Below are 72,089 nucleotides of genomic sequence, written 5' to 3'. Positions count from 1 at the left end.
TTCTCACAAGCAGCTCATAGCTAATGACTAGGCATTATAGGGATGTAAGGTAGGCCCATTCCTTCTGACAGGGAACTATGGCTCCAGGACTCCTGAATGGCCTTGCTGATGCTTTTATATTTACAGTGAAGTCTGAGACCTTTTCTTCCTTAGCCTTCTTCAGTCTTCTACAGATGTCAGACTGGCATTGTGATCTGATAGCTTGCCCAGCATCTAGCTCCCTCTGCATTTCCCTCATAGGCATAGCTTCCAGTATATTTCACATGTGTAATCCCATCATGTGGTTCACTTCTTGGAGGACCAAGAGTGGTCAGAGCAAGCAGAAGGTAAAATGGGGATCTAGCCCTGAAACAAGTGATCCAATTACAACACCATCTCCCAGAGCTCCTTGCAATCCAATATGAATAAAATGGGTCACTGCCAGATCTGCAGTGCCATGTGAATTACATATTGTTTGGTAGTAGCCAATACCACCAGGGAAGTGAACTCACAGGGCAGAAGATGTTTAAGAAACAACTAATCCAGTAGGTAAACAACCCACTGAAGTAGGATTAGAGCAGACGAACCATTACCAGCAGCAGTCACACACACTTGGATTAGTATCTTCAAAAGGCAAAATAAGTTTTAACCTGGCATAAAGCAGCTCACCATGCTCAATCCCACTTCAGTGGGTTGTTTACCTACTGGATTAGTTGTTTCTTAAACATCTTCTGCCCTGTGAGTTCACTTCCCTGGTGGTATTGGCTACTACCAAACAATATGTAATTCACATGGCACTGCAATCTGGCAGTGACCCATTTTATTCATATTGGATTGCAAGGAGCTCTGGGAGATGGTGTTGTAATTGGATCACTTGTTTCAGGGTCATAAAGCCTCTTTCACAGAATTAAACAAGCATTTCCTGCCATAATAAATGTTATTCGTTTGTAAAGTACTCTGAATATTGCATTGGAACAAGTTTGATTTAAATCACTTAACTTCCAGCCCCTGATTTGTTTTTAGATTCAGATTATGTAGTAGACCCATGTTTCATTAAGGCTCTTGGCAAAATGCCACCTTTCTTGGTTTTAGTAGGTTTTTTGTTTTGTTTTGTTTTAACTTGACTCCCACCCTCATTACAGTCTAGAGTTTTGAGAATGCTATGGAGGACAAATTCAAGTGCAGCTTAAAGCACTCCAAAGACCTGTATGCTAGTTGCCCCAAGGTTACCTAGAGATTGTGGAAGTGTGAACAAAGTGCCTCCCACAGGAGGATTTAAGCCATTAAAAAAAAATAAGTAGAACGAGCAAGTGTGGTAAAGAGCAGGAGAGAGAATCCTCAAGCACGCTTCTTCCTGTCCCCTGAGTATGGAACCCAAAGTGGGACTTGATCCGAGGTCCCTGAGATCATGACCTGAGCTGCAATCAGGAGTTGGATGCTTAAGTGACTTAAACACCTAGGCACCCCAACATTTATTTTAAATACCTTATCTGTGTTCCTTAGCACAATGTGTTTACATAGGAGTTCCAAGTCTTACCCAATATGAATTCTGCAGACTAGAGCAGATAGCTAGCTTGTCAGAAGTGACAATTGCAATCAATGCACATTTACCTCACATGTCATTGTTACCCAACTGAAGGAACTAAGAGGATATTCTTATATTCCAAGTAGTTAAAGCTGTATGTTCAGTTAATTAGCAAATACACATTTGGAGGACTAGTTATGCAGTTGGTATTTTGGTCAAGATTCAGCTCACATACTAGTTAATATATATGCACTAGTACATATAGTGGGGTTCTTTGTGTTAAGCAGGTTTAGAAGTATGCAAACCTGTTATTTCATCTCCTGGAAGGGAGGTTATTATGGCTTTGCCCAATTATACACCCAAACACCACTCTAGGAGACAAACCGTACTTTCCATATCCTTAAAGTTTCTATTTCTAGAAAGCTAGAAGTTAGTGATACATTCCATATTTAGAGGGGACTCCTGGGGCTCAATTGATCTCTTGTCAAATCAGAATTTTTAAAACTAGTTTTAGAAGACTTCCTACCTCCATAAGGAACTTCACATAATTGCATTCTTTATAGGAGTTTGTGTTAAAAGCGGAGTTCTGAACATTGGATGTTAATAGATATCACTTGTTAAAGTGTAACTTCTGTTTATAAGAAAACCAAAATACCAAAAGCCTAGAATATCAAGTTAACTGTAGCTCTTGTGTTGCTTATCATGGCTGTGTAAACATTTCAAGGAAGAAGTCAGTGTATCCTTTTCATTTGGAGCAGATCCCAGACTTGACTATACATACTCAGTAAACTTGTTGAAAGTACAAGTTGAGCCCTATTGAGCTCACTTAGGGGAGTCTTACATGGGTTGAGAAAAATCAAAGTTTACTATAGATGCCATAGGTGATATTGGCCTAGCTGTTCTAGTTTTTGGTAATCGAAACGCATTTTCTAAGAAGGATACATATTTTTACAGTTCAGGTAGAAACCAGTTTCAGAAAGTAGCCATATTTGACCCTTTAAAAATACCAATTACTTTTAAATGCATTTCAATAGTGGGGTGCCTGGGTGGCTCAGTCTGTTAAGCAACAGACTCTTGATGTCAGATCCTTCCTGAGACTGAGCTCCCTGACCACACTCAGCACAGTGCCTGCTGGAGATTCTCCCCCCACTTCCTCTCCCTCTGCTCACGTCTAAATAAAATCTTTAAAATGCACTTCAGTAAAAAGCTCATAGAGGCTTTCATGTTGACTAAAAGAAAGAAAAATAATCATTTTAAACTTACCTTACTACATGTGTTTAACAATAGCTAGATTTCAAATTCGGCTAAAAATTTAACTTGAAAATCTTTGAGTATGGGATTTCACAGCCAGTTCCACATAATTCAAAAGCTCTCGTTTTAGAATAATTCTAAGAAATTATTCTAATTTCTTAGAATAAATTCTAAGAAATGAGTGAAGAATTGATTACCCAGATCGAGGGCCTGCCTTTCCTCTGGGCTCTTGGCAAGCCATGCCTGTGTCTTTGTTTACCAGGTGAGGGAGGTGGGATGGGGGTGGGGGGACATTTTGGACCTCACTAGATAATGTGGCTTAGGGTCGGGTTTTGGATCACACTTATCTTGATCTCAAGAGGGACAGGAGACTGAATTTGGCCATATGAGCAGTCAGTCTATGTGACCAAGCTCTAATAAAATCTCTGGACACAAGTTTCTGGGAAGTACCCCTGTATAGTCATATTGTTGCCACGAAAGTTAGTGCTGTCTCACTCCACTGGAGGGGGCAACTGGAAGCTCTGTGCGTAGCCTCTTGTGCATGTAATTATAATTCTAGGTTAGAGGACAGCACTGAACCATCATTAGGTAACAGAATATCCTGGCTTTGTCCCCAGAAACTCAGTGACTGTACTTCAAGTGTCTTGTTTAACTTCATGGGGGATGAAGCTAAAGAAGTTACCCTTACCTTGTAGGGTAATGGAGAGTGTGGAGGAAGAAAGCATATCCTGGGGTCAGATCCTCTCTTCTTCAGACCTTGGATTGAATGAATGGGCAGCCCTACTTTCCTAGGGCCTTGAGTTCTACATAGAGTATAGGAGCCTAAAAGCCAGGATTGCATTTTCACGGTTTTACCATTAAACAAAACAAAAAATCAACTGAGTTTCATGTGCTCTAGAAATCAATGGTGTATGGGACTCCAAGTTTCTAGAGCTATGCACAAGTAGGCAGCATTATGTTAATTGGCCCAAGTTGTTTATTGATTTGAGGCTTTTTAGGAACAAAGGAATCAAACATCACTAGTTTGAGTATATAAAAATAGTTGTTTAGGAAGTAGTTGTAAGTCATGTTAGAAATAGGAGTATCCGATTACCCAGCTGTTCTCTTCTAGAGAGAAATAAAATGGAACAACAATTGTTATTAAGCTCAGTAGTTGGAAAAACAAATAGCTTTGGTCAGGAGAGCAAGAAGAAACCCCTGTTGCCTGTCTTTTGTGCTTTCTCCCATGAGGGTTTCTTTCCCAGAAATGAACATTTTTGTTCCTTCTTGGACTTATTCCTTCCCAAGAGGAAAATATTTGATTGTATGTTAATAAAGCTGATGCTCTATTCTGATCTGGTTGCTTGTGCCGATTCCATTGTCAATGACAACCTCAGGAAGGAGAGGTTTTGTGTTCTGGGAGGGCTGATAACCTCTATTCCCACTTGTTTAGAGAAATGAGTTACTGTGTGCAGCATCATGAAGTCTGCTCAGCTGTTTGAGTTCATCTGTTCCTTTCAGATTATGGAGCACAGAGAGCTTAGAATGGCAAAGAGGCTGCTTTGCTCCATTCTTATGTGGCAGGAATCACAGGATCCTAGATATGCCTGATGAAGGGCCATCACAGCCCGACACAGAAGATTTCATTTGAGTTACTCTGGATCCAGAGAAGCTTGCCAAAGGAAGGTAGCTATAGGTGAGGACAATCTAACCCTGCTGGGTCAACAGTCTCCAGAAGTGTAGAAAGCCACAGTGAGCTGCTGTATTTAGAGATGAGGGGGTTCTGGAATTTCTTAATACAGTTATGAATCTGTTCCAGAATTTGAGTCTGATGACCTAGGTCAACCTGTAGGGACCTACTTAGCCAGAGTGACTCCATCTCAGTTAAACAGCCATTTTGTTGTTTGTGCAGTAAAACTTAAACTGACCCTGCCCCTCCTACCCCAGAGGAACTTACTTAAAAGCAAGTCTGGGAAACCAGTAAAACATGGTCGACCAGTCCCTGATAACAGAGCCCAAATACAAGGACGGGTCAAGTCAGGTGGAAATAACAGAGCCCAAATACAAGGACAGGTCAGGTCAGGTGGAGATAACAAAGCCCAGAATGCAAGCACGGGTCAGGCCAGGTGGAGACAATCTCATTGGCCAGGCTCAACCACATGGCCTTTGCTCTATAAAAGCTAGTCTGTGGGGGCACCTGGATGGCTCAGTGGGTTAAAGCCTCTGCCTTTGGCTTGGGTCATGATCCCAGGGTCCTAGGATCGAGCGCCGCATCGGACTCTCCGCTCAGCGGGGAGACTGCTTCCTCCTCTCTCTCTGCTTGCCTCTCTGCCTACTTGTGATTTCTGTCAAATAAAAAAAAAAAAATCTAAAAGCTAGTCTGTGGGGGCACCTGGGTGGCTCAGTGGGTTAAAGCCTCTGCCTTCAGCTCAGGTCATGATCCCAGGGTCCTGGGATCGAGCTCTGAGTCGGGCTACCTGCTCAGTGGGGAGCCTGCTTCCTCCTCTCTCTCTCTCTGCCTGCCTCTCTGCCTACTTGTAATCTGTCAAAAAAAAAAAAAAAAGCTAGTCTGAAGCTGGGGGTGGTCGCTGTCTCCGTAAGAGACGGCCCCGGCTGGTCTGTTTGATTCTTGGTGCTGGCGAAAAATAAAGCCTTGCTTGATCTTCGCTTTCTATCAGTCTCACTCCTTTGATCACGGACCCCCTCAAACCCTTAAACATTCAGGAAGAATTAACTTTTCATGTGCTTCAAGGAAAAATACTTGGGATCTTGTTGCTAGGAGAGAACCCATAATCAGATGGGAAGGCTGAAGAGCATGATGCCAATTTGGGTGTGTAACTAAATTCCTTAACCATTTCATTTCTCCTCATCAATTCACACTATAAATTTTAGCTAACTAGTTTAGTTCAGTACAAGGTGGCTTGATTTTCCTGCTAAAGGGAGTTCAGACTCCCTACTAAATTGCAGATGTTGTAGTTTGAGTTGTTTCCTGAGGGAGAAAAAATTCTTGGAAACATAGGCTTTTAAGCCTCAACTACTGTATCACACTCTCAACAGCATAACTTCGCCCTTTCCCCAAGGGACAGAGTGGTTGTATCTCAGACCTTCCCAGACCTTCCCCTCCTATCCCAAACTCTGTGCTGCCCCACTATCCCATTAAATACGGTATCATTCTTGACCTCTCATTTCTGGTCTTGCGGTGAGATACTCCTGCATTCGTTTTCACTCAGCCAATATATTGAAATATATTCCGCCACTACAAGGTTTCAGCTATTGGTCATATAGAGGTGAACATATCTCACAATAGGTATTAGTCTAGCAGGAGAAAGGGCCTCAAAAAACATGCTTCAAGCAAGATTCCTTCAAGCGATAGCTGAAGGCTAAGTGATAGAAGACAAAATTACACCTATTAAGAAGGAATCTTCCAGACTGAAGAAACTGGAAGTGTAAGATATGGAGAAGGACAGAGCTTGGTATTTCCCAGGAAACCGAGTTGGTGTGGATAAACTGTAGAAGAGCTGGGGTTCCCAAGTGATAGTTACATTCCTTCTCCTATAGGTGCTTAAACAATTAACAGCTGTGAACCAGTATTTTAGTGCCTGCTATCATTTAGATACTCTAAGCTCTTTATATCCATTTACTCCCTTGGTTTTCATGACCATCTTGTAGTCTAAGTACTATCACCCTGTTTCACAGGCATTGAGGAGCAGAGGTTAGTTTCAGAGGATACACAAGTCCTAAGTAGAAGAATTGTGAATCAAGCCCAGATAGAAGCCTGGATTCTGGTGCCAGACTAACAAACACTCAATTGCCTCACCACAGGAACTGAAGTATTGGTTTGATGGATTCAACTGAATTGGAGTATGGGAACAAGATCTAAAGCCATTCACTACCTGTCTGCTTCTCAATCCAAGGGGATAGTTTAGCAGGCTGAGCAAAACACTAGCCCACTTCGTGAAGAAGTCCCCTTTTATTGCTGGCTACAGATGGCACCAGGATTAGATGTAATGGCTTAGAAGAGTGTGGACCAGTACTTGGCTTTTGCCATCGCCATGAAACTGATGGATCGATAAGCATCCCTTGTGAAAGGGCCAGTGTGGTGGAGAGGAGTTACAGGTGGTTTCCAATGCTGCTCCCTTCATGGGGGTGTAGAGGCCAGACTTCAGGGACATGGAGATTAAGTGGTCATCTTTTCATTGATCCAGCAGTGGAGGCAAGCAGGAATGGGATTCCCGTAGTACACGAGAGTTTGTGCATTCAGAAAACTAGAGACTGTTAAGCAAAGTTCCAATTTCAGGAACCACATGCAAAGTTCTAAAAGAACCCCGTTAAGTCTGAAGATGATTTTTGTGGGCAAGGATAAGAAATATTTTGAACATTAGGCATCCATCAGTGATGAAGGGACTGCTTATAAGAGCTACTGTTAAAAGGATGGGTCTTGTGTTTTGATAAAGTGTGATTTGATAAAGTGATAGAGAATATGCATTATTAAAGTAATTGCAGGATTACAAATATGACAAAGCAACAAGTAACAGCAGCTGGAAGGAAAAAATGTACTACATTTGTATTAACCATATGTTCCCACCAACACATCCTTCATGTTTGTTAATGCCACTAGCTCTATAAAAACTTGGAGTAAAGCATGTAATCACAAGTCTGCTTTTAGGAACAGAGAGGAGAAAAATAACTTGCATTATGAGTTTTTCTCCTATGCTAGTTGAATATAGCCTGCAATCAAGCACTTTTGAAGGTGAGAAGACTGGGTTTAAAGATACATGTACTGCAGTTATTAGTAAGGGCTATAGGAAATTCAGGTATCCCACTGCAGAAAGGCCTTTAGTGTAGGTCTGTGAACGGAATATGGGCTTTCCTGTTTCCAGAAGGACTGCTTCCTATCTCCATCTACTCAAGTGAAGCCTTAGTACAAATGCAGGACATGCAAACCCTGGGGAGCCTTTGAATGGGACTTGGGATTGTCCGTGACAGAACACAGCAATGAGAGCTGAAGATGCAGTCACCATGGCCATGTTTTCTGAAACTGACCTTCACCTTGGTCTTATGACAACAGTCAAGGTCAGGGCAAACAGCCCAGGTGTAAGAGTGCTTTAAAAAGCATCCTAGGGTCACCTGGGTGGCTCAGTGGGTTAAAGCCTCAGCCTTTGGCTCAGGTCACGATCTCAGGGTCCTAGGATCGAACCCCACATCGTGCTCTCTGTTTGGCAGGGAGCCTGTTTCCTCCCTCTTTCTCTGCCTGCCTCTCTACCTACTTGTGATCTGTCAAATATTTTTAAAAAAGCATCCTAAATTGAATCCAGCTCAGGAGCCATCAGGTCAGAACTATAAACAAAAAACTCTCAGGGGACTGGAATAATTTTCAGCTGAAGACATTACTCAGGTAAAGAAATCTAGTGAACCACCAATTGGACCATCAACCTTCAGTTCGCAAGGGAAAAAAAAAAATCCTATGGTAAGACTAAAGCAATATTGGGAACCAGTGCGGAAACAGGAAGATCTCCACTGGGATGTAATGTCTCTAAGTGTCAGCACTAGGATGTGTGTTAGGTTGAGCAGCAACTCCAGTAGCCCTGCTGCACTTCCTCAGGGGAATCCTTGAGGCACCGACAGCCATGGCGCCCCACTACCAGGAACACCTCCTGGAGCCAGCAGGCCTCAATTGTCCTCACTCTCGTCTTCCCTGCTCCAAACTCCTTCAACCTCTGATCCAGATTTTTACCACCTTCCTTCCCCACTAAAGGTCAGCTTCCACTTTCTACCACTCTAATTGCTATTGTTAGGGGGTAGTTTGTCTGCTGTAGGACATCTTTAGATCCAAACCTCTGACAATTACTAGGAAACAGATTCTAAGATATTCCTATCATGAGTCACAAAACAGGAATTTTCATTTTACACTGAATCAGCATAAGCTCTCCAGGGGAAGCAGCCACAGTGAGGTGATCCAACTCTGCTGGGTTGTCTTGTTAGAGTGATGAACAGCATCTGAGTTTCTGAATTAAGGACACATCTCATTCCTCAGACAGGAGTAACTGCTTGTATACTTCAAGGAAAAAATAACCTTAAAATACCCTATAAGGGACAAAGGATTTCTCCTATAGGAAAGGGCCCTTAGTGTTCACCCCTCAATAGGTTCTCAATGCATTTCATGGCTACTTCTGCTGGTATCAGGATTCATGCCCTGAGTACAGAAGTAGCATGAGGGAATGAGCAAAGTTTTAGGATCAGCATCACAATCCCATCTCCTGGTTCAGTTCCATCCCCTCTACAGCTCAAAAACATTCTGGGGATCTTGTTGCTTAAATCAGTATTAAGTGGATACCCTTTAGACTGAGCAATGTCTGAATACAAAACCCTAGGAGAAAATGGAATTTTCAGGCAGAGATTTTTGAAGTATCTGTAGGTTCAACATGAAGTAGGGAAGGGAACTCTTGGGTCTAGAATCCCACAAAAACACTGAAGACTGGACTTAAAAGGACTGTTATGATCTACAGTCATCTAAACCCCAAGGGCAGGAAAGATTGAAACGAGGCCACTTGAGACGGAAAAAAATCTCAAGGACTAGAACAGCTAGGGGTCCAGGAAATACACAAGAGGGACCATATGTTTTCATGAGGACAAAATAAATACCAAGTCAGGAGCTTCAAAGAAAGCGGGAGAACTGAACAGGAATAGAACTAGGTCCCAGTAAAAGCCATTCATTTAGAGCCTGCCTTTCAAATTCCAGCAAGATGAATCAGAACTTAAACACCAAAGTGTTTCTCTGGTTTCAAGCTACCTGATTGAGAGGAAATATAGAATTAAGGAATATTCAAACAGTCCAGGGGTCCTGAGGAAAGGGTTTGTAAAAGATCTCAGACAAGGCAGTTATCCTATAGATTTCTCTAGACATTATGAATCATTCCTCAAAGACTAGGATGGCTTGGAGGCAGAAAGTAGCTATAAAGCCAGCCTACTGAAAGCACCAGGAGGATAATGGGCTACAGGCAAAGCGCTCTTTTGACATGAGATATTTTAAGTCAGAATAGGAAAGATAACAGCCAGTAACACTATCAAGAATGAGGGAGGGTAGCTTTAAGAGATTATGCCAGACTTAGAACCAAAGCTTGAAACAACTAAAGAAAGTCCTTCCTGCAACCTTGCATTGTAAAACACAGTAGATCTAGGAGTTAGAAATACCCTTCCTAAAAAAAAGGGGGGGGTTAATTCTCTTATCCCAACTGGTAGCTAGTATCAACCTCCAATGTTCTTTAGACACTGTTCCCTGTCCCAGGTTTTCCAGCAACCCCACAACAGCAAAGTAAAGGAAGCCTGGATAGGAAAATGAGCTCCACCTGGACTAAATTGGTTTCTAGTATTTGATCAGCTCAAAGCGCTTCTCTGAACTCAATACCAAATTTTGCTCCTCTGTTAGTGAAAATAAAGTGCTGTTTACTGCTTAAGTCTCAACTAAATTTTGTGATTTAGTGAGATAAAGGGAATTAGGTCTAGGCATCTCGTTCATTCCCACAGCTAGGCCGCAGGAAATTCCCGGTCTCTTAAAGAAGGCAGAAAGAGAAAAGCAGAGATAAAGACACTAACAGAAAAGAGAAACTAACTGATAGATCCAGTCACCCACATTCAACCCTCACCTTAGTTAGCACAAAGACCCTAGTGGACTCTGGAAGTCTCACTTAAATAGAAAGTGAAAGGACATGACTGGTCAGAGTTGGAAGCTGGACATGATTGGTTAGGCTGGAGCCAATGAGCTTCCTGGGTCTTTTTTTTTTTTTTTTTAAGATTTTATTTATCTATTTGACAGAGATCATAAGTAGTCAGAGCGGCAGGCAGAGAGAGGGAGGAGGAAGCAGGCTCCCTGCCGAGCAGAGAGTCTGATGTGGGGCTCGATCCCAGGACCCTGAGATCATGACCCCAGCCAAAAGCAGAGGCTTTAACTCACCGAGCCACCCAGGCACCCCCCTGGGTCTTTTTAACCATAAGTAAAGTGGCAGCCCAGGACAGGTGTTGGGTTTTTTTTTTAAATTGGGAGGCCCCCTCAGTGTGTACACCTGAATGATAATTAACTCTCCAGCATTTATTCTCAGGATTCAGATGGGGGTAAAAATGTTGCAACTATCAGAAATAGGCTAGAATCTGAAATTTGGTAGTAAAGAAAATAAACTCAATAAATAGTGATAGGACTCTACTCCACATGAAAAATATTTTTTCCTTATTACTACAGATGATCCAAGTCATATAACTTTCTGTGTAAACAGAGACCACTGCCAACACCTCCTTTTTAAGGTCTTTTCTAAGAAGACTAAACTTCTTCTTCCAGAAACATATTTGAACAAAACAAGAATGTGGAAGTAGTGGCCATCCAGTCACTTCGTGGTCTCAAGCAGATGGCTTCTCTTGATATCAAAACCTACTTTTCATGTCTGAGACTGTTTCTCAACGATACATCCATGTCCTCAGACTGAACTTAGGAAAATTGGTGAAATCTCTAAGGAGGGCAGCAGGAGTACAATTATTATCTGTACTTATTCATGCAATTCATTTTTCTAAGTATTCCTGGCAGGTTTCAGACAAGAAAAAAGAGATCTCAGCTGTGGTTACTATATGGTTATTTTAAATCCATGACTTATTTTTCCTAGGTTGCAGAAAGTTATCAGAGGTTAGGTGTCCACCCAGAGAAGAGGTAGATATATCCTATTTCAAAAGGTTCCTATGGGCGGGGGTCACAGCTGCCAGGGATCCTACTAGCAGTACTTAAAATTCCCCATATATGGAAGCTTAAACCTTGTTGCACCTGCCCTCTTAGATTGGGGAATTATGTCACCACTCAAGAAAAGTTTAAAGGGGCACCTGGGTGGCTCAGTGGGTTAAAGCCTCTGCCTTTGGCTCAGGTCGTGATCCCAGGGTTGGGCTCTCTGCTCAGCGGGGAGCCTGCTTCTCCGTCTCTCTCTGCCTACCTCTCTGCCTGCTTGTGATCTCTGTCAAATAAATAAATAAAATCTTAGAAAAGTTTAAAAAGTAACAAGCACTAATTTTATGGGTGTCCTAAAAGGGAATGTTCACAGGCATCAGCTCCTCTGTCTTCTTGAACCAAACTCCATGTGAATTAGGCAACATTTTCATTCATGGGTAGAAAGCAGAATGAGTACCCATGAATTTTTTTTTTTGCCTGAGTCTTTAAATAACATTTCCACCTCCAGCTTCTTTAATTCTTAAAATATTTCCTTTCAATTATGTTAATAGAATTAACACAAAATTACTATTTAAGTTATTTAACAAATGTTTAACTGTCTATTACTTGATAGGAATGTCACTGAGGAAAAAGGGGGCAAACCAGAAAGACATAGTACCTGCCTGTACAGAGGACAATTCTAGAGTAGAAGCTTAAGAAAAGTGTTTTTGCCTGGGTTCCACTGGAAGGAGAGCCTGAGTCATTAGCATATTTACTAGTGCTTTATTGAGGGTTGTAATTTCAGGCAAGCAGGAGAGACCGAAAGGGGAAAGGACTAGACAAAATAGGCAAGTCAGTGTAATGTTTTACCAAGCTGGTCACCATTTTGTAAGAAGTGTGACTGAATGTTACCATCATGGTACCATCTTGTCATTTTAGAAAACCTACTCAGAGTAAGGAGAGAGGGAGGAGAATTTATCTGCAAGCTTCCATATCTTGTTAAAAAATAAAGGTTGGTTGTTTTAGGAGTTAACAGGTCCTGCTTTTGCATTGTCCCTGTATGAGCACCAAGCAGATTTTATAGGATCTTATGACTTAGTGTCAATAAGAAAAACCAGAGATGAGAAGTGAGAGATAGGTTCTTTTGGGCAAGAACAGTCTGCTAGTGCACACATGAACTTGATCAGGCTCCACATGGAGAAGCTGCTACAGCTGTGGCTGGAAGGAAACAAGCAGACAAATTTCCATGGGACAGCTGATGATGAGAGGATCCAAAATGGTGTGTACAAAGAGTTAGATATATTGCACTCCTTGCACCATGCATATTTACCCATGCCCCATCATATCCAGCTCCTCTACCACAGTGAATACAACAGTTATGTAGGAGAATGTCCTTATGCTTAGGAGATGCACATTGGAGTAAAGGTACACTGTCCTCATATGTGTATCAAGTGTATGTGTAAGATATGGTTTATATATAAATACACTCATTCACCTATCCATGTGTGCATTTAAAGCAAATATGGCAAAATGTTAATTTAATCTAGGTGGGGCATTTACTGATATTCATTGTACTATTTCAATGATTATGCATATTTAAAATGTTTTATGGAGTTGAAAAAATTGTCCTACCACTCCATCAACTTTGCTTTCATGCTTATTTGAAAATGAATACTAATGAAACATTGAACACCACATCAAAAGTTAATGATGGGGGCACCTGGGTGGCTCAGTGGGTTGAGCCTCTGCCTTCGGCTCAGGTCATGATCTCGGGGTCCTGGGATCGAGTTCCACATCGGGCTCTCTGCTCTGCAGGGAGCCTGCTTCCTCCTTTCTCTCTGCTTGCCTCTCTGCCCACTTGTGATCTCTCTCTCTGTCAAATAAATAAAAAAAAATCTTAAAAAAAAAAAAGTTAATGATGTACTATATGTTGGCTAATTGAACTTAATAAAAAATACATAAAACATTCAAAAATAAAATGAATGAAACTATTTTTAGAGACAGATGTCATTGAAGTCAACTTGTGAGGAAATACTGTATCAGTTATCCACTACTATCCTAACCCTGAAGCCATGTCCTTTTTATATGGTTCCAAACATGCAATTCATCACTAGATTCTGGGGCTCTATGCTTAGCACTTGATTTGGAAAGTCTCATATTAATAGGGCTAGGGGAAAGTGTACCGTAAGAAGTATCAACCCTCTGTTTTAGTTACCTATTGCTGTATAACTAACTACCCCATTTAAATATAATGTTCTGAATTGAAATCAAGATATTCAAGATATATCAGCACCCTTTTGCTCACTGCAGCACTATTCACAATAGTAAAGATATGGAAACAACCCTAATGTCCATCAACAGCTGAATGGAAGAAGAAAATCTGTATATACATAGAATGGAATGTTATTCTGCCTTAAAAAGAAGAAATACTACCATTTGTGATAACATGGATCAACCTAGAGAACATTATGCCAAGTGAAACAAGAGAAGGCACGGAAGGATAAATACTGCATAATTTCACTTATATGAGGTATCTAAAATAGGCAAACTCACAGAAGCAGAGAATAGAATGGTGGTTACCAGGAGCTGGGGGGAGGAGAAATGGAGAACTGATGCTGGATAGATACACAATTTCAGTTCTACATGATGAAAAAGTTCTAGAAATTTGCTGTACAATATAACACTCATAGTTAATAATGAAGTATATGTCCCTTTAACTCATGTTAAGAGAACAATTCCATGTTAAGTGTTTTTATGACAAACATACAGAACAGATATAGGGAAATTCCTGGAGGTGGTGGATATGTTTAGTATCTTGATTGTGATGATGGTATCACAGGTATATGTACATGTCCAAACTGAAGAAAATGTATACATTAAATAGATGCGAATTTTTGTTTGTCAATTATAGCTCAATGAAGCTTTAAAAATGTAGGTTTAGTAGCTTAAAACAAATGTTTATCATGTCACAGCAGTCAGAAATCTGGACATGACTGAGCTGGATGATCTGCAGTCAAGGTGTCATCCAGGCCTTAGTCATCTCAAGGCTCAACTAAGGGAGGATCCATTTCTAAGCTCACTCACCTGGCTCAGCCTCAGGTCCTCTCTGGCTGCTTGCTGAAGACATCAGTTTCTTGCCACATGAACATCTCCATAGGGCTTCTCACAACATGGAAGTTTGACTTGATTCTCCATAAAAGAGGCTCTGAGAAGGAGAAAATAAGAAGGTCAGAAAGATGGAAATCAGTCTTTCAGTAACCTCATCTTCGAAGTGAATTTCAATGCTTTTGGCACATTCTACTTGTTAGAAATAAGTCACTAGGTATTTTCACTCTCAAGGGGAAGTAATTACACAAGAGCATGAATACCAGGGGAGTAGGGATCACTGGCCCCCATTTTAGAGGCTGCCCACCACATCCTCCTGCTTAAAGCCTAATGTCCATGATCAGATTTAAAACCAACTCAGAATAAAGACACACAAATCATATTAGTTAACTTTTATTTCTTTTTTTTTTTTTTTTTAGTAGGTTCTATGCCCAGCATGGAGCCTACTGAGGGACTTGAACTCATTAACCTGAGATCAAGACCTGAACTAAGAGTCAGATGCTTAACAAACTGAGCCACCCAGGCACCCCCATATTAGTTAATTTTTAATTAACTTTTCCTACTCTTAGAAAAAGTACCCTTTAATATAGCAAGAGAAGAAGAAAAGGGAAGCATATGGTGCCATATATTAAGAGCTCCTACTGGAATTGTGCCCAGGGCAGCTGAGAGGGCAGTCTGTGGGCCTTGTTTTCAGCCTGCCAGTTTGTAATCCTGGTTGAATCTACTTTCTATGGCTATTCTTGCCATCAACCATCCTGGACTCAGAGTTTTTCACGCCCAAAGTTTATCATGGAATATGCTCAGGATGAACACCTGGTGTGAACTATGCAGAGAGAGAAGGTGAATTACAACACAGTTTCACTAGACTTCTCAGCTGATCCTATGAGGTAGTTTGGAGTGGAGATAGCCCTGTACACTTGTCTTGATTGGGGAAGAGGGACAAATCCTTATACCTAGGATCAAGCAGACATTGGATATAGTCATTGCATTAGGAGGGTGCATAATTTAAGGTGATGGAGTATCCTCTGGCTGAAGGTAATTCCTGGAAAGGAATGCAGCTGTGAGCCTTCAGTGGTCAACACTCCTAGATACTGAGTGAAAAGCTTCAACCCTGCAGGGAGATCTGTGTGGTGCTCTGCAGTCTAGAACTAGGGAATGTTCATAACTAAGTGGTCTTCTGAGGGGAGTTGGAGGTGGGTGAGGAAATAAACCCTTAAAAGTTTTCCTGGTTGCTCTATTTTTAATTTCTTGAGGAATCTCCACACTGTTCTCCAAAGTGGCTGCACCAGCTTGCATTCCCACCAACAGTGTAAGAGGGTTCCCCTTTCTCCACATCCTCTCCAACACATGTTGTTTCCTGTCTTGCTAATTTTGGCCATTCTAACTGGTGTAAGGTGGTATCTCAATGTGGTTTTAATTTGAATCTCCCTGATGGCTAGTGATGAACATTTTTTCATGTGTCTGATAGCCATTTGTATGTCTTCATTGGAGAAGTGTCTGTTCATATCTTCTGCCCATTTTTTGATATGATTGTCTGTTTTGTGTGTGTTGAGTTTGAGGAGTTCTTTATAGCTCCTGGATATCAACCCTTTGTCTGTACTGTCATTTGCAAATATCTTCTCCCATTCGGTGGGTTGCCTCTTTGTTTTTTTGACTGTTTCCTTTGCTGTGCAGAAGCTTTTGATCTTGATGAAGTCCCAAAAGAGCTTCCCTATGACCCTGCCATTGCACTACTGGGTATTTACCCCAAAGATACAGATGGAGTGAAAAGGGCCATCTGTACCCCAATGTTTATAGCAGCAATGGCCACGGACGCCAAACTGTGGAAAGAACCAAGATACCCTTCAACAGACGAATGGATAAGGAAGATGTGGTCCATATACACTATGGAGTATTATGCCTCCATCAGAAAGGATGAATACCCAACTTTTGTAGCAACATGGACAGGACTGGAGGAGATTATGCTGAATGAAATAAGTCAAGCAGAGAAAGTCCATTATCATATGGTTTCACTTATTTGTGGAGCATAACAAATAGCATGGAGGACAAGGGGAGATGGAGAGGAGAAGGGATTTGAGGGAAATTGGAAGGGGAGGTGAACAATGAGAGACTATGGACTCTGAAAAACAATCTGAGGGGTTTGAAGGGGCAGGGGGTGAGAGGTTGGGGGATCCAGGTGGTGGGTATTGGAGAGGGCATGGATTGCATGGAGCACTGGGTGTGGTGCAAAAATAATGAATACTGTTATGCTGAAAAAATAAAAAATAAAAAATAAATAAATTAAAAAGTTTTCCTGGTTGGAGAATGGACTCTTCTACTGTTGCTTCTGTGCTTAATATCATATTTCTTCTTGGTTAAGAAATCATGAAATAGATATCATTAAAAGTGAAAACAGTTTTTAAAGATAATATTAAGACCAAACAAATAGACAAAAATCCCAGAGAAAGAATGTAAAACAGACATTATAACAAAAATACATCCACCTCAATTTTGAGTGTCACTTTTTAGATACAAATAAATGAGATATAATTATTACAACTAAAATATGAGAAACGCATAAGTTCAGAAAATAAAATCAAACAATTTCTTTTGTATTTATTAGTTAACTTTCTTTTGTTTTAATTTAAATGAGAGATTGTGGGTTCTGAGAAATAAACTGAGGGTTTTGGAGGGGAGGAGAGAGGGGATTGGGTGAGCCTGGTGGTGGGTATTAAGGAGGGCATATATTGCATGGAGCACTGGGTGTGGTGCATAAACAATGAATCTTGGAACACTGAAAAAATTAAAAAAAAAGATTTTGTATGATAATATTCGCTTAAAATTAATAAATTTTGTCAAAAAAATAAATTCAATTATCCAACATACATCATTAGTTTCAGATGTAGTGTTCAAGAATTCATCAGTGTATAATTCACCCAGTGCTCATCACATCACAAGAATTCATCAGTGTATAATTCACCCAGTACTCATCACATCACATGACCTCTTTAATGCCCATCACCCAGCTGCCCCATGCCCCGACCCACCTCTCCTTCCACAACTCTTTTTCCAGAGTCAAGAGTCCTTCATGGTTTGTCTCCCTCTCTAATTTCTTCCCATTTAGTTTTCCCTCCTTTCCCCTATGATTCTCTGCACCATTTCTTATATTCCATGTAAGTGAAACCATATCATAATTGTCTTTCTCTGCTTGAGTTATTTCATTCAGTATAATAGTCTCCAGTTCCATCCATGTCAAAGTAAATGGTAGGTATTCATCCTTTTTGATGGCTGATAATATTCTACTGTATATATAAACCATATCTTTATTCATTCATGTCTTGAAGGACATGTCGGCTTCTTCCACAATTTGGTTATTGTGGACATTGTTGTTATGAACTAGGGGTGCAGGTGCCCCTTCTTCTCACTCATCTGTATCTTTGGGGTAAATACCAAGTAGTGCAATTCCTGGGTCATAGGGTAACTCTATTTTTAACTTTATGAGGAATCTCCAAACTGTTTTCCAAAGTGGATGTACCAACTTGCATTCCCACCAACAGTGTAAGAGGTCTCTCCTCTCTCCACATCCTTGCCCACATTTGTTGCTTCCTGTCTTGTTAATTTTAGCCATTCTGACTGGAGTGCAGTGGTATGTCATTGTGGTTTTGATTTGTTTTTCTCTGATGCCGAGTGACGTTGAGCATTTCTTCATATGTCTGTTGGCCATTTGTATGTCTTCTTTATAGAAACGTTTGTTCATGTCTTTTGCCCATTTCTACAGGATTGTTTGATTTTGGGGTATTGAGTTTGAGAAGTTCTTTATAGATGTTGGGTACCAGCCCTTTGTCTGATATATCCTTTGCAAATATCTTCTCCCATTCTGTAGGTTGCCTTTTAGTTTTGTTGACTGTTTCCTTTGCTGTGCATAAGCTTTTTATGTTGCTGAAGTCAACATAAAGCAACAGTTCATTTTTGCTTTTGTTTCCTTGCCTTTAGAGATGTCTCTACCAAGAAGTTGCTGCAGCTGAGGTTAAAGAGGTTGCTGCCTGTGTTCTCCTCTAGGATTTTGATGGATTTCTCACATTGAGGTCTTTTATCCATTTTGAGTTTTTCTTTGTGTATGGTATAAGAGAATGGTCCAGTCAGAAGCAAGACGGTGGAGGAGTAGGAAACTGAAATAGCATTATGTCCTGGGAGTTCAGCTAGATAGTTATCAAACCATTCTGAACACCTACAAACTCAACAGGAGATAAAAGAGAAGAGCAGCAATTCTAGGAACAGAAAATCGACCACTAAAAGAAGTCCTAGCCTCAGCAATCAGACAAAAAAAAAAAAAAAAAAAAGAAATAAAAGGCATCCGAATTGGCAAAGAAGAATTCAAACTCTCACTCTTTGCAGATGATATGATAGTTTATGTGGAAAACTGAAAAGACTCCACTCCAAAACTGCTAGAACTCATACAGGAATTCAGTAAAGTGTCAGGAGATAAAATCAATGCACAGAAATCAGTTGTATTTCTATACACCAATAACAAGACAGAAGAAAGAGAAATTAAGGAGTGGATCCCATTTAAAATTGCACCCAAAAACACAAGATACCTAGGAATAAACCTAACCAAAGAGGTAAAGGATCTATACTCAGAAAACTATCAAGTACTCATGAAAGAAATTGAGGAAGACACAAAGAAATAGAAAAACATTCCATGCTCATGGACTGGAAGAACAAATCTCGTGAAAATGTCTATGCTACCTAAAGCAACCTACACATTTAATGCAATCCCTATCAAAACACCATCAGTTTTTTTTTCAAAGAAATGGAACAAATAATCCTAAAATGTATATAGAACCAGAAAAGACCCCGAATAGCCAGAGGAATGTTGAAAAAGAAAACCAAAGTTGGCAGCATCACAATTTCAGACTTCAAGCTCTGTTACAAAGCTGTACTCATCAAGACAGTAGGGTACCAGCACAAAAATGGACACATAGATCAATGGAACAGACTAGAGAACCCAGAAATAGACCCTCACCTCTATGGCCAACTCATCTTCAACAAAGCAGGAAAGAATGTCCAATGGAAAAAAAGTCTCTTCAGCAAATGCTGTTGGGAAAATTGGACAGCCACATGCAGAAGAATGAAATTGGACCATTTCCTTACACCACACACAGAAATAGACTCAAAATGGATGAAATACCTCAATGTGAGAAAGGAATCCATCAAAATCCTTGAGGAGGATACAGGCTGCAACCTTCTTGACCTCAGCCACAGCAACTTCTTCCTAGAAACATCACCAAAGGCAAGGGAAGCAAGGGCAAAGATGAACTATTGGGATTTCACATTTGTTGTTTCCTGTCTTGTTAATTTTAGCCAACAAAACCAAAAGACAACTGACAGAATGGGAGAAGATAATTGTAAATGACATATCAGATAAAGGGCTAGTATCCAAAATCTAGAAAGCACTTACCAAACTCAACACCCCAACCAATAATCCAACCAATCCCAACAGACATGAACTAAGATTTCTGCCAAGAAGACATCCAAATGGCCAACAGACATATGAAAAAGTGCTCAATATCACTGGGCATCAAGGAAATCCAAATCAAAACCACAGAGATACTACCTCACACCATTCAGAATGACTAAAATTAACCAGTCAGGAAACGACAGATGTTGGCAAGGATGCAGAGAAAGGGGAAACCTCCTACACTGTTGGTGGGATTGCAAGCTGGTGCAGCCACTCCAGAAAATAGCATGGAGGTCCTCAAAAAGTTGAAAATAGAGCTACCCTATGACCCAGCAATCGTACTACTGGGTATTTACACTCAAGATACAAATGTAGTGATCCAAAGGGTTATGTGCACCCAAATGTTTATAGCAGCAATGTCCACAATAGCCAAACTATGGAATGAACCTCTATTTCCATCAATAGTTGAGTGGATAAAGAAGATGTGGTATATAATATATCTATATGTATGTATCTATATCTATATATATGTATTTATATATATATATAATGTAGCCATCAAAAGAAATGAAATCTTGCCATTTGCAATGACATGGATGGTTCTAGAGGGTATTATGCTGAGTGAAATAAGTCAACCAGAGAAAGACAATTATCATATGATTTCTCTGATAGGAGGAATTTGAGAGGCAGGGAAGGGGCTTGTGGGGGGTACAGAATGAAAAATATGAAACAAGATGGGATCAGGAGGGAGATAAACCATGAGACTCTTAATCTCACAAAACAAACAGGGTTGCTGGGGGTTGTGGGGTAGGGATAGCGTGGCTGGATTATGGACATTGTGGAGGGTATGGGCTACAGTGAGTGCTGTGAAATGTGTAAGCCTGATGATTCAAAGACCTGTACCCCTGGGGCAAACAATACATTATATGTTAATAATAAAAATAATTAAAAAAAAAGAATGGTCCAGTGTCATTCTTCTGCATGTGGCTGTCCAATTTTCCCAGAACCAATTTTCCCATTTATTGAAGAGACTGTCTTCTTTTCCATTGGATATTCTTTCCTGCTTTGTTAAAGATCAGCTGACCAAAAAAATCAATGGAACAGAACAGAGAATCCAGAAACAGACCCTCCACTCTGTGGTCAACTATTGGTTAACTTTCTAGCAATGGAAACCTTAGGGAGGGATCCATATAGAGAGCTGGAAATAACAGATTCTCATAGCAGGAGCCAAAGATCTTTAGTAATTGATGTCTCTAACTGCACCCTGACCTCAAGAGACTGATTAAACTGATCCAACTCTAAGGAGGATTATTTTGCTGTTTGGAAAATTCTCCTTCATTTTCTATACAAAGAGACAGTTTTGGTGAAGAAACAACTGAAATCTTCATTGGGTGGTATTGTGGCTGGCTCCTCATGCCACAAACTGAAATTCCTCCCTTGGAAGATACGACAGGGTCCTAATGAATAGTATTTCCAGCAAAAAGGGCTGTGTGATTGAAATGGGATTGTGTATCAGTACTTATTTGTCAGTATACACATATGCACACACAAACACTCCTGCACATATACACCTGACACTTGCCCTTATGCCTAGGTTTTATGTCCAAACAAAGCTTTGGCCTAATGAACTATAGACAAAATTTCCTAGTTCCTCCAACATAACTTCTGAGGTTCAATGCCTGCAGTCAGTGAAGATTCCCACTACTGCCTAAAATCCATCGACCTGTTGACTAAACCCTCTCTTCCTTTCACATTCTACTTTCTTATTTTATAATGTGTCCTAGGCCAGTTAAGTGTCCGATTTTCATTGTTAAAAAGACCATAGAGTAATACTCCATTGTATATATACCACATCCTTATCCATTCATCTACTGATGGACACTTGGGCTGCTTCCATAATTTGGCTATTGTAAATAATGGTACAATAAACATAGGGATTCATATATCTTTTTAAATTAATGATTTCATTTTTGTTAGTTAAATATCCAGTAGTGTGATATTACTGGATGACATGGAAATGCTATTTTTAATATTTTGAGGAAACTCCATACTGTTTTCCACAGTGGCTATATAGTTTGCACTCCCGCCAACAGAGCATGAGTGTTCCCTTTTTCCTACGACCTTGCCAACACTTGGTATTTCTTAGGTTTTTGATTGTAGCCATTTTTAAAAATTATTAGCTAGAGCATTAGCCTCTACATTCTCCTTCCTGGCTGCACTCTGGGACTTAAAGCCATACCCCTGATGTGATTTTTATTTTTTAAAGATTTTATATATTTATTTGAGAGAGGGAGACAGAGCACAAAGGAAGAATGAGAGGGAGAAGCAGATACTCCGCTGAGCAGACAGCCAGATGCAGAGCTCCATCCCAGGCCCCTGAGATCATGACCCAAGCCAAAGACAGACACCAAACTGACTGAGCCACCCAGGCACCCTGATGAGATTTTTTAAAAGGAGTGGTCCATACTAGAGCTTCTCAAATGTCAATATGCATGTAAATCACCTGGAAGGTCTTGTTAAAATGTAGACTCTGATTAAATGAGTCTGAAGTGAGGATGCCTGTGTGGCTTACTTAGTTGGTTAAGCATCTACTTCAGCTCAGGTCATGATCCTGGAATCCCGGGATTGAGTCCCATGTTGGGTTCCCTTCTCAGTGAGAAGTCTGCTACTCCCTCTGAACCTCATCCTGCTCTCATGCTCAAATAAATAAATAAAATCTTAAATAAAATAAAAAAAATAAACGAGTCTGAAGTGGAAGACAAAATTTTGTATTTTTAACAAGCTCCCAGGTAATTGTACTACTGGACTAAGGATCATACTTTGAGTAGCAAGAGTTTAATAGACCCTGATAATTTCTTATAGTATAAAGACTCTTCTACCCGAAAATTAAAAAACCCCTTATTAAACAACTCTGGGTGGAAAGGAAGAATTAAACAAATGCAGAATTTCAAAAAAAAAAATGGTATATACTGGAGATACTTCACGTTAGAATATATGTAATAAAATAAAAACAGAAGTCAAAGAAAAAACTTTACTTTTTAAAAAAATTTTTATTTTCTTTAGACACAGAGAGTGAGACAAAGGGAAAGAGATAGGGGCAGAGGTAGAGTGAGAGAATCTTAAGCAGGCTCCACACCCAGTGCAGAGCCTGACACAGGGCTCAATCTCACAACCCTGAGATCATGACCTGAGCTGAAATCAAGAGTCAGAAACTTTATCAACTGGGGTGCCCAGATGCTCCAAATACCTATTTTAATAAAATAAGAAAACTAAATTTACAAGGTTAGAACAAATTAAACTAAAATAAACCAAAAGGAATAAAGATTAGTGAATAAGTAAATACATATAGTTTAGAAACAATAATAAATAGAATAAATAAAAATCTTAGTTATGTAATACAGTGAACACAGCAGAATAAACTAGCTGAAATAGGGACACTGAAGGACTCCATTAAAAAGTCTGTTTTTCTCCTTTTCCTGCTTCTGTTCTTGCTAGGACCTGCACCCCTACTTTATACATATAAGCAATGTATATCCTCCTTGTAAGAGACAAACAGTTAATGATTTCTTTGGAATCTTCCAGCACAATAGATAACATCCAAAGATGACCATCATATGCATATTCCAGACCACTGGCACTAGACATCTTGATGTTCAGACCCCCTGGCTCCAAGGAAATAAATGACTTATGAAAGACACCTGGACCATTGTCCTTGCTTTAACTGGTTTCTGGAAGTCTGAGAGGACACACACAGCAGACCACCATCCTCAAACCCCCCCCCCCCAGACCCCAAGCAAAGATGAGACTTTTTCCTTTCTAAGTCTCTTAGGTGCTCTGTCTGGGTCTACACTCTCTCTATATCTTCGGTAAACTCTGCTCTCACTCCCTCTGGGCTCATGTTTGATTTCTACCCTGTATGTAGCCAAGGATTCTCCTAGCGGGTTCTGTGGGACACCCTCTGGGTCCTTGGACTCAGCCTGTCCACATCATAGCTAATCAAATCAAGGATAAAAGGGATAGCCCAAATATATAAAATAAAAAAAGGATAAGAGGAAATAACCACTGAAGCTGATTAAAGAAAATAAAAATGACTAGAGAACATTTTGCACAATTCTATGCACATAAATTAGAAAAGCTAAATAAAAATGACATAGTATAATGCAGTACATTCTATCAAACTTGATCTCAGTAGGGGTGCCTGGGTGGCTCAGTGGGTTAAGCCTCTGCCTTCGGCTCAGGTCATGATCCCAGGGTCCTGGGATCGAGCCCTGCCTGTATTGGGCTCTCTGCTTGGCAGGGAGCCTGCTTCCTCCTCCTCTCTCTCTCTGCCTGCCTCTCTGCCTACTTGTGATCTCTCTATGTCAAATAAATAAATAAAATCTTAAAAAAAAAATGATCTCAGTAGAAAGCACAAATCTGCACTAAAAAAAAAAAAAAAAAAAAAAAAATAAGTTAAGAATTACTCCTGATACCGAACTGGGCCCTTGGGCTCTCTAAACAATGGAAATTGGTAAGAGACCAAATGGGAGTTTCAGGCAAGGCTTTTTTGGGTTTATGCTAGCACACAAGGGAGGCAGCACAAAGGAAAGAATCCTCAGACTGACTGCCCAAGGAGAGGTAAGGGAGAGTTTTTTCAAGAAACACGGGTGGTAAAAGGATGATGTTAAGTCTGGAGAGGTGGGTATTTCTTAGCACCTATGCACTTAAATGTCATGCTTCCTCATGTGCTGCATGTCTAATTAATATGTTAAATCTCCACCCCTGGGCATGATGTTTAGTGTTATAATGATGGGAAAACGTAGGCGAAAGTTCAGCAGTGGGGTCCATCTTGGGGCAGATTCATTTGGTCAGGTCTTCACCAATCTTTGTAGTCTAGTCTCTCCTTTCTGTAAGCCTGCTCCTTTTAGTAAGCATGCTGCCCTCACATTCCTGAAACATATGCTATGTAAGAGCATGGAGTTTTAGCTATCCTGGAAGGTGTATTACCCAAGGACATACAGCTTCAGCTACCAAGGATTGCTGGACTTGGTGGTTAGGGTTAAAAGGACCAGAGTCCAGTCCCTACTCTCATTTCCACAAAACAAAAACAAAACACAAAACCCCACTAGATTCAGACAATTTTATAGGAGACTAACAGAAAAAGAGAGAGAGAAATTGTAGAGAAAGAAAAGCATTCATATTTTTCCTTACAAAGTATTACACTGATGGCTGTACCTGATAAAAGCTGCACAAAAAAAGGGAAACTAAAGACTAACTTCCTTACAAGTATTGATATAAAATTCTATTATCAGCAATGCAGAATTCTTGTACCACACCAATTTTTCTGCTTTATTCCTTTTCAGGCTATGTGTGATAGCTTTGTCCAATAATTAGTGGCATAAAAAGCTGGGTATCATTCCATATTATGCAGGCTATGACATTCTGAAAGGAGAAAAAAAGATGCTGAAAAGTCTTGCTTCTACATAGAATACCTTTCCTTTATCATTATTCCCTTGGGTCTTTGCCCTTTTGGGAGTGCCTCCTCTTCCTCTTGGAACTCTTCTGCGTGGGACTGGGTGTGGTGACCTAAAAGCCACCCCTTGTTTGTGAGAATCCACCACTGCCACTATGTCTCTGCAGGGGCCAGGGTGAACCCCAGGGGAAAGCAGTCCATCTGTCCCGATGGGCACTGTTGCAGCTTAGCTGCCTCATCTCACGTTGGGGCTACTTGGGTTAGCAGTCCTTTAGTCTCCTGCATTTCACTGCCTGCCTGCTTTTCCTACCTGATTTCCACATTGTTGTTTAGGTTTACATTCTGGCCTGTTCTCTGAATTATCCTGTGGACAATAGGGACTCACAAGTTTTAAATTTTTTAGCACAGCAGTTTTGGGGACTAGTTCTCTTGCAGGTGTGAAGACTGGACCTTCTAATAGATGCTAAACCTAGTAAATTGAACTTAAACCACCCTGTGTCATTATTAAGAATATGCTGTCAGGCTGAGAAAGACATGAAGCACCCTTCCTCCTGTCAAAGGCAACAGAATGCCTTCACCATTCACATCACTGAGAACTCTGTCTCTGATGAGGAATTGGGGAACTGGGAGCATGCAGCATTGTCTCTTTATTTTTTTGTATTTCCAATATCTCTATATCCTTTGCCACTAAAAAAAGAGAGAGAAATTTTAATTTGTGCTGGTTGGGCTTCTCTTTTTGTCTTCTTTCTTCTCATTCCTGCCTCATGATGCCTAGGCAGAAGTCACAGCCTTTAAAATGTGGTCCATTCAACCCTCTAGCCTCATCTACTGTCATTCTCTTTCAAGTACCCTGCATTCTATATTCTCTGGTTTATTCTCTGCTTGGAGAACATTTTGTCTTTTTGTGCTGAGGTCCATGCCCTTACCCCAGCTTGAAAAGCTTATCTTCCTTGGTCTACCTTATACTCTTTCCGTTCTCTGTCAAATAAGACTTTATAACACAATGATGTGAGATATATTTAGCCCAATCTAAAAGCACAGGCAGAACTGAGGAACAGTGAAACGAACTTTGAGAGATTAAGTATACTATCAGCATGAAGAATTCTACAACAAAGTAATATGAATTATGACTACTAGAATTTGAATCCTGATTCTCTGACTTAGAAGCTTCATGACCTTTTATGCACTTCAGTGTCATCTATAAAATGATGTGATGATCGTTTAGAGGGTTGTGAAAATGCAACAAGAGATCACTTTTGTAAGTCGTTAGCAGGGCACTTGGCACAAAGCAGGCTTTAATAAATCTAACTCATTGTGGGCCTTTTGTTTTCTTTTCAGGATTCACTCTATATTCTCTTAGGTATCTTCTGAGCACTTGAAAAAACAAAGACTCTTCATCTGCTAATCATCTGCTTCCTTCTGTAATCTGGAAAGCCCCAGAGGCCAGAACACAGAGGGAAAAAAAAACAAAAAACAAAAAACCAGTCTCTGGAGGAGTTGCAGTATTTGGCTGTTGGCAGAGGCTAAGAGAAGCAGGGGTGTGGAAAGCAGGATGATAGAGACTCTAAAGGGGAAAAGAGGACTCCAGTGGGAGATCTTTGAAAGTGATAACACTCCTCATTGTGACTCTGTTGTTCAATTTGATTTTATGTGGCTCTTCCTGCTCCTCCTGAAGGGTACTGAATAAATCCCTCTTCTTTTGAGTGAAAAGAAATGTGGACACATCAGAGGAAGCTGAATAGAGAATACAACAGCAATGTGGGTAACTGACCTGGGGACTTGGTGTGGGGCTGATGGGAGTTTAAAGGCCAGGATCAACCTAGAAAGGAAGATATAAGTCCTCCGTCACACTGTAAAGGGCTGGCCAGGTCTGGTGGGTGGTGCTGATATGAAGATCACCACTTGGAAATGGTGAGAGGGTGAAAGGAGAAAGAAGGAACGGGGAACACTTTGCTTTGCTTCAAAGCTGAGAAAGGAAGGAGTAAGTCCAAACTTTCGATAAGGGAGAGCCGGTTTTCAGAGTCCAAGGGGGAGTTTTGAGAAAAGAAACTGAGCAGTAGGACTGATTGGGAGCACGTTTATTTGGTTGTAGAGGGGAGGCACAGGGTTATTATAAACACAAAGGCTCCATTCAAGTAAGTTATACATTATTGCTTTTTTCTTTAAGACAATATAGATTTGAACTGTGTATTTCCAACACTTTAAATAGGAATGAAAAATCCCCATGTATCTTCTGATTTAGTTACTGAAGTTGACCTGTGTAAACTTTTCTTTAGTGATTGGCCTTCCAGATTTTCACATAAATGTCTACAGGATTGGAGGAAGAGGCAGATTCTGGGCTGGAAAAGTCTTAGAAGAGCTTGACCAAAGCTTTCTGAACAGTACACCTTAACAATCAGGAAGCAATTTTATCTGCATTTTGCTCTAGGTAGTAGCTATGTGGGTGTGTTCATGTGCTAACTTTATAAAAATCTATCAAGCTGTACACCTGAATCTGTGCACTTTACAGTATGTATGTTATACTTCAAACAAAAAGTTAACAAACTTGGGAACAAACAGTAATGTTAAATGTTTTGGATAGGGCAAGTAAAATAAATAATGAAAAGAAACTACTAGATCAGCCACACATCATTGATGGGGACCACCACTGATCTTAGCAAGAAAATTTTCAGTAGCAATAAAAAATGTATTATGCCTCCATCAGAAAGGATGAATACCCAACTTTTGTAGCAACATGGACGGGACTGGAAGAGATTATGCTGAGTGAAATAAGTCAAGCAGAGAGAGTCAATTATCATATGGTTTCACTTATTTGTGGAGCATAACAAATAGCATGGAGGACATGGGGAGTTAGGAGAAGGCAGCTGGGGGAAATTGGAAGGGGAGGTGAACAATGAGAGACTATGGACTCTGAAAAACAATCTGAAGGGTTTGAAGAGGTGGGGGGGTGGGAGGTTGGGGGAACCAGGTGGTGGGTATTAGAGAGGGCACGGATTGCATGGAGCACTGGGTGTGGTACAAAAACAATGAATACTGTTATGCTGAAAATAAATAAAAAAAAAGATAAAAAAATGAAAAGACAACTAACCTGTTTTGTCATTTGAAAAGACTAATAAATTATATATAAACCTCCAACTGTTCTAGTTGAGATGTAAAACATATGAGGACAAAAAAACCCTCAAGGGAATAAAAGGTATGCCCAGCGAGAAGTTGCCAGGGCTGAATAAAGGAGGGATGAGCAAGGAAAGCTGGGACAGCCCTCAGAAGAAAGGTGGATATAGGGCAGTGCCAGAGGAGGAAAATCCTGGATCAGAGGTGAGTGCGATGGTGGGGGAGGCATTCTCATCCCTCAGGTTCCTCTTCAGCTCTTTAAGAATGATGGGTCAACTCTGAGTTTGTGGCATCCAGAAAACACATGACAGTCTTAAGGATATGATGAATTATTTTTTTCCCCATTCTTTACTACCATCATTCTTCAAAAAGCTTTCCATTGTCTTCTCATTGTCTATCACTGACAATGTCTCACCCAGTGGTTATACACAGCAAAGTTCTTTTAATATGACCATGAAGCAGAGCTCAGTACTTTATTCAACCTGTTCCATTATAAGGCATTTCTATGTTAGGGATTTTTGTTGGTGGTGGTGGTGGTGGTGCTGGTTTGTTGGTTTCAATAAAGACCAGTTTGCAATCATCCTAGAAATTTGGATTTTTAGAAAACTTCTGAGGACTCCCATCAAGCCTGTTGGTATCTGGGTGTGAAGTCAATTAGTGCTAGTGGCTAAATAGAAGGAGTAAATATATGTTCTATGGTTAGGATTGGGAAACAGGAAGAGTGTCTAAGTGCTTGGTTAACAGAGAACATGTCTATTGTAGTCTGGGATCCTGGGGCAGTCCTTTCCATCAATCTGACATAACCAATTATTTAGGGATATACTCATGATGAAAAATTAAAAGGTAAAGTGGGCATCATAAATATTTCTGGACAGTTTATTATCTCCCACAGAAAGCACTAATATTGTTCTCTTCCTGAATCCATCAATTTATTTCTTCAAGGATGTTTATTCATCTATTGTCAAGGCACTGTACCGAAGACACAAATGTGATGTGTTCAATCTTAAGAAGTTCATTGTTTCATTCAATAATTAAGGATCAGAAACTTAACATAAAAAGAAGACAAACTCCTCTGTTTTCTCATTCATTCTATGGAAACTGTTTGCTATGATCTTTTTTTAAATAGACTTGTGTATCACAGCTATGGGTCACACACTTGGTATAAGGCCATGAATAAGACACACATAGTTAACTGAATACAATAAAGTCAGGTAGAGTATTAGGATCTTCAGTTTATGTCCTTCAAAGGTCAACATGGGAGATTCCATGAAAGCTCAGAAAAAGATACTTAATTTAGCCTCAGCATGGGATGGGGAATGAAGTAGAGAAGACTCCTCAAAGAGATAAGCCATGAGCCAATACTTGAATAATAAACAGAAATTAGGAAGGTGAAGAACACTAAGAAAGATGGAAAGAGGAACAGGGTAAATTGTCAGATTTCAGTTTTCTGATCTTGTAGTCCACTGAGTTGAAAATGCCACCAGGTGTCCCTAGCACTATACAGTGGGGAGCAAGTCTTACAGGACTACATCCATTTCTTACATTGTTTTATGTGTTAACAGGAAAGCAGTTTCATCTGTGATGCTGGGGATACCGTATAACCACACAACAGAAAACCCTGACACCTTCTTCCTTGTGGGCATCCCAGGTTTGCAGTCTTCACATCTTTGGCTGGCTATTTCATTGAGTGCCATGTATATCATCTCTCTGTTAGGAAACGTACTCATAATGACTGTAATCTGGATGGATTTCACTCTACAAGAGCCTATGTATTGCTTTCTGTATATTCTGGCTGCTGTGGACATTGTTATGGCCTCCTCTGTGGTACAGAAGATGGTGAGCATCTTCTTCTCAGGAGACGGTTCCATCAGCTTTAGTGCTTGTTTCACTCAGATGTATATTGTCCATGCAGCCACATCTGTGGAGACAGGGCTATTGCTGGCCATGGCTTTTGACCGCTATATAGCCATCTGTAAGCCCCTACACTACAAGAGAATTCTCACACCTCAATTGATGCTGGTAATGAGTGTGGCCATCACTGTCAGAGCTGTCATATTTATGACTCCATTGAGTTGGATGTTAAGTCATCTGCCTTTCTGTGGCTCCAATGTGGTTCTCCATTCCTACTGTGAGCACATAGCTGTAGCCAAGTTGTCATGTGCTGACCCTATGCCCAGTAGTCTCTACAGTGTGATTGGTTCATCCATTATTGTGGGTTCCGATGTGGCCTTCATTGCTGCCTCCTATCACCTGATTCTCCAGGCAGTATGTGGTCTCTCCTCAAAGAATGCTCAGCTGAAAGCATTAAGCACATGTGGCTCTCATGTGGGGGTTATGGCTCTGTACTACCTACCTGGGATGGCATCCATCTACGTGGCCTGGCTAGGGAAGGATACAGTGCCCCTCCACACTCAAGTGCTGTTAGCTGATTTGTACCTGGTCATCCCACCCACCTTAAACCCCATCATTTATGGCCTGAGGACCAGACAAATACGGAAGCGAACATGGAGCTTGCTGATGCACTGCCTCTTTGACCACTCCAAACTGGGTTCATAAACACATTCTGTTCAAATCTCGAGCAATCAAGATGACTCAAGATCAAGCATTCAAAGACGTCTTAGAAATCTGTAGAGCTGGTTTGGTGTGCCTAGCACTATAAAGAGTTCTAAGATGAAGCTATAAAGTGTATTCTTGTCCAATTTTCCGACTTCTAGAAGAATGTGTATGAAATGATTAATTTTCTGACATTTTTAATGATTTCAATCAACTAGTATCTGTGTGTAAGTCTGGGCAGAGAATATAGATTTGGGGTTTTTCTTTCCTTAGCTTCTGACCCTTATTTTCAAATGAGTATCAGTTGAACCAACTGTTTGGCCCCTTACACCTGACTGATTTTTATCAGGATTATTAATTTACTCATGTGATTACTATGGATGCAACTGTTAATATGTAACCCTGCCTCCTGGCCCAGTGATGAATCCACTCAATCTGGGTCTACTGGGGTCATGTGCTTACATGTGGACCACAGTCCTCTAGTCAAACTGAGTCCCAGTTTATCTGAGGAGATATAAACTTGGGATCACTGGCTATGGTCATTTTCTAACCCGTGAACTTGCAAAGAGAAACATGTTCCACAGCAAGATAAGCAGATTAGCAAGATGAGATGAAGAAATGGGAGTCTCTTGTTCTCTGATTCCAATTCATTTTGGGCACCTAGGTGCATCCCTGTTATTAAATTCTGTAAGATACTTCTATATCCTTTCAATTTATCCCTATTGTTAAGCTAGTTGGAGTCAGCATACTAATCACCAGCTTTTTGCTTTGAAGTAACAGAAGCTAAGGCAATGTGAGTTTGATTGTGGACATCTTTCTCTTTGCTTCCCAGTCTGGTTCTGTATAACTTAACTGCAAGGCATAAAAGAAAGGGATCAAATATAATATAGGTCTTTTTTCAACTGGACACCACCATGGAAATATGTTCTGGGATGAGACGGTTAATAGAATACAGTATCAGTAACGAAGCTGAAAGGTCCCTATTCTTTTCCACATTCCAGACATGTATTTGGTCTTTGTTTTTATTTTTCCCTTTTGGAAAGTCTTAAAGTGAATAACCAGTGTATATTGAAAGAAAAAGATTTCAAATGTAAAAGATACATATATTTGACTCTGGTACATTTGAAAATCTTAATAAAACATAATTTCCTAGTAGTGTTGATAACAAGTTATTATATCTGAGTCTTACTATTTCCTTGCTATTGATGGAGGATACAATGTTAATTCAAAGAAGACATTAAAGATTAAAGAAATAGTTATTAGAAACCACATAACACAATATCTGACATATTGTCTGTACTTAAAATACACCAAATAGATTTCTAATTCCATACTTTTAAGGAGCAGTTCAAGGCACTATTGAAAGTGTATTCCCGTGTAGGTCAACAGTCATGTGATAGCTGTTCCAAACAATCTGCTTAACAACTTGGCATCCATCCCTTTTGCCAGTACTAAATTACTTGCCTACCTAGAATGTATTCTATTTCTGAATACCAGTGAAGTAGGAATCAGCTTCTAAAAACCTGGTAGTGATGCACTGAGTTCCCAAAGAGTATGAAAATGAAACTCCTCCTCAATGTAAAAACAAATCAACATCATGAGGTGGTTAAATGCATTTGATAAGATTTCTATTTTGAAAAGTCACACTGTTGTTTCCCTATAAGCACCCAAAGAACTGTTGTTTCCCTATAAGCAACCCAAACAACTATGTTCGTCAAATACAAGAATATTAGATATGGTAAAGAATGTGATGTAGAGCAACAAAGGCATAGTTCAGCCTGCACTCAAAACAGTAATTTCTCCCCAGCATTTCCCTCAGAAGTCTGCCCTGCTTTGTGTTTCATTCACACTGGTATTCCCTGAAACTAGCTGGGACCCACTGTTAGTGCTCAGATATTGAACTACATACTTCCAAAGTGGACTAGTTTCCTGCCATGGCTACCCCCAAACAGAAAATCCCATGCTTCTCCTAATAGATGAGATATGACCCCTGTCCTCTCACACTAATCAATATATGCCATTTAACTAGTGCCTAGGACCCACAAAGAGTCTCAGTGTTTGGATCTTGAGAGATTAAAATACATCCTGCTTGAAAAATGGGAGACTGGATTTCCTGTAGGGAGTCCAAGAATTCTCCCTGTCTCTCTGCAGGACTATTTCCCCCTTTCAGTCTTTTGCCTCAAGGCTCAGGCATTGCACCCCTTGTTTCTCTGCTAGTAGAATAAGGATGGGCAAAGCTTATCCCTGCCTTGTAGTGAATGATCTCACCTAGATGGAGGAGATATCCTAGACATTCAAGGGAGTGGCACAGACACTCTTTTCTGCATGACCCCCTGCTTCCTCCTTTTCTGGGCCACTTTTGTGATTATCTATTGAATCATGTTTTTTTTCAACAGAATTATAATTAAATACCATATAGTTGTTCACACCCCTATCACACAAAAGCTTTTGTTTTGATTCTAGGCATATGAATGAAAGTTCCCTCATTTAAATATTTACACACACACACACACACACACACACACACACACACACACACAGTGCTAGACTGGGCTAAAATTGTGAACCAGACAAATAAGGTTCTTGTCTTCACGGTGTTCTTAGAAAGGAAGTATAAGCAGTTATCCTAGAGAAAAGGGTTTTCATATACTTAAGAGTCAATATTCTTGCCTGGTCTTAAAAATCAGACAATATGAAATAAACAATGTGTTTAACCTTGTACTTCTCACAGGTAATCATAGCCCCCAAATCAGCTTATAAAAGCAAAAAAAAACCAAAAAACAAAAAACCCTTCCCAAAACAGCATGTTAACAATGAAGTCATTCCACTATTCAAGTCACTCTACTTTTATATGATTTTATCAGCTAAAAATCCTTTTTCTAAGAAACTTTCAGGATTAGTCCTAATAAAACCATAGTAAAAGAACAACACTGGTTTGTTTCCTAGCTTCTTCAGCTAAGCGTCCATGGACATAACTGGAAGAACTTCCTAAAAATTGATTTCTCAAGTTTATAAACAATTCCCCAGGGAGTTCCCCTATACAAAGACATATGATCCCTTTAATGGAGGTCAGCTCAAACCTTTGCCAAGACCAGGTCTGTGACTTACCAGTTCATTCCTCTCCAAGCAGAGAATGGAAACTTCTCCCCTTCTGCTAATGCTTGAGGAGTGACTTGGAAGCATAGTGGGCAGAATGAGTTTATTTCTCCATTTTAGCCTGTTTTACCTCTTCCATATGTGAACAACCAACACAGTTAAAGTAGAAAGACAATATTTACGCTTCTTTATTACAGGAATTACTTTGCTTCTCCCTATACCTGACTTGGTAATTATTTTGCTGCCCAATCCTGACTCAACAGTCACTACTGTCAAGCTTCCACTACATCAGAAGTGGTGTTCCACAGCACCACGGCGACAATGTTGATGTACACATCAGAGCCCCTTGCAATAGGCAAGGCCAATGGTTTCCACATGCTTGTCTTGCAATTTATCTCCAGGCACAAGCATTCCCACATCATACACTTAAGCCCTGTAATGTATTATTTTTGGCACATATAACCATCACTCTAAGGTCAACAGCCCAGATACATAGTTTTACTTCCCTTTCATTATAACGTATGGCTCCTAAGTTGGCTTTTCATGCCCTTTCCTTCTTCTGTCATAGATTTAGAGAAGAGAAAGGCAGACTATTATGTAGTTACCAGAGCCATGAAGAGTCCCTTGGTGACAAAAAGATCCAAACTTTAGCCCAACTAGCTTGTTGGTGAGCCTTCTTTCCAGTGCATCTGTTTTAAATTTTTCTTTTTATTATTTCCATTCTCTACCCTGTCACAGTCCCCATTCTAATCCAAACAATAACACATACAATAGATGCACAACATATCACGGTGGCCCAGAGTCTGCCATTGGCAAGGGACCTTTCTGTCTAACGGGCTAAGATTATCAGGAGAGGCTCTACGAAACAAAGGCACTGCTGTACGGATGCTGGCTCTAAGCAGGCAAGGCGGGAAGGCTACTGCAGGCAAAATCCATGGCCTGCCTTTCTCCATGCCTGAGAAAGGAAAAATACAGGATGGATCTGAGATCTTCAAAACAATCCTGTGAGTTAGGAGGCTCTGCAATTTCTATACCCACTTTTCCATTGAGGACACCTAAAACCCTTCCAACACTGGGATGTTTCAGACCCAACTATAATGAATAATATGCAGACAGGTGACCCGAAAAGCAAGTCTGTCCATCTTGTTTCATTTGAATGTGGGAAATACTTTATAAGCTTTACGATCTTTTTTCAACCGTTTTGTGAGAAGTAATTTACTGCATTTAAGGCCACTTCAGTTTTTTCATCCACAAAATGAACACAAGAACAAGGCTCACAGGTTTTCTGATCCTGACGCTTGGGAGAAAAGGCAGGACCGCGACACAGATCTCCTTAGGTCTGAGATAGAGTGACTTTCCCGGCTTATGCTCAAAGAGGGGTTATGCATATTGGGGTGGCCTGTGCAATGCTGCAAGGCACTTCTCTAATTAGGGGGTCAGAGAGTTGGGGTCAAATATGGGTTGCTCAGTAGCAGCAAACCTCAGGCAAAGCATCCTCAACTAGTATCAGCACAGCAACCAGCTCTGGACATGAACAAGTATCTTTTGGCTTTTTAGCAATCCCTACGCAAAGGGTTTCCTCTAGGTTGGATCTACTTCATCATCCTTGCTGACTTAATTATGGCACCCACAGGGACTGGGGAAGAGGAGCATGAGCTACAGAAAGGACAGAGTCCTGACTCTCACAGCAACACGTTACCTTACAACTGCTCAGATCCTTGCTCTTAGCCCTGTCATGCTTCCCTCACTGGGGTGCCATGCTCATTTGACTGCACCTCAGCTTTTTCATATGAGTAGGTTAGTGAGAGACCTTGGCCCAGTAGCAACAGACTACTGGGTCAGGCGGAGGGCTCCCTGGATCTTAGACTCAGCATAGTTCAAGGGGATCCTTATTGGCGGTGGGCCCTCCAAAACCTGTGTGGGCCAGGTGACACTCCAAGGCCTCTGGCTAGGATGGTGGCCCTCTTAGTCCTCCCCGTCCAGGGAGCAGATGGCCAGAGGAGCTGTGTTGTTCGCTCCAATGCTGTAGCAAGGACTAAAGTAGGGCAGGAGACGCCCGGGGAAGGGATAGTGGGGGAAAGTGAAAATATGGGAGCCATTGTCAGTCACATTGTAGAAAGAGATATCATGGGCCTCATAATCCAGGAAGACCCCCACCCGGCGGGGAGGGACAGGCAAGGACAGGAGTGGGTATTCATCGGTGCCTGCTCGGTACTCATTTCCCTTCCGCAGCCTGATCACCCAGAATCCATAGTGGGGGGATAAATAGACCACCTCCTTCCGGTCTACATTTTCCTTACACACTCCCAAGCCCCATTCCGACCTGTCTCCCACTTCCACCTCCCAGTAGTGCCGGCCTGAGGAGATGCACTGGCTTCCCAGGACGATATTGTAGCGGTAAAATCTCTCAGGATTGTCAGGCAGTTTCTGCTTGGTGTCTCCATAGTGCACGCATTTTCTGTCCTCAGACACAACGAGGCGAGAATAAGCGGTGTCTGGATCCAGGCGCACATCAGCTGGGAATAAAGATCCTGGTTGGAGACACTGACATGCAGCAGAGGGTGTGGGCATGGTCTGATAAACACAGCCACAGGTTTCTCAGAGACGAGCAGGACCGGGGAGAGTGGGGGCATCCAGAAGGCACTCAACCATTTTCATTCTCTAGGAGGGGTCCCTCCCACTGCCCACCATAACCTCTCCTAGCATTCGTTACCTGCATATGTCTTCAAAATCTCTCTTAGCCCCAGCACACGACAATCTGTCTTTAGCTCCAGGGAGACTGGTTCTGGCCTCTGCAGACTCCAAGACTTGCTCCTGGCAGAGAAGAGGTAAACTTTGGGGCCAGAAGTCCTGCTTTGCTATATGGGCCTTCCTTACTATAGGAAAGACAGGCTTGGCCAGAGATAGTCAGTGGGGTGCCCCTCCCCAGCAACACCAGGCAAAGCAGAGATGTGATTATTTGACTGAGCCTGAACGGTTTGTGGCAAGAGAGAACCCTGGCATCCCCGTGCTGGGGGGAGGGGCAGATGTGCATTTGGCACTGGGAGAGGAAGCAGTGTGCCACAAAAGAGGAAGGCAGATACTCAGGCTGAAGCACAACTGGAGACATCTGCGGTCTTTGTTCCTTTTTTGGGCAATCACCTGAGACTGCTTAATTTATAACTTTGTCTGAAATTCTTAACACTTAAAATGAATTTGAGTACAAAGGAAAAAGAATGAGGAACAAAGCTTCTTTAGCAAATATAATGAAAGATGATGCTTATGCACCACTCTTCTGTGGGTGCTGGGTCTATGTTCCTTTCCCACTTCTGCCTCGGGCCCGGGCCCATTATCCCCTTATAGGGCTGCTTAGGGGCTCCAAGGATGGAACATACCTGTTTAAGACTTCCTGAATACCCTAGAAGGAGGAAAAAAAAAAAGCAGCATATGAGTGTTATTCCTCAGATGGACCAGACAGTAATGAGCTCTGGGAGGGGGTTTCTCTGAAGAAAGGGAGGTAGAGAGCAAGGCTGGACTTAACTTCAGGCTCCACCTTGGTTCCCAGGCCAGAGGGTAGGGGCGGGTATTATGCCAGAGCTGCCTAAGTGCTGTCCCACCTACCAGGCGACAAGAGGCCATGCCAGGGGTAGAGCAGCAGCATAGTGGAGGGGGCGGTATATGGGATCCACACCTGGTGGGCACAGTGCTGACAGGTCCCACTGAAGACTAGCTAATCTTCTCCTAGAGTCCCACACCATCTTCAGCTCTCTTTTAGAGTGCCCAGAAAAACCCGCCACTCACCTGCAGCATCCAGCGGACAGGCCTCTGAGACCTCTCTTCCAGTTCTGCAATCATCCTCCACAGCACCTGGCTCTGCTGGACGAGCTCATTATGATTCTGCTCCAGTTTTTGCACAGTCTCTGCCTCTTCCTGCTCTAGACTGGCCAGAGCTGCGGCTGCTTCCACCTCCAGCCGCCGACCTGGAGGCTGTGTTTTTTTTAGTAATCGCCGGTATTTCTCAAACTCCCACATGATACTCTGCTTTCGGGTTTCCACCTGTATCTGGAGAGCCAGGCAGGACCAGAAATCAGCACTGATTCTGATAGGACCCCCCAGGACTGAGGGTACTGGCACATGCACACACACACACACACACACACACACACACACTCTGGAATGTGTGGGTACCATGCATCAGGCACTGCAGAAGCCACAAGAAAGGAGACTGTTTTGCCTAGCTCTCTGTTTTGCCTATCTCTCTGCCAGCACATGCTTCTGGGTCCCTATCACTACTCTTACTGGGCCTAGTAGGGCCTAGAATATTATTTTGGTACTATATGCTCTAGGCTATTTTCTAGTCTCAGAATAATATATTCCATTTTCAGAATAATGACCAGAGGGATTGCACTTAGGCCTCTAAGGCAGTGTAACTTAACTACACTGTTAACTTCACTCCTTACTGATACCCTATCAGTTCACTATGCTTTCTTAGGCAGGCTGAGTGTTACCCTCTGTGGTTCAAATGTTCTCGTCCTCAAATTTATTACAGGGATGATTTTCTAATATTTTAATAACTTTTAGTAAAAATGCTCTACCTGGGCAAAGTGAAAACAGAAACCAGGCTTTACTAAGCATTATATAATTCTTACTGCTGTGAACTAACAACACATACCTGAGTCACATGGTTTTCCTTTCTCACATACGCAGACATAAACCCAGAGGTTATCCCTTTATCACTACCAAGAAACTGGAATTGGGAGGGTACATGGCCTGCCTAAGGTAGAGCATGCTGGTTGGAGAACCCCAGGCTCTCTGACTTCAACACCACATTCTGCCTCACAGAGACAAGGAAGAAGCGACCACAGGCCAGCTCCCGGACAACACAGTGACCATCCAGCCTTCCTTCCCCATGTGGCAACCTGCCTTCCAGGTGGCAGTTCGTTTCCTCTCACCAACTTCCAGCTTCCAGGCCTCATCTTGCTCTTTCCTCAGATGCTCCAGAGCCTTGTGGAGTTTCCACTGAAAGAAGGAAAAACCTTGTGAGGACACATCAGGCAGCCCAGGTTGATGATGAGGCTTCCTAGTATTGGCAGGTGATTGGAAAACAAGCATCCCTTGGGCAATGGGCCAGAATGAATATCACAGGGGGAGTGATTCCTGCCCAGATGACATCCAGGGCAGTTTTCCAACCCACAATCATGTCAACTCCTACAGTTTCTTAGTTTCTGTGAAGTAGAAGTAAAGGTCCATCTCCAACCTTAAACATTCCTATCCATGCTTATTTTTATCCGTATCTGCCTTGTTATCTCAAGGCATCTTAAAACCTTGTTATTCAAAGTGTGGTCCAAGAGGGTTAGCAGCAACCACATTACCACAGAGTTTGCCAGAAATGCAGAACCCCAGCCTCACCCCAGGACTACTGAATTAGAACCTGAATTCTAGCAAGATTTTCAAGTGGATTGTATGCAAATTATAGGTAAGAAGCACTATCCTAAAATACTGCAACAGTAGTATATTGTTGGAAACCATAATGTGTTCTGATAAAAATATTAACCATTTTATTAAAGATTTACCAGGTGCCATATGTGGCTTCAGCACTAAACCTACATTTAGTACTCATGACCCTGTAAGTATTATCCCTATTTTATAGATAAGAAAACTGAGGCTTAGTGAGTGAACTACCCAAAGTCATTCCGCTAATAAATGGTTGGGCTGGGATTTAACCCAGTTCTCTAACTGCTACGCCTATATTTCACTGCCTCCCTGTTTTAAAACTCAAAGTAAAATGAGTGAGTAAATACTTGTAATTTTTTAGAAATTATTCACGCATAGGAAAACACCTAATTCAGGGAATTTGTCATACACTCTTACCTTCTAACCTTAACTTCAAGAAAGAGAATTAAGACCAGTATTAGATCAATGGATCACAGTCACTGGGATAATGAATCTGATAAAGACATGGCAGCGTGGACATCTGGAAGCTGATGAAGGTAACAACAGAAACGGAGTAGCAGGTGTGACAGAAATGACCCCTGCCCCCCAAAAAAAGAAAGGGTGGGGAGAGGAGAAAGAACACTGGCTGAAGAGCAAGACCTGAGTCCTGTCCCTTGTTCTTCCTTTACTTAATTTAACTGAAAGTCAGAGACATCTTATAAAGTTAGATTACTCCCATTCAATCCTAAATAATTCAGCCACAGTCCCTTCCAGCTCTAAAATCAATGATCATGGCCTCAAATTTCTAAGCCTCAGTTTTGTTTATAAAAGAGGGAATTGAAGTGACTGCCAAATGACTATTGGTGACAGTGTGAGGAGTCTGGGTTCTGCAGGTTGCAGCCTTGACTATCTCATGCCCAAACTCCTCCAAGGCACTTGGGGGAGCTAACCCAAATTGGCCTCCTTCAAATTCTCGGTATTGAAAGCATGCCTGGATTAGGCATTAGCCATGCTGGGATCAGGGAAGGGGTGTAGACATGGGAGGTTCCCATGTAAGGAAAGGTGTGGCTCAATTGCATCAGGGCCCCAGGATCTGTGGGTGGGAGGAGCCAAAGGAGTCAGCTTTCATTTAGTCTCTGGGGCTCCTGGTCAAGTTCTAGATCTGGAGATAACCAAGAATGGGGCAGGGAGAGACTGGGATGGCTGGCCTCCCATCTCCCACCTTATATTCCCAGGTGACATCCTCCATGGATACGACACTGTGGGCCTCATGCTCAGGAGACTGGCTGCAGGCCTCACAAACGATCAGTCCATCCTCTTTGCAGAACATCTTTAGCTGTTCCTTATGGAGCTCACACACATCACCCTTCAGTCCCATTCCTGGATGCAGCCCCAGCAGACGAACTTTTTCTACAACATTGGCCAGCTGCCAATTGGGTCGCAGGTTCCTTGGCTGGACTGGAGCCCGGCAGAGGGGACAGGTGTAACCCCAGTTCTGGGATTCTCCTGGGACCTCCCACAGTCCAGAGAGACAGCCATGGCAGAAGCTGTGGCCACAGTCGATGCTCACAGGCTCCTTCAGGAAGGTCATGCAGATAGGACAGGCAACTTCTTCCACCATGGCTTCCACCAATGCTGCAGGATCCATGGCTCCTTCTCACTCTGTCCTCAGACAGCCAGGTAGAAGTAGTCAAGGCTGAGAAGAAGAAAAAGAAGAAAGAAGTAAGATAAAAATGTTCTTCTGTTAAAGAGCATAGGGATCAGCAAAAGGGAGAATTAGTGACTGAGAAAAAAAAAAAACAACCCAACAACCCAACAACTTCCTCCTTTGGGTCCTTTATTGATCTTGGTTAACGTAACCGGTGGCCTTCCCAACTGAAGTTCTGACTGGGTCACATTACCCATACCACTGTAGAGACATCTGGGGATGCCTAAGTGAGTGGATATTGGGAGTTTTCTGTTTTCATTCATTTGGACATCTCTGAATCTCCTCTGAGTTTGCTCACCAGACCATTTCCACCCTACTTCAATCACACTCTCCAAATCAGTATTGTTCCTCTTGAGCTTGGGAAAGGTCCCACAAAATGTGGTGTTTTAGTATTCAAAATAAGGCCAGAAATACCCCTAGCCTTACTCTCTAGTATGTTTATATGTATATATATTTCAAGGTGCAGAAACGGTAATACAGTAGAAGACCATTGCCTATATGCTCAGTTTGTTCTCCTGTGTTGCACACTTGAGTATAAAGAATATAAAATGTATGTAAATTTCTCCACAGCCTCTAAACCCCTGCCCATTTCTCTAGCACTAGCATTCACTAAGTTGCCAAGACACTCTCCTTCACCTTCAGTGATATGTTTAGAAGCAGAGATGAAATAATACCCATTGGAAGATAAAAACATAGCTCATTTGATGATAGTCAAACCCATATTGATGGAAGTCACTACCTCAGCAAGAAACCTGAGATTTCTGTCCAGACCAGATATGAGTATGGAACTTGAATGATCAATGGCAGGCTCTTGGCTCAGTAGACAGTATTTCTTTGTTTACTATCCAAGTTTGTGCTACTGCCTAAAATCTATAAAGGGAAGAACCCTGTAGCTTAGTCATGGCTGTATCCTCCACACTTAAATGGTGCCTGCCATGCTGCTATTGTTGAATAAATAAACTAGCCAGACAGGAAATAGCTCCTAGACCTAAAATCTTTTTATAATTTGTTAGGTAATTGAGAGCATATTATACAGTAAAAATAATAGCAAACACTCCTCAAGCACTTACACTGTGTGCCAGGCAATATTCTGAGCCCTTTACACAGATTAACTCAGTTTATTTCACAACCCTAAATCAAAACATTCTATTGTTTTCATTTTACAGATGCTTGGTCCTGGGGTCCACCATTCTATCTTGGGCAAATTACTTAACCTCTCTAGCTTCGAGATAGAATAAAAATTCAAGAGAGAGAAACTGGGTGCCTGGGTGGTTCAACTGGTTAAGCCTTTGGCTCATGTCACCTCAGGGTCCTCAGGGATCAAGCCCTGCATCAGGCACCCTGTTTAGCAGGAAGTCTGCTTCTCCTCCCCCTCCTCCCTGCTTGTGTGCGTTTTCTCTCTCGTAATAAGATCTTTTTTAAAAAGAGAGAGAGAGAGTGAAATCACTGTGATTTAGGGTAGTCCAGTAGGTTTCCTGAAGAACCTTAAGTAGTATGTAGATTTTGCAGAACTCTCTGTTACAGGCTAGCAGCAGGTCACGCCTTCTCATTGGCCTCTGTGCCTCCTGACCGTCCACCTCCGACTATCACTGCCAAAATGCAGGACCCAGTATCCTCAAACCTAGTTTTGTGAAATCCCTAACCTATGGAGGTCCTCTCCTGGTTCCCCACCATCAGTCCAATAGGGAAGCTCTCTCTTTAACCCTGAAACAGCAATTGTGCCCAGTTAAGCAAAGAGAGAAACTTCCACTTTCTTACAGACCCCATGTCCCTTTATTCTACCTCACTTGGGTCCCTGCTGTTTTCACAGCTTGAAATGACTTCTCCATGATCCTACTCTTAACATCATCTGATACACACACGTTTATCACCTTACTTCCCACACCGGAAGCTTAACAAGGATAGGGATATTCTCTTACTTTGTTCCCTACTATATCCCCAACATAAAGGAGAGTGCCTCAAACATTTTTTGAATATGAAAGAATTAAGTGTAAACGTTGAGGTCTGATAGTAGGTTGGGAGTGGAAGTATCAATATCCAGTGGAGCACTAAGAGCTACCACCTAAGGGTACAAAGATCAACAGGAGAACACCAACAGAAATCGAAAATTGAGAAGATGGTGGCAGTAGGAAGGTGAGGTAAAGAAATATCAAAACGATACATCAAGAAATGAGGCAAAAGCATATTTCAGATTTCTGAGTCATAAAAATTTAAACGTGAAAAAGTTCAAAGTGGTGGCCTCCGCAAGGACTTAGGGTCACGTAGCTACTTTTGCTCTTCCATATAATACCGGCTTTATTGATTTATTTATTATTATACATGAATTGCTTTGACAAAATTTTAATTATTAAACGTTTAATTGCTTCGACCTTGCCTTTACGAGGGTGGGGAGCCAGTGTGGGAAACACATTTAAGGGCGGGGGCCAGAGCGTGGAAAAGCCTGGGGAGGAGAGGCCAGAGTGAAGAGAGGGGCGAGGGCGGCCGTGACCCCCGGGGAGTTCTGGAGCAGAGGGGGATGGTAACCTCCCGGACACGAGCAGGCGGAACAGGGCCCGCGGACAGCCGGACAGCCCACGGGTGCGGACAGAAGAAAGTGAACCTGCAGGACTTCCGACTTCAGAACAGGCACAGCTGTCCACCCGCCTCCCTCCTCAGCCGGGTCTAGCGCCCCGCGGCGGAAACCGAACGTGGAGACTCCCGGTTGCCACCGCCAAGCGCTCCCGGCGGCACAAGCGCCCGCTCAAGCCACCGCAGTACTTACCACCCGTGGAAGACGAAGGCCCCAAAACGCCCGGCTCCTCTGCTCCCGCAGGGCTCCCAGGCCCCCCCCACAGGCCCGGAGCCAATGAGCGGCGGGCAGGCCCCGTTTGCCGGATCGCACGCCGCCGGCGTCTTTGTAGGAACAGCCAATCACAGACAGGGATCCAGACAACTCTAGCCAATTGGAGATAGGCTCTCGGCGTGCTGGTGTTTTTTATCTCTGCTACGTCGTTTCTTCTGGCTCCTTCCACTCGGAGTCATTTAAACTGTGAAGGGGCTCAGGAGTCCTTCTCACGTTAGGGGGAGGCTGCTGGAGCCCTGCCTTAACAGAGGCCCCGCTGACTCTCGACCCACGGGACACACTCAGTCTCACGCTTCTGCTCTGACGACAGAGCGAGCCTTGTTCCTTCCAGGTAATAGCACCGGAGACCTAATGCTACTCCTTTCCCAGTTTTCTGTGTTAAACTTAGCAGCCTATGAGGTCAGTCGCGTCTGGTTCTGTGACCCAATTTAGTGCGGGGCTGAGCACTCATGTGCAGTTTCTTGAGAGATGAGCGACCTCTCCTGGCTCCAACTGCAGATACTGGGTTCTTAGTGAAAAACAAAACAAAACACCCCCCCCCGACCCCCACCCCAAAGCCCTCCTACGTTTTCCTGGCAAACTCTTGTCCTTTGATACTTAAGCAGGCAGCTTCTTCTTGCCACAATCCACTTTAAAGTTAGAAACAGAGATGGGGGTTAAGGAGTGCACTTTTCTGATGAGCATCCCGTGATGTATGGAACGGTTGAATCACTCTACTACACCCGAAGCAATAACACTGTACGCTAACTGGAAGTGAAATAAAAACTTAAAAAAAAAAAGAAAGAAATAAAGAAACATACTGGGATCTGGTAGAGTCGAAGTGGAATCCCTGGTTACAAATTGTCATTATTATTACTATTTTGTAAATTTTAAATGACTGTCCCCCCTCACCCAAAGACATAGAGTCGGTCACGTGCACACACAAACTGCTACTTAAGGCAGTGATTTGGGTTTTTCTTTGCACTTACAGCATCTTGTCCTTTTCCTGATATTTAGGTGTTGACTGAATAAGCAAATAAAGGCATATCCTGTGGACATGGAATATAATCAGGAAATGCTGCAACTGAAGCCCAGTTCCAGACGATTTCATTGTTGGGACTCCTTGGATCCTCATGCCAATGTCTGGGCTCGGACCATAGTTAAAACTCTGAAGAGTGAGGACCAGAAAATTCCTGAAACAAATGGGGCCATGAGCAAAAAAACAAAAAGAAGAGGTAACTGGTGTCTCATTTGGATCATCTTATTCACCAGGATGTGGACAAATTGCTGTCATAACTGAAGAGTCAGTGGGTTGAGTTAACCAAGCCACTTTAAACATTTTTTGAGCACCAGCTTTTTGTAACATTTTGTACTGGGTGCTGGTATTATAACTATGAGCCACATAGTCTCTGTTCTTCAGGAGCTCCAGATCAAGTTGGTTGTATTTCGAACATTCTGTGAAGTTAAAATAGCTAATGGGGAGATCATTTTCATTTGTAACTTGCAATTGTCCATGACCATGACTGACTCTCAAGGGCCCAGACAAAAGGGCACCTTAGGGTTCCTGGGGGAGAGGGCTTGTGTTCACCAAGGGAAGGCTGGACAGAGAGCTTTTGAAGGCCTGTCAGCCCATCACCCCTCCAGAGAAGCTGTCCTTCCCAACCTTACTCAGGGTGCCTTGTTTGCTGTGAAAGGCAGACATGTGTATGTAGGCGAAGCTCTGTTTCAGAGACATTCCATGGCTGTAAGTGCAGACCACAACCCTCTGCCTGAATCCAACACAGACCAGTACAACAAGGTGAGTGGCTAGCTGTGAGATGGTGTCTGTGCTGTGGGTGAGGAATGTTACCATAAAAGAAGTAAAGAGTGAGAACTGACTGGGGGGCAAGGAAGAAGGTGAGGGCACTGAGGAAGTAGGGCTGAGGAAGTGGGGCTAAGGAAGGGGTAGGAAGCCAGTGCAAACCCTGGGGCCTCAATAAGCTTCATACAAGCTTAGGCTTGAACTTCAGAAGAGAGCTGCCCATGATACTGGCACAGCAGTCAGAAGAAAAACCTGTGAGGGGTGGAGGCTAAGAGGAGTGCACCTAAGACAATGGTTAGTTGTCCCACTCTACCTTGAAAGTCTCTTTCTGGGCCTTTTATAATAGAATAAAGCCTCCTGTTCTTCCAGTATTCTAGATTGTCTTTGGTTTCCAGAAAGCAAGGCTGATACTTCTTCAGAGTCCCAAGTAGGGAAAGTTAGGGCCTCTTCGCCCATCCACTCAATGTTAGCCCAAGCTAAGAGAGAAGTCCCAGCTCAGAGTGGCAAAGCCGCAGACCTTTGTTAATAATCTCACTTAGGCAGGGAAAGAGCCTAGAAGCTAAAACCTAGAATTCTGTCTAGAGGACATGGAGAGCCTTTTCGGAAGTGCTCCTGAGTCACTGGAGGCCTCTGAAACTGACTGAGGAATGATTGAGAGTGTATATTAGTTATCCCAAGATACTGAGAACAGGGAGTAGAGAGAAGGGAGCAACTCTAGAGGCAAAGGAAAGGAGTAATAGTATGAAGAAGACCTACTTCAGTGTGAGATGCCACGGCTGGGAATATAGGAGTATGGATGTGTGTGTGAGAGGTTCTCAAAAATAAATACGTATTTCTATTTTTTATTTATAGTTACTGAAATATGTTTATATCTTTGTTGTCTATATATGAGAATATAGCTATATATTACAATGGCAACTGTTAATATAACAATATATACAAACGGCAAGGTGTTTGGATGGTTGGCTGAAGAACGAACCAGACAAATACTGTTCTTGGTTTTGATATCAGTGTTGTGTTGGATTACAAAAAAGAAGAAATAGCTTTATGTTCATTGTATTGGTATTTATTTAGATTTCTTTCAACTTTAATTTGTTTTAGTAAGTTATTATCCTCAAAATGTCAATGTTTCCATAATTTATGAGTGTGTAATTATACAAAGTTGTGATATTGTGGTTTATAATAAGAAATACATATTTGGTCGTCTTTCCTGCATTTGGCACAGAGCTCCTGAAACCCTTGGAATTTTGTGTGTAATGAGAGCCTTAAAGGTGTCTTTTGTTATGTTAATGAGAAGACTTTTGGACCTCACCGGAAGGATGGGGGGGGGCTTGTAGCCAGGAGAACTCATGTTATGATTAGAGGGTTGTCTCTTTTAGTCATGCCCTCCCCACTACCTCTGATATCCAGGGGAGAAGAAAGGGGTTGGAGGTTGAATCAGTCACCAATGGCCAATGATTTGATCAGTCATGCCTACATAATGAAGCCTCCATAAAAACCCAAGAGGACAGGGTTGGGAGAGCTTCTAGGTTGGTAACTGTGGAGGTGCTGGGAGATTGGCATGCCTAGAGAGGTTGTCGGTGCTCTGCACCCCTTCCTGTACCTTGCCCTCTGCATCTCTTTCACATGGCTGTTCCTGAGTTATATGCTTTAATAATAAACCAGTAATCTAGTAATGGTTCCCTAAGTTTTGTGAGCTGCTCTAGCAAATTAATTGAACCCAAAGAGGAATCTGTGGTTTATAGCCAGTAGGTAGAAGTACAGGTAACAACCTGTGTGTATGTGGTGGGGGAGGGCAATCTTGTAGGACTGATCCCTTAACCTGTGGATCTGATGCTATTTTCGGGTAGACAGTGTCAGAATTGAGTTGAATTCTCACCCTGCTCATGTCTGGGAATTGATTGTTCCTGTGGAAAAATGACCCCCACTCCTTCAGAGGTTGAAATTGGGTCCAGCAACCTAAATTAAAAGTAACTTTTATTTTTCTCCATTTCTAGGCTTTTTCTTGATTATGATCTCTAATAGTATGTGCTTACCACTACTTTTTTTTCCTCCCAAGAGACTGATGTTTATTGCCAAATGTCTGCCTAATTTATGTTCATTCAAGGTACCTGTTAATTTATGGTTATTTTAACTTGCTTTTTTCCCTGATTTTATCCCTATTGTATTTTCCTTTTTTTTTTTTAACCTTTGCTCATTCTCCTTTCCTCCCCTTGCTTCTTGCATTACTTTTTATTTATTGGGGAGTATAAAGTTTTCTCTAAATTAATGTCAGACTATATTTCATACATTTAATGGTGCATTCATTGTCATTAAATAAACTGTAACTACAATTTTGAATTTAGTTTTCTCCAGAAATTGTTGAATTAGGTATTGTTTTTTTAAACTGAATATGGTTGACATACAATGCTACATTGATTTCAGGTGTATAACAGTGATTTGACAAGTCTTTATATTATGCTATGGTCACCATAAGTGAAGTTTTGTTTTTTTAAAAGGTTGTATTTATTTATTTGACAGAGAGACACATAGCAAGAGAGGGAGCACAAGTAGGGGGAGTGGGAGAAGGAGAAGCAGACTTCCCGCTGAGCAGGGAGCCTGATGTGGGGCTTGATCCCAGGACCCTGGGAACATGACTTGAGCTGAAGGCAGATGCTTAATGACTGAGCCATGCAGGTGCCCTACAAGTGAAGTTTTAATTATATAAATACAGCTGACCCTTGAACAACACAGGTTTGAATTGTGCGGGTCACTTATACACAGATTTTGTAAAGGACAGTAATGTAAATGTATTTTCTTTTCCTTATGATTTACTTATAACATTTCTTCTTTTTTTAAGCTTACTTAATTGTAAGAATGAAGTATATAATACATATAACATACAAAACATGTGTTAATTGACAGTTTCTGTTATTAGCAAGGCTTCTAATTAACAGGAGGGTATTAGTAGTTAAATTTGCGGGGAGTCAAAAGCTAAATGTGGATTTTTTTTTTTAGATTTTATTTATTGGGGTGCCTGGGTGGCTCAGTGGGTTAAAGCCTCTGCCTCCGGCTTTTTTTTTTTTTAAGATTTATTTATTTATTTAAGATTTATTTATTTATTTGACAGAGATCCCAAGTAGGCAGAGAGGCAGGCAGAGAGAGAGGAAGGGAAGCAGGCTTCCCACTGAGCAGAGAGCCCGATGCGGGGCTCCATCCCAGGACTCTGGGATCATGACCTGAGCCGGAGGCAGAGGCTTTAACCCACTGAGCCACCCAGGCTCCCCTAAATGTGGATTTTTGACTGTACAGGGTATATGTGGGGTGGCTAGTGCCCTTAACCTCCATATTATTCAAGGACCACCTGTAATTTTTTTAGACTGGCTCTTATTTTATGACCCAATGGCATAAAAATTTATTTTTAAATGCCCTTACAACCTGCCTTTGGGAAAATATTTTATGGCCAACTATATAAATATAGAATTATTCAGTAGGTTTTGGAAAAGGAAGTATATTTCTACAGTAGAAAAGATTAAATTGATATAGTCTCTTTATCAGAGTGTGATAGAGTTTAGAGGTATCTGGCCGAACTCATTGCCTTGGACGTGATAGCAGAAGACTGAGTCAGGAGCCAGCCAGCAAAATGCTAATAACAAGAGTTTAAAGTTCCAGGAATGTATTTTAATCAGAAAAAGGACTTATTAAGGAATATTAGGTAGCTCATGGATGATGCAGGCAGGAACATCATCAAATTACTCTGTAGGTTCACTCTGGTAGAGATGTCACTACTACTTCCACGGTGCATGGTTAACTTGGATCTCACTCTCAAACATGGGCACTAGAAGCTGTCACTGTGATAGCTTCAAGTGAAGTTAGTCTGAGGGGAAGCAAACAGAAAACTGGAGGTTTTGGTGGTGTGCAACAGAGGAACATCACTCAAGAAATTAAGCAAAGCCAAGTGCCTCTGCTTTGTTCTGCTGGCTGCAGATTTTATGGAAACCCTTGTACAAAGGACATGTGTTCAGTATGCTCTAAAGGACATCCTCAAAGACGGAATAGCACTAATGGTAGAATAAGCCCACCTACAGCTTCTGTCAGTAGTCTGTCTGAATTTTTACCCAGTGCACGGATGGCAGTGTCCCCTACGCTCAGTCTCTGCTAGACTCCACGTCTGCGTCTGTGCAGCCAAGTGCTGTATCAAATCAGTCACCTTTATCAGAATCTGCAGCATCTTCCCAGGTGGACAGTGCATCTGTGGACAAAGCAGTACCTGAAACAGAAGACCTACAAGCATCAGTGTCAGATACGGCACAGCGACCATCTGAAAAGCAAAGCAAGGCTCTTGAAAAACCAAAACAAAAATAGAATCACTGTTTCATGTGTAGGAAGAAAGTGCAACTTACTGGGTTTCAATGCTGGTGTGGAAATGCTTAGTGGGGCATACACCGTGACTCCAGGGTACACAGTTGCTCTTACAAAGCTGATGCTGTGGAGAAAAACAGAAAAGAACATCCAGTAGTTGTTGCTGAAAAGATCCAGAGGATTTCAACTCCTGCTGGAATACAAAATCCTTTGATCATCAGCAAACTAAAAATTGACTTAAGGTTTTTTCCCCCTGGTCATTAGGAATGTAGAGCAGTGTATCTTGCATAGACATTTTAATCATGCATGTCATCAGAAGAATAGATCTTTGTTTTTGTTTTGAAAATGACTCTTGACATTTATTTCCATTGCAATTTCTGTGGCTAAAAAGACATAAGTAAACTTTACAAGTATTATCCTTTAAAGATCATTTTAATTTTAGTTGAGAGCAGAGTGCTTTTATAAGAAACATGGAAAAATTTTGGAAGGCCATGATTTTTCCAGTATTAAACATGCATGTGTTGATCTTGCTGTTTATTTTCTGGTTGTGTGTGTACATAGATTTTTTCCACAGCACAATCTCTGTTGATGGTGCCCCTTCAGGGCACAACTAGTTATGAGTCACTGGACATATCTTCATCCTTATGGCTGCTTCTGGGTTTTCATTAACAGAGGTTCTACATGTACCTGTTAGCCACGTGTGTGTCTTTTTTGGAGAAGTGTCTGTTCATGTGTTCTGTTCATCTTTTGACTTGACTTTTTTTTTTTTTTTGGGTGTTGAGTTTGAGACGTTCTTTATAGATCTTGGATATCAGCACTTTATCTGTAATATTAGTCAGCCATCAGAAAGGATGAATACCCAACTTTTGCATTAACATGGATGGGACCAGAGGAGATTATGCTAAGCAAAATATGTCAGGCTGAGAAAGTCAGTTATCATACAGTTTCACTTATTAGTGGAACATAAAGACTAGCATGGAGGATCTTAGGAGAAGGAAGGGAAAAATGAAGAGGGGGAAGTCAGAGGGGGAAACAAACTGAGGTTTTTATTTAATTTTTAAATTTAATGTTATTATTTTTTAAGATTTTATTTATCTGAGAGAGAGAGCATGAGAGAGGGGAGGGTCAGAGGGAGAAGTAGACTCCCTGCTGAGCAGGGAGCACAATGCGGGACTCGATCCCAGGACTCCAGGATGATGACCTGAGCCAAAGGCAGTCGCTTAAGCAACTGAGCCACCCAGGTGCCCCCAAACTGAAGGTTTTAGAGGGGAGGAGGGCGGGAGGATGGGTGAGCCTGGTGACAGGTATTAAGGAGAGCATGTATTGGATGGAGCACTAGGTGTTATACACAAATAATGAATCATGGAACACTACATAAAAAACTAATGAGGTACTATATGGTGAGTAACATAACATAATTAAAAAAAGAAAAGTAAAAAAAAAAACAAACCCCAAAGGTTCTACATATGTTAGCATATGGTTTCTTTGCACCCATTATTTATGTCTGAATCATTTGTAACAGGAGAGTATGTGCTGATAAATTCTAAGTTTGTGCATTTTTAAATTTTTTTGAGTGGGGGAAGGAAAATCTGTATGCATTTCATTGCCAACTGCAGGTTTCTTTCTGATTATGTTCATTGGCCTGTGTGTATATAATATGAAGAATGATCTGAATTAATTGTGTTATATTTATGTTTATCCACCAGTCTTTGATTAAATAAAAAGGCAAACCACAAAAAAAGAAGCTGTCACTATAATCTTTACCTCTGCTTTTTCTAGAAGATGGAATCTTTTTTATTTTTATATTTGTTAAAATTTTTAATTTTTTATTAACATATAATGTATTATTAGCCCCAGGGGTACAGGTCTGTGAATCGCTAGGTTTACACACTTCACAGCACTCACCATAGCACATACCTTCCCCAATGTCCATAACCCAACCACCCTCTCCCTCCCCACCCCCTGCAATCCTCAGTTTGTTTTGTTACATTATAGTTTATCTCCCTCCTGATCCCATCTTGTTTCATTTATTCCTTTCCTACCCCCCAATGCCTCCACATTGCCTCTCAACTTCCTCCTATCAGAGAGATCATATGATAATTGTCGTTCTCTGATTGACTTATTTCACTAAGCATAATACCCTCTAGTTCTATTCGTGTCGTCGCAAATGGCAAGATTTCATTTCTTTTGATGGCTGCATAGTATTCTATTGTATATATATACCACATCTTCTTTGTCCATTCATCTTTTGAGGGACATCTAGGTTCTTTCTATAGTTTGGCAATTGTGGACATTGCTGTTATAAACATTCAGGTGCACGTGCACTTTGGATCACTACATTTGTATCTTTAGGGTAAATACCCAGTAGTGCAATTGCTGGATCGTAGGGTAGCTCTATTTTCAACTTTTTGAGGAACCTCCAAACTGTTTTCCAGAGTGGTTGCACTAGCTTGCATTCCCACCAACAGTGTAGGAGGGTTCCCCTTTCTTCTCATCCTCGCCAACATCTGTCATTTCCCGACTTGCTAATTTTAGCCATTCTGACTGGTGTGAGGTGGTATCTCATTGTGGTTTTGATTTGTATTTCCCTGATGCCGAGTGATATGGAGCACTTTTTTATGTGTTTGTTGGCCATCTGGATGTCTTCTTTGCAAAAATGCCTGTTCAAGACCTCTGCCCATTTCTTGATTGGATTATTTGTTCTTTGGGTGTTGAGTTTGATAAGTTCTTTATAGATTTTGGATACTAACCCTTTATCTGATATGTCCTTTGCAAATATCTTTTCCCATTCTGTCAGTTGTCTTTTGGTTTTGTTGATGTTTTCCTTTGCTGTGCAAATGCTTTTGATCTTGATGAAATCCCAATAGTTCATTTTTGCCCTTGCTTCCCTTGCCTTTGGTGATGTTCCTAGGAAGAAGTTGCTGCGATTGAGGTCAAAGAGGTTGATGCCTGTGTTCTCCTGAAGGATTTTGATGGGTTCCTTTCTCACATTGAAGTCCTTCATCCATTTTGAGTCTATTTTCATGTGTGGTGTAAGGAAATGTTCCAATTTCATTTTTCTGCATGTGGCTGTCCAATTTTCCCAATAGCATTTGTTGAAAAGACTGTCTTTTTTCCATTGGACATTCTTTCCTGCTTTGTTGAAGATTAGTTGACCATAGAGTTGAGGGTCTATTTCTGGGCTTTCTATTCTGTTCCATTGATCTATGTGTCCGTTTTTGTGCCAGTACCATACTGTCTTAATGATGACAGCTTGTAATAGAGCTTGAAGTCTGGAATTGTGATGCCACCAACTTTGGCTTTCTTTTTCAACATTCCTCTGACTATATGAAGTCTTTGATGGTTCCATATAAATTTTAGGATTATTTGTTCCATTTCTTTGAAAAAAAAATTGATGGTATTTTGATAGGGATTGCATTAAATGTGTAGATTGCTTTAGGTGGCATAGACATTTTCACAATATTTGTTCTTCCAATTCATGAGCATGGAACATTTTTCCATTTCTTTGTGTCTTCCTCAATTTCTTTCATGAGTACTTTATAGTTTTCTGAGTACAGATTCTATGCCTCTTTGGTTAGGTTTATTTCTAGGTGTCTTATGGTTTTGGGTGCAATTGTAAATGGGATTGACTCCTTAATTTCTCTTTCTTTTGTCTTCTTGGTATATAGAAATGCAACTGATTTCTATGCATTGATTTTATATCCTGACACTTTACTGAATTCCTGTACAAGTTCTAGCAGATTTGGGGTGGAGTCTTTTTGGTTTTCCACATAAAGCATCCTATCATCTGCCAAGAGTGATAGTTTGACTTCTTCTTTGCTGATTTGGATGCCTTTAATTCCTTTTTGTTGTCTGATTGCTGAGGCTAGGACTTCTAGTACTATATTGAAGAGCAGTGGTGATAGTGGACATCCCTGCCAAGTTCCTGACCTTAGGGGAAAAGCTTTCAGTTATCCCGCATTGAGAATGATATTTGCTGTGGGTTTTTCATAGATGGCTTTGATGCTATTGAGGTATGTACCCTCTATCCCTACACTGTGAAGAGTTTTGATCAAGAAGGGATGCTGTACTTTGTCAAGTGCTTTTTCAGCATCTATGGAGAGTATCATATGGTTCTTGTTCTTTCTTTTATTAATTTATTGTATCACATTGATTGATTTGCAGATATAGAACCAACCTTGCAGCCCTGGAATAAATCCCACTTGGTCATGGTGAATAATCCTTTTAATGTACTGTTGGATCTTATTGGCTAGTAGTTTGGTGAGAATTTTTGCATCTGTGTTCATCAAGGATATTGGTCTGTAATTCTCTTTTTTGATGGGATCCTTGTCTGGTTTTGGGACCAAGGTGATGCTGGCCTCATAAAAGGAGTTTGGAAGTTTTCCTTCTATTTCTATTTTTGGAACAGTTTCAGGAGAATAGGAAATAATTCTTCTTTAAATGTTTGGTAGAATTCCCCTGGGAAGCCATCTGGCCCTGGGCTCTTTGTTGGGAAATTTTTGATGGCTGCTTCAATCTCCTTACTGGTTATGTGTCTGTTCAGGTTTTCTATTTCTATTTCCTGGTTCAGTTGTGGTAGTTTATATGTCTCAAGGAATGCATCCATTTATTCCAGATTGTCAAATGTGCTGGTATAGTTGCTCATAATATGTTCTTATAATTGTTTGTATTTCTTTGGTGTTGGTTGTGATCTCTCCTCTTTCAGTATATATTTTCTTCTCAGGACTGACTTTGCTGTGTCCCACAGATTTTGAAATGTTGTGTTTTCATTATCATTTGTTTCCATGAATTTTTTCAATTCTTTTTTAATTTCCTGGTTGACCCATTCATTCTTTAGAAGGATGCTCTTTAGCCTCCATGTATTTGGGTTCTTTCCAAATTTCCTCTTGTGATTGAGTTCTAGCTTCAGAGCATTGTGGTCTGAAAATGTGCAGGGAACGATCCCAGTCTTTTGGTACTGGTTGAGATCTGATTTGTGACCCAGGATGTGATCTATTCTGGAGAAAGTTCTGTGTGCACTAGAGAAGAATGTGTATTCTGTTGCTTTGGGATGGAATGTTCTGAATATATCTGTGATGTCCATCTGGTCCAGTGTGTCATTTAAGACCTTTATTTCTTGTTGATCTTTTGCTTGGATGATCTGTCCATTTCAGTTGGAGAGGTTAAAGTCCCCTACTATTATTGTATTATTGTCGATGTGTTTCTTTGATTTTGTTATTAATTGGTTTATATAGTTGGCTGCTCCCACGTTAGGGGTATAGATATTTAAAATTGTTAGATCTTCTTGTTGGACAGACCCTTTGAGTTTGACATAGTGTCCTTCCTCATCTCTTATTATAGTCTTTGGCTTAAAATCTAATTTATCTGATAGAAGAATGGCCACCCCAGCTTTCTTTTGATGTCCATTAGCATGGTAAATTATTTTCCACCCCCTCACGTTAAATCTGGAGGTGTCTTTGGGTCTGAAATGAGTTTCTCGTACACAACATGTTGATTTTTTTTTTTTTAATCCATTCTGATACCTGTGTCTTTTGATTGGGGCATTTAGCCCATTTACGTTCAGGGTAAGTATTGAGAGATATGAATTTAGTGCCATTGTATTGCCTGTAATGTGACTGTTACTGTATATTGTCACTGTTCCTTTCTGGTCTACTACTTTTAGGCTTTCTCTTTTTTGCTTAGAGGACCCCTTTTTTTTACTTTTTTGCTTAGAGGACCCCTTTCAATATTTCCTGTAGAGCTGATTTGGTGTTTACAAATTCTTTCAGTTTTTGTTTGTCCTGGAAGCTTTTTATCTCTCCTTTTTATTTTCAATGATAGCCTAGCTGGATATAGTATTCTTGGCTGCATGTTTTTCTCATTTAGTGCTCTGAATATATCATGACAATTCTTTCTGGCCTGCCAGGTCTCTGTGGATAAGTCTGTTGCCAATCTAATATTTTTACCATTGTATGTTACAGACTTCTTGTCCTGGGCTGCTTTTAGGATTTTCTCTTTGTTGCTAAGACTTGTAAATTTTGCTATTATATGATGGGGTGTGGACCTATTTTTATTGAATTTGAGGCGGGTTCTCTGTGCCTCCTGGATTTTGATGCTTGTTCCCTTTGCCATATTAGGGAAATTCTCTACAATAATTCGCTCCAATATACCTTCTGCTCCCCTCTCTTTCTTCTTTTTCTGTGTAACTGTCCCTCAGAACAATGTGTGACTTAAAGTATAACTCATGAGAAATTATACTAGTTACCAAGCATGTTTAGATATAGCCTTAAGAAAAACATATATTGGCAACAGGCCTCTGGGGGAGAGGACGATATACGTCCTTGAAGCCAAGCAGGTGGGGATGCCTGGCTCACTCAGGGCAGAACGCTGCCTGCTTCATGGAAGCCAAGCAGCTGGGAACGCCTGGCCCACTGGGGTGGAATGCTGCCTGCTTCATTTTTCCGTTATTTCCCCTTCCCCCCCTGCTTCATTTTCCCATTATTTCCCCTTCCCCTGAGAGCACCTGTGGCTAATTAGATGAGCCCTTTGAATGTGCTTTCTCAACTGTAAACTTTATACTGCTTGACCAGATATATTTTGCCTTCCTTCTTGCTTATCTACAAGGTATATGATTAATATTTAGCCTTCTTCAGCTCCTTTGGTGATTACTGTCTATATCTAATAAATATGGGACTGAGGAATTGTTCGGGTCAACAGTATTTTCTACTGTTGTCCCCTGCTTCCTTTCTCTTGCAGGTGACTTGTTTGTGCCTCATTCTTCTCCCGTGCACTGTCAGGAAGTGGCATTCTGGAATTCCAGTTATTCTAATGTTGTTTCATCTTATGGTATCACTTATCTCTTGAATTCTCCCCTCATGGTCCAGTAGTTGTTTGTCTCTCTTTTGCTCAGCTTCTTTATTATCTGTCATTTGGTCTTCTATATCACTAATTCTCTCTTCTGCCTCATTTATCCTAGCAGTAAGAACCTCCATTTTTTATTGCACTTCATTAATAGCTGTTTTGATTTCAGCTTGGTTAGAATTTAGTTCTTTTATTTCTCCAGAAATATCTTTTATTTCTCCAGACAGGGTTTCTCTAATATCTTTCATGCCTTTTTTGAGCCCAGCTAGCACCTTGAGAATTGTCATTCCGAACTCTAGATCTGACATGTTACCAATGTCTGTATTGATTAGGTCCCTAGCCTTTGGTACTGCCTCTTGTTCTTGTTCTTTTTTTTTTTTTGTGGTAAGTTTTTCTGCCTTGTCATTTTATCCAGATAAGAATATATGAAGGAGAGAATAAAATACTAAAAGGGTGGAAAAGACCCCAGAAAAATGTGCATTAACCAAGTCAGAAGAGACCCCATATCATGGGGGGGGGGGGAGAAAGGGGGTAAAAAGAAGTTAAAAAAATTTAAAAAAAGGAAAAAAAAAAGAAAAATAAAATTTGTATATTAGACTGGTGAATAGAACAGAGCCACTCAATCAATTTTGGGAGTATTTTGTTCTCTTAGAAGAAACTACCTCCAAAAATTTTAAAGAAAAACATACACACACATACACACACACACACACACACACACACACAAAATAAGGGTAAACACAATGAAGGGAAGTCATATTCTGACTGTAAAGATGAGAATTTTTAAAAAATTCTAAAAAAGGAGTTGATAAGTTGGCTGGGAAAAGAAAGAAGAAAGTGGAGAGAATTTGCTTAGGCTGGAGACTAGAACAAAGCCCTGTGCTAGATTTAAGGTATATTTTGCTCTATTAGAAGTTGTATCCCAAAATTTTTTAGAAGAAAAAACCCTATGTGTGTACAAAAAATAAGGTTAGATACAATGAAGGATAAAATATGACTATAATAATGAAGGTTCAAAAAGATTTTTTTTAATGAAAGGTATTGTTAAGATAAACTAGTTAAAAACATTAAAAGAAGAAAGAGTAAAGTTAAAAAAATTAGAATAAGAAAAAAATAAAATTAAAAAACAATTAATTAACTTTGCAAGACTAAATAATCATGGGGAGAAAGCCATGAATTCCATGCTTTGCTTTCTCCTCCATTGGAATTCTGCTGTTCTCCTTGATAAGTGAGCTTGGTCTTGGCTGGATTTCTTGCTGATCTACTGGGGGAGGGGCCTGTTGTAGTGATTCTCAAGTGTCTTTGCCTGAGGCGGAATTGCTCTGCCTTTGCCAGGGGCTGAGCTAAGTAATCTGCTTGGTTCCTCTTGGGAGCTTTTGTTCCCTGAACACTTTCTGTAGAGTTCTGGAGGCCAGGAATGACACTGGCGGCCTCCCAATCTCCAGCCCGGAAGAACCAAGAGCTCAGGGCCCCACTCCTCAGTGCGCCCTCTGAGAAAAGTGCTTGATCACTCCCATATCCCTGCGCGTGCCAAGCTCACCCAGCCTGTGACCGAGCATCTCTGTCTCTGGCACACAGCCCTACCTGGAGTCTCCAAACCCAGCAGATCCCTGCCTCTCTTCCAGGGCGGTCTCCCTGGATCTGCCACTTGTGGGATCCCTGCTCAAAGAGCAGTGGTTTGACTGTGCCACGGATCACAGTTTAAGGTAACCTCGAGTTGAGAGCTCACTCCTCAGCTCTGTCTCTGTAGCCAGCTTCCCCGCTCTAATACCTGCAAGCTCTGCTACACTCAGACACTCCCAATCCTTCTGTGACCCAGCGGGATCTGAGCCCACGCTATCCCCAGAGGGTTCCACCCCCGCTTAGCCTCTGGAGCGATGTCCTTCAGTGGAGCAGACTTTTAAAAGTTCTGATTTTGTGCCCTGTTGCTCCACTGCTTGCTGGGAGCTGGCCCCTCACCCTGCAGTCTATCTTCCCGTCGCTTTGGATTCACTTCTTCGCAGGTCCTACCTTTCAAAAAGTGGTCAATTTTCTGTTTTTAGAATTGTTGCTCTTCTCTTCAATCTCCTATTGGATTTGTAGTTTTTCAGAATGGTTTGATAAACTATCTAGCTGATCTCCTGCTACGTGATGTCATCTCAGCCTGCTACTCCTCCGCCATCTTGACTCCTCCTGAAGATGGAGTCTTCTATTAATGATTTTTTACCAGCACAATTCAATGTAGCATCTTCTTTTTTATGTTCTTAGCTTCCAAGTCTGCTTCTTGCAAGTTTACATGATTGACAGCACTAGATCACATGCTTTCACCCATGGTAATAGATTGGATTATTGTTTCCATCGATTTTCTTGTAAGGGCAATATACAACCCCATCCATGGCCTTATGACCCAGAGTGCCTATATATAGGTGGAGAATACTTCCCCAGGCCATTATCAGACTTGGCTATATGACTGTCTTGGATCATTGGAATGAGAAGTAAGGATGTGTTTCAGTTTCCTACAGAAGATTTATGAGACATGCTTGCACCACTTCTTCATATTTTCCCTCTGCCACTGTAAAGACAAGTCTCAAAGAAGAGCTTCTCCTTCAGCTAGGGTCCTAGATAAGAAGACCTATGGATCAGAGTCCCAATATTCTACCTGCAGCTGAGGACATGACAGATGAATGAAAAATGTTTGTTGAAAGCCCCTGTGATTTTGGAGTTTTTATTATGGTAGAAAAGTTGATTAACTAGCCAGGAAGTTGAGTTTATGGCTTCCATCTTGGAGGGATGTAGAATCCTAAGGAGGGAAATTCCTCAAAGAGGAAGACCAGTCCAAATGCTGAGTGGCTACAGTGAATGACAAATATCCACTACATATACCAACTCTACATTCCTAAAAATTGGAAAACACACATAAGTTCTCAGAACAAAATGTGGCCACCACATTGTATAATAGCATTTCTTTTGTCAAAGGATGTTCACATGAATGTTGCCATCACCAGCCATAGTCCTTACAGAGAAATATAATGTCATCTATGGAGGGGGCAGAAAGGAAAAACAAAGGATTGATGGTTTCAAGTTTTTGAAATTGTTTTTTGTCAATCAGTGCCCATTGTTTGGTGTATACAGCCAGACTCAGGAGTGTCCCTAATTAAGAAGTTAGAAGAGTGATGCTATGATTTTCACACAACATGAAACAAACTAACAAACTTACTTAACAAACACTTGCTTACTTAAACAATCTTCTTTTGAGAATGGTTTATGAAAAACTTCTTTTCTCAATTTAGGAATTTTCAATGTTCCATTCTTCCCTTAAGTATTATTATGTGTATTATAAAACCTCTATATTTTCCTATCTCCTCTTTGTCCCCATACTTTCCAAGCATCCCAGCTGCAGAATGGAGAGTATGCTTTTTCTGAGGATACAAAATCTACTTTCTTTTGAGCAGGATGCATGACATTCAACAAAAACAAATTTCAATCAAAGGTTAGGACCCAACATTTTCCACAATCCTTATTAACTGCATGCATTTATTTATTTATTTATTTATTTATTTATTTATTTATTTATTTATTTTTGTATTTCTCTGTATCTACTGTAGGATTACAAGGACTCCAGTTCTCACCAAAGTGGCTAGTGTGCCGCTGGACTTCCTTAGATTTGTGAGTCTGGCTTTCTTGTGTGGTTCCCCATTATTGTTTATATTCATATGCAGATTCATGACCAGCTCATTCCTGAACCAGAGCTGCTGTTTTCTTCCAGATAAGTCTTCAGGGACCCAGAATGGCCTATCTTGGTCTAGCTATGTCTTCCTGTATTCTTACTTTTTCTCATTGAGCTCTTATATTTTCCAGAATGTCTGTAAATGTTGTTACCTCTTCCTGGTTAGTAAGATATGACTCTAACTTCCTTTACTATTGCATTTCCCCCCCCTTTTCCCGTCAGTTCAAGCAAGTTCAGCATTAAAAACAAAACAAACAAAACAAAAAACTTCTAACATTAACTCTATATTTTCTCTACCACTTATAGAAGCAACGCATTTACCAGATCAGAATGTTCCCCAGGGTTCCCTCACTTGCTTTTTCAACTCAACTCCAAAGGAGGATCCTCTCCTCCTTCAAATTATGACACACCCTTACTTTGTCTATTATCACTTCTAAAGTTCACAGGTATCCCTCTATCTCATCATTAATATATATACCATCATGATTTTACCTGCTGAGATGAGCATATAACTGCCACTGTTGTTTCTATGCCAATCTGATTACCAAAGCAATGACATTCTTGTTACAGATTTCCTTTAATTATTTATTGACCTGAAGATTTATAATGAGTTTATTCACACCTCTTGCCCTCCAGGAATTCAAAATGAGGCTGCTTCTTATCTGCTTATTAATGACATTTATTATTCTTGGAACCACATTCCAGGTCTCTGAAATCAATAGCTTTGATCAGGGCTTAACTAATAAATGAAACCAAATATGATTTTTGATACATAGACAATGCTCAGAGACAGATTTTGGATAAGATACACAGTTCCTTAAAAGTTAGTTCTACTTTAATCCTGGATATAGCTTAAAGAAGAAAACAACCAAAAGTTGGGGAATTGTATGTAATGCTGTTTGCTAATTCATAGTAGAAACATCCTAGAGACCTAAAATGCCCTCACTAAATCAAAAAACTGACTTTGGGGTTAATTCACTCTTAGCCTACTTAGAGTTACCCCATTCTTACCATCTGATCTAATGAAAAAATTTCCTGCCTTCCAAGGTGATTTCCTGGCTCCACAACCCTGCATCCAGGAAGGTTTGGGGAAGATGGAAACTTAACTTTGATTTCTGCTTTCTAATTTCCTATGTCCAGAAGTTCAACTAAGAGGATAAAATTTATCAAGAATTTACAGTCTTGTCATGCAAAAGAGAGAAAAATTCATTCTCAAATTTGTTAATCCTGTGAATCTATTGAGAATAAGATAGAGGGAAAGCTGTCATGAAACCATACAAGGAGTCCCTCACTTCAGAGCCTCCAGTATTTGGCACCTGTAGAAAGAACTCTGCCTCATGTCTCCGGGTCTTAGAGTATGGGTGGCCAGCTCATCTGAGCTGTTCCTCATAACCCTCCTAGAAAGAAACCCAATCTACATTCACTGAAAATGCAGAACATTATGAGAATGTATGTCAGCTATGAAGAGTGATTTGTCAAACCATCATTCATAACCAGGAATAGATAAGAGAAAGCTAGGAATGTGGAAAAATATCAAAGCTTGAAAAAAAGAGAACAGACATGAGAAATCAAACTAAATGACCCAGTAAAAAACAGGGAAGCAGTGAGAGAAACTTAAAAGATGAAAGCATAACATTAATGAGAGGTGATAAAATCCTATTGTCTTAAAACAAGAAGACTACAGAAGAAAAGCAATGTGCAAACAATAGCAAATTATTAGAAATCATAACAATAAAGCATAGTGTGCAAATTTTGTGGGGAATGTTTGGTTGTTTTGAACCAAGAAGGAGAAGAGATAGGAACATTTTCTTAAACCCCTGAAACTTCAAGGTGTAAATTAAAGAGAGAGAGAGAGGGAGAGAGAAAGAAACTGAATAGAAACAGAATAGCCATTGTCTTTTGGCACAGTGTTTTGGAAAAAATCTCTCAAATTGATCATGCATAGTTCTTTGTTTTCCAGTGAATATATAGACTTGAGAAAGAAAAGAGAAGAGACATGGAGGGCAAATATACGCATTCCAGAAGGAAAGAAAGGCAGGGATGGAGATGGAATGAAATCAATAAACAAGGAAATAGCTAGGAAAAAATTTCTATAAAGACCGAAGTCTTAAGATGCTTGCTCACTCATAAAATGAAAGATCCATACCTAGATAATTTCAGATAAAATTTCTGAGCTCTAAGAAAAGAAGACTATTTGGCATACATTTAAACAGATATATCTACAAAGTAATGCTAAGTCATAGTGGGTAATGTGTGAGCTCCACAAAAGCATTTATTTGTTCTGTTCACTGATATATTTTCATCAATTATTTGAGTGCCTGTCACATACAAATAAATATTCATGAATGAATTAGCTGGCATTAAAAAATCAATATTTACCTGAGGCCATGGAAATACTCTTTTGTATTACTTTGGAAAGTTTAATTGCTTTGCTTTTTTAGTTCTAGTTATAACTTATAAAGGATTCATACTTGTGAGTGGTATGAGTTTGAGCACAAATTTCATTTTTTCCCTATGGATATTCAGCAGTTCCAGTATCATTTATTAAAAATATTCTTTTCTCATTGCTCTGTTGTGCTACCATTGTCATATAACAACTGGTTGTTGGGGTGCCTGGGTGGCACAGTTAGTTAAGTGTCTGACTCTTGATTTAGGCTCAGGTCATGATCTCCATATCCTGCAGTTGAACCTCATGTTGGGCTCTGCACTAAGTGCAGAACTGGCTTGAAATTCTCCCCCTCCCTCTATCCCCCCTGACACCGCTTTTGTGCTTTCCTGCTCTCTCTCTTGAATAAAGAATAAATCTTAAAAAACAAAAACACAAACAAAAAAACCCAACTGGCCTTAAATGGGGTTTTATTTCTGTTCATTGGCCCAGTTGTCTGGGCACCAATATCACACTTTCATAACCGCCGTAGCTTTATAATGTCTTGATATTTGATATATCACATTTCCTCATGTTGGTTCCATTCTTTAAGAGTGTTGTGGCTATTTTCAACCATTTATATTTTGCTATAAATTTTTAATTAAGCTTATCAAGTTCTACAAAATGAGCTGTTAGGATATTATTAAGATTGCATTGAATCTGTAGAAAAATTTTGGGGAGATAATTAAATTTTTCACATTTTTGAATTTTCCTATAAAAGAGCATAGTTTCTTCTTCTGTTTTATTCCTCAGTTTCTCTTAAAGATGCCTTCTGGTTTTCTGTATAGAAGGTCCTCTGTATCCTTTGTTAGATTTACTCTTAGACATGTGATTTTTCTATGCCATTGTAAATGTTTTTAAAAAAATCATGTGTATTTTATAAAGAAATGCGGTAGAATTTTGTACATTGACTTTGTATTTAGCAACCTTTACATATTTACTTATTAATTCAAATTATCAGTATTCAGCAAACTTTATATATTTTCTTATTAATTTAAGTTACTTATCAATGGATTTCTTTGGATTTTTATACATATAAAATCATTAATTCACAAATAATGACTAATTTTTTTTTCTAAATCTCATAGCATAACTTTCTTTCTCTTGCCTTATTACAGGTTGTTAACACAAGAAATCATTTTTATCTTTAGGTAAAACCATGCTTTCCTTTCATGGTGGGTGTTTGTGGCTTTGTATTGACACATCCATTAGTATATTCTAATGAAAGACAATGGCATTATTCATCTACAAATGGAATTTGGATACTCTTGGAAATAAGAGAACATTCTTTTTTAAAGATTTTGTTTATTTTTTTAGAGAGAGAGAGAGACGGAGAGAGATAGTGTGCACCCACGTACATAAGCAGTGAGAGAGGAGAGGGAGAAGCAGGCTCCCCACTAAGCAGGGAGGCTTATGTGGGGTTCGATCCCAGGACCGTGGAATCATGACCTGAGCCGAAGGCAGAGGCTTTAACCCACTGAGCCACCCAGGTGCCCCCAGAGCCCCACATTTAAACAGCCTGTGTATACTTCCCATTTCTGGTGTGACAGGTGAGATACGATTAATAGCTTAAGGAGGAAAGAGTTGGCCTGAGAGGGAAGGAGAGCCAAGGGGCAGCATACCGCAATGGAAGGAGTTCAAATTCAAGACCACTGAGTTAGGTCCTTGGGCATCCTTAGAGCTATGGCCTGGTGACCATGAAGCTGCAGCTTTCTGGCATGACCACAAGGGGGCAGTATCAAGAAGCATTAGGCTGTCAAGGAGCACAGTCGGGATCCCCTTGGATAGTGCCTTTGGGAGTGTGAGTGGAAGTATCCATGGCTGTGCACTTTCTAGTACACACCCACACCTCCATTCAGTGGCTCCTTTTCTTCCAGCAGGTCATCCCTCTTCTCTCCACTCGATGGCACTTGCCTTCCTCTAGTCTTCCGAACCTTAGAACAGTAACAGCACAGCCACTTTGGGTAGGAGTGCCTGAGTGGAGTGTAGGTCCCAGGGAGCCCAGGCTAATTTACTCTTCATCATCCCTCTCACTCCCTAGGGTCGGGAAGAAGCTATAAACTTGCCGTGGCTTTGGGCGGAGGCTCTGTTGTTGAGTGAGCCAGGCTCAGCCCCGGGAGGGGAAGGGAAGGGAGGGGAGGGGAGGCTGGACCGGGGTTCTTGGCCTCAGATCTGGGCAGGAAGCAATGCAGGAGGAAACCTCGCCTCTGCTCTGCTCTCTTGGTTTCTTGGAGAAGTCTGTCTGCGAATGAACTTCCAGACTACAGTGCCTGGTATCCCAGACCTTGTTCAGCAATCAGCCAAAGAGGAGTTTCTTCAAACATTGTGAGGTCCATTCCAAACTATGTCTATCCCTTGAGCCAAGAAGGACTCCCCAGTTCCAGCCTCCTACCCTCCACCTAAGAAACAAGGCAAGGGAAATGAATTTTTCCAGGGAAATTACATGTGGGGGACAAATAGATGTGTGGTGGTGGTAGCGGTGGTGGGTGATCCATAATGAAAAAGGAAACTGAGAAGCTGGGCTTTAAAGTTAAGTATGAACCACCCTGTGAAGGACCTTGAATGCAGACCACACGGTTTCAACTTTGAGCACTATGGGAGTCAACAGTAACTTGCTAGACAGGAGCCTGACATGTCTAGTTTTGCTGTTTAGATAGAAGTGATGCAGAAGTTGCATTGAAATATGTGGGTTTGGAGGCAGGGAGGTGAGTTAGGAAGCTCCTTTCATAATCAGAGCAGAGTGGATGATATAATGAGGTTGGGAAGAAACTGCCCTGACCTGGATGACTTGGGTGAGTGGGTGGTACCATTTGGAAGGGGTTCCTTTTGGGGCAAGATGAGTGTGAGGTCCATAGGCTATCCAAGAAGAAGTATGAAGAGGCAGCAGCTTATAGGGTTGGATCTCAGGACAGAAGCCTAGAACAGAGTGTATGTGAGCCGAAGGAAGTTGAGCCTGGTGATTATGTGATGGCCAGGGAGAGTGGTGGTGCAAGGGGGGCATGCCTGTGGATATCACAAAGTACCAGCTTCAGTATGGACTGCTTTTCTCTCCATGTCTCAGGTGTATGTCCTTTCCATGTCACACCGCAGCCAAGCCACAGTCTGGGACTGACTCTCACGCAGCTTTCCAGAGATATGATGAAAAATTCTGTTCTATTCTTCATTGGGGGCTAGAAATGATAATCTTTCTTCACCTCCATCTCTCTACCTCCCAGAACACCACAACTGCTTTTCACAAATTTCCCTGATTAAAAACAAAAATCACCTGGGGAGAAGGGAATTACTGTTTTTAATCAGACTCCTGGACCCCCCTGCCCTGGAAATTCTGATTCTCTGGGCCTGGAATCAGACCTTGGGTATAGGGTTTTCAATAACTACTTCAAATGAATCTATCAGGTAAGTTTGGGAAATGCTCTTCAGGCTTAAACGCAAACCTGTCTCTTGAAACCCCATACCAGACCGAACCCCTGCTTTTTGCCCTAAATCAGATTAGAGTGGAACTTAAAGGAAATCACAGACTGAGCCTTAGGCTTGGGACCCAAATGAACTTTAACCTTATATGCACCAGCAGAGCTGGGGTCAGTGTGGAACATTCTGGGCAGGTCCACTATGTTGGAGAAGTGGTTAAGAGCAGTGCCCTTGTCCACAGCTTTAGTTCTGGAAAGAAGAGCTGTTGCATGTTTTCTGAGTGGATTGTCACACACTGAGATTAATGGGACCTCTAGGAAATGTGTATAAGGGAACACAGAGCACAGAGAGACTGGAGTTCAGAATTACAAGTACTTAATCTTCTGTTTGCTACTGTCATCACAACTCCAGTGCCTTTTCCTGGTAAGTCCTTCGTCTCCTCTGAACCACGACTAAATGGTGTTTCTCCTTTTCCCCTTCATAGACCCTGGTCTTGGCATGCAGAAGCCCCAGTGCTTGGTTCCTGTCATGGCCACTCCAAATGGAACTCTGGTACACCCAGCATATTTCCTACTGGTGGGCATCCCTGGCTTGGGGCCTAACATACACTTTTGGCTGGCTTTTCCACTGTGTTTTATGTATGCCTTGGCCACCCTGGGCAACCTGGCCATTGTCCTCATCATCCATGTGGAAAGGTGCCTGCATGAGCCCATGTACCTTTTCCTGGCTATGCTTTCTACCATTGACCTAGTCCTGTCTTCTGTCACCATGCCCAAGATGGCCAGCCTCTTCCTAACAGGCATCCAGGAAATAGGATTCAATATTTGTCTGGCCCAGATGTTCCTCATCCATGCTCTGTCAGCCATGGAGTCAGCTGTCCTGCTGGCCATGGCTTTTGACCGCTTTGTGGCCATCTGCCATCCACTGTGGCATGCTTCTGTGCTCACAGGGCCTACTGTGGCCAAGATTGGACTAGCTGCTCTGACCAGAGGATTTGTTTTCTTCTTCCCACTGCCTTTCCTCCTGAAGCGGTTGTCATACTGTCAAACACATACCGTCACACACTCCTTCTGTTTGCACCAAGATATCATGAAATTGTCCTGTACTGACACCATAGTCAATGTAGTGTATGGACTCTTCATTATCCTCTCAGTGATGGGTGTTGACTCCCTCTTCATCGGTCTCTCCTACATTCTCATCCTGAAGACTGTGTTGGAGCTGTCTTCTCGGGGGGCAGCACTCAAGGCTTTCAACACCTGTGTCTCCCATCTCTGTGCTGTACTGGTCTTCTACATGCCCCTCATTGGGCTATCAGTGGTACACAGATTGGGGGCCCCTACTTCCCTGCTCCATGTGATTATGGCTAATATCTATCTACTACTACCACCTGTGGTCAACCCTGTTGTTTATGGAGCCAAGACCAAGGAGATCCGTTCACGGATTCTCCATATGTTCTCACAGGGTGGTAAGTGAGCAGAATAACCTCTCTAGTGCCTTTAATTCCTGCCAGAGCTGAGAAGATTATGACCTTGTGAATTCTTGGTGATTGGAGCATTCAACCTACTGGGCTTTCTGTTTCCATATATCTGGAATGTGTCAATACAGAAGTGTGGTTCTGAGAAAGTTTTGGCTAGGCCAAAGGAACAATCTCAAGCAAAGGTTTCTAGTCAGAAGGCTCCTACATTGGCAAGAATGGGTCAGTACTAAGTCATTAGCGGGATAGGCTGGACAAGTGTGGCCTTGCTGCTAACATGGAGGTGGAGCCTGAGAGGCAGTGGCTGGCACTGTCAGTCTGCTATGCTCCCGGCAGCAGGCTCTTGTGAAGGAGATTTGAATATCACACTTCCATGGCTGCCACAGCATCTGACCTTAGACATTTCAGCCACTTAAGGCCCGTGGTATGGGGACTTAGGTATTTTCTGCCTCCAGCCATTATTTAGTTTAATCTATAATAGTTTACTGGTGTATAATTGATATACAACAAATGGTACACATTTGTACATAAAGTACACAGTTTGATAAGTTTTGACATGTATACATCCATAAAACCACACCATAATCAAGATATGAACATATTTCTCATTCCCCCAAAGTTTCCTTATACTCTTTTGAAGTCCCTCACTCCCATCTCTCCTGGTCACTTCCTGCTCCAATCCCCAGATAACCACGGAAATGCTTTGTGCTACATCAGTTTGCATTTCCTAGAATTTTAGATAAATAGAACTAAACACTATGTACTCCTTTTCTTGTCTGGCTTATTTTAGTCAGCACAGTTATTTTGAGATTCATCCATGCTATAGCATATATACTTATATTAAGTAATATTAAGTTACTTAATTCTTTTTATTGCTAGGTAGCATTCTATTGTGTAATTATGTTATAGTTTGTTTATCCGTTCATCTCCTGATGGACATTTAGAATGTTTCCAGAACTGACTGTTACAAATAAAGCTGCTATGAACATGTAAGTGTTTGTTTGGACATGTGTTTTTCTTTTTCTTCCTGTGTAAATACTTAGGAATGAAATGGCTGGATCATACTGGAGGTATATTGTTTAACTTTTTAACTGCCTAAGTGTTTTCCACAGTGGTCGTACCACTTTCCAAAGTGGATGTGTCATTTTACATTTCTACTGATAGTGTATGAGAGTTAAAATTTTTTGGCATCTTAGCTTACTTTTGATATAATCTGTATTTTTTATTTTAGCCATTTTAGTAGGTTTGTAATAGCATCTCATTGTGCTTTCAATATGACCCTAATAAATAGTGATGTTTCATATCTTTTCATGTGCTTATTTGTCATCTGTAAATCTTTGCCACTTTTCTGTTGTGTTGTTTAGTTATTACTGAGTTTGGATTTTTAAAAATATATGTTGCATATAAGTCCTTTATCAGATATATACTTTACATTTTCCCCCAGTCTGTGGCTTGTCTTTTGCTTCTCTTAATGGTCTTAAAAAATAAATCAAATATTCTTTTTTTTGGGGGGGGGTTTTTTTTTTTAAATTTTATTTTTTATAAACATATAATATATTTTTATCCCCAGGGGTACAGGTCTGTGAATCGCCAGGTTTACACACTTCACAGCACTCACCATAGCACATACCCTCCCCAATGTCTATAATCCCACCCCCCCAACCCCCCTCCCCCTATTAACCCTCAGTTTGTTTTGTGAGATTAAGAGTCACTTATGGTTTGTCTCCCTCCCAATCCCATCTTGTTTCATTTACTCTTCTCCTACCCCCTTAAAGCCCCATGTTGCATCTCCTCTCCCTCATATCAGGGAGATCATATGATAGTTGTCTTTCTCTGATTGACTTATTTCGCTAAGCATGATACCCTCTAGTTCCATCCACGTCGTCGCAAATGGCAAGATTTCATTTCTTTTGATGGCTGCATCGTATTCCATTGTGTATATATACCACATCTTCTTTATCCATTCGTCTGTTGATGGACATCTAGGTTCTTTCCATAGTTTGGCTATTGTAGACATTGCTGCTATAAACATTCGGGTGCACGTGCCCCTTCGGATCACTACGTTCGTATCTTTAGGGTAAATACCCAGCAGTGCAATTGCTGGGTCATAGGGTAGTTCTATTTTCAACATTTTGAGGAACCTCCATGCTGTTTTCCAGAGTGGTTGCACCAGCTTGCATTCCCACCAACAGTGTAGGAGGGTTCCCCTTTCTCCGCATCCTCGCCAGCATCTGTCATTTCCTGACTTGTTAATTTTAGCCATTCTGACTGGTGTGAGGCGGTATCTCATTGTGGTTTTGATTTGTATTTCCCTGATGCCGAGTGATGTGGAGCACTTTTTCATGTGTCTGTTGGCCATCTGGATGTCTTCTTTGCAGAAATGTCTGTTCATGTCCTCTGCCCATTTCTTGATTGGATTATTTGTTCTTTGGGTGTTGAGTTTGCTAAGTTCTTTATAGATTTTGGACACTAGCCCTTTATCCGATATGTCATTTGCAAATATCTTCTCCCATTCTGTCAGTTGTCTTTTGGTTTTGTTGACTGTTTCCTTTGCTGTGCAAAAGCTTTTGATCTTGATGAAATCCCAATAGTTCATTTTTGCCCTTGCTTCCCTTGCCTTTGGCGATGTTCCTAGGAAGATGTTGCTGTGGCTGAGGTCGAAGAGGTTGCTGCCTGTGTTCTCCTCAAGGATTTGGATGGATTCCTTTCTCACATTGAGATCCTTCATCCATTTTGAGTCTATTTTCGTGTGTGGTGTAAGGAAATGATCCAATTTCATTTTTCTGCATGTGGCTGTCCAATTTTCCCAACACCATTTGTTGAAGAGGCTGTCTTTTTTCCATTGGACATTCTTTCCTGCTTTGTCGAAGATTAGTTGACCATAGAGTTGAGGGTCTATTTCTGGGCTCTCTATTCTGTTCCATTGATCTATGTGTCTGTTTTTATGCCAGTACCATGCTGTCTTGGTGATCACAGCTTTGTAGTAAAGCTTGAAAGCAGGTAACGTGATGTCCCCAGTTTTATTTTTGTTTTTCAACATTTCCCTAGTGATTCGGGGTCTCTTTTGGTTCCATACAAATTTTTGGATTATTTGCTCCAGCTCTTTGAAGAATACTGGTGGAATTTTGATTGGAATGGCATTAAAAGTATAGATATCACCTTACACCAGTTAGAATGGCCAAAATTAGCAAGACAGGAAACATGTGTTGGAGGGGATGTGGAGAAAGGGGAACCCTCTTCCACTGTTGGTGGGAATGCAAGTTGGTGCAGCCTCTTTGGAGAAGAGTATGGAGATTCCTCGAGAAATTAAAAATAGAACTTCCCTATGACCCTGCCATTGCACTACTGGGTATTTACCCCAAAGATACAGATGGAGTGAAAAGAAGGGCCATCTGTACCCCAATGTTTATAGCAGCAATGGCCACGGTCGCCAACCTGTGGAAAGAACCAAGATGCCCTTCAACGGACGAATGGATAAGGAAGATGTGGTCCATATACACTATGGAGTATTATGCCTCCATCAGAAAGGATGAATACCCAACTTTTGTAGCAACATGGACGGGACTGGAGGAGATTATGCTGAGTGAAATAAGTGAAGCAGAGAGAGTCAATTATCATATGGTTTCACTTATTTGTGGAGCATAACAAATAGCATGGAGGACATGGGGAGTTAGGAGAAGGGAGTTGGGGGAAATTGGAAGGGGAGGTGAACAATGAGAGACTATGGACTCTGAAAAACAATCTGAAGGGTTTGAAGAGGTGGGGGGGGTGGGAGGTTGGGGGAACCAGGTGGTGGGTATTGTAGAGGGCACAGATTTCATGGAGCACTGGGTGTGGTACAAAAACAATGAATACTGTTATGCTGAAAATAAATTTAAAAAATGATTAAAAAAAAAAGTGCACACTGGCAAATTTGAAGACCTAGAGAGAGAGAATATACCTTGTTTGGAAAGCTACGAGTGGTTTAGTGGAGCTGGGGAACAGA

The 72,089-nt window shown here is 41.2% G+C and overlaps 3 protein-coding genes and 1 pseudogene across 3 annotated transcripts; 3 read left to right on the top strand and 1 right to left on the bottom strand.

Annotated features, from left to right (window-relative positions):
* Nucleotides 1-29,606: 29,606 nt before the first annotated feature.
* LOC111159513 (olfactory receptor 52I2-like) lies at nucleotides 29,607-33,579 on the top strand. Its single transcript, XM_022522036.1, has one exon. The coding sequence runs from the start codon at nucleotides 30,101-30,103 to the stop codon at nucleotides 31,073-31,075; it is 975 nt and encodes a 324-aa protein (XP_022377744.1). The 5' UTR covers nucleotides 29,607-30,100; the 3' UTR covers nucleotides 31,076-33,579.
* On the bottom strand, nucleotides 33,577-44,106 carry LOC111159512 (tripartite motif containing 68). Its single transcript, XM_022522035.1, has 7 exons — nucleotides 44,050-44,106; nucleotides 40,803-41,276; nucleotides 39,071-39,166; nucleotides 37,949-38,209; nucleotides 37,543-37,565; nucleotides 36,882-36,982; nucleotides 33,577-36,684 (listed from the first exon to the last, which is right to left on the bottom strand). Exons 2-7 carry the CDS (start codon nucleotides 41,226-41,228, stop codon nucleotides 36,134-36,136), a joined length of 1,458 nt encoding a protein of 485 aa, XP_022377743.1. The 5' UTR covers nucleotides 41,229-41,276; nucleotides 44,050-44,106; the 3' UTR covers nucleotides 33,577-36,133.
* Nucleotides 44,107-45,166: 1,060 nt separating this feature from the next.
* On the top strand, nucleotides 45,167-50,515 carry LOC111159329 (annotated as a pseudogene).
* Nucleotides 50,516-67,086: 16,571 nt separating this feature from the next.
* On the top strand, nucleotides 67,087-68,103 carry LOC111159623 (olfactory receptor 51D1). Its single transcript, XM_022522160.1, has one exon. The coding sequence runs from the start codon at nucleotides 67,087-67,089 to the stop codon at nucleotides 68,101-68,103; it is 1,017 nt and encodes a 338-aa protein (XP_022377868.1).
* Nucleotides 68,104-72,089: the final 3,986 nt, after the last annotated feature.

Source organism: Enhydra lutris, unplaced genomic scaffold (assembly GCF_002288905.1).
Source record: "Enhydra lutris kenyoni isolate GAN:26980312 unplaced genomic scaffold, ASM228890v2 scaffoldscaffold68, whole genome shotgun sequence".
In the NCBI taxonomy this organism is placed as follows: Eukaryota; Metazoa; Chordata; class Mammalia; order Carnivora; family Mustelidae; genus Enhydra; species Enhydra lutris.
This window is presented reverse-complemented; position numbering and strand designations above follow the sequence as displayed.

Excerpts from the sequence above, each read along its gene's own strand:
- LOC111159513 (XM_022522036.1), top strand. The coding sequence starts at position 30,101 with ATGCTGGGGATACCGTATAACCACACAACAGAAAACCCTGACACCTTC.
- LOC111159512 (XM_022522035.1), bottom strand. The coding sequence starts at position 41,228 with ATGGATCCTGCAGCATTGGTGGAAGCCATGGTGGAAGAAGTTGCCTGT. Across the intron at positions 39,167-40,802 it reads ATGTCACCTGGGAATATAAG|TGGAAACTCCACAAGGCTCT; the intron begins GTGGGAGATGGG and ends TCCTTCTTTCAG. Across the intron at positions 38,210-39,070 it reads AACGAACTGCCACCTGGAAG|ATACAGGTGGAAACCCGAAA; the intron begins GCAGGTTGCCAC and ends CTGGCTCTCCAG.
- LOC111159623 (XM_022522160.1), top strand. The coding sequence starts at position 67,087 with ATGGTGTTTCTCCTTTTCCCCTTCATAGACCCTGGTCTTGGCATGCAG.